Genomic DNA, 71896 nt, shown 5'->3' on the forward strand with positions numbered 1-71896 from the left:
AGAGATTTGGGGTGCTGTGCACAGTTTTTTAGAGAAGCATGCCACTTTTTGGGACAGTCTGTGGCTAAACCATCAAATCTGATAAAGGTTATTGAGCTGAAAGGAAAAAAAATGAGAATGATTGGATTTTGAGGAATTTGGAGGGGTTTATTTATTTATTTATTTGTAATTTGACCCCAATGCATTTCAATGGGTGTCAGTTATACGGTGATTTAAAGGGCTAGCTGATACAGTCAGTCCGCTTGTCATAAGCACATCATTGGCCTTAATATTAACACATGCACATGATACAACTGTTAGCTTCTCTCATTACAATTCGAACAGATGACTGTGGTGCTGACCTGAAATGCTTCCTTGTCAGAAAGCTGTTTGTCATTCGAAAAAAAATCCCGTTATCAGTTCATGCAACAAGGTTTGGTTAGGAAAGACAAGCCTGCATTGGTGTGAAACACCAAGCTATTTATGCTCCAAGTTGGAGGCATGCCCCGGAAATTGAATAATTTTTTGGGGGATGCAAACAACTATCGGTAGGATGCCTGGCAGAAAGGCCTCTGTTGGTCAATAAGAAGTTGGGTAAAAACTCGCTCATTAATATTCCCTTCAATTGTAAAACAATAGGGAGTCACCTCTGCAGTCACGGGGGACTGTGGTTTTGCTATTTGTGAAAGGTGACATCATTGACTTTCTTGGGAGAAAAAGTTAAGTAATGAAATGGTTGAATCCGGTTACTTCCATCACGACTGGGCAGTATACCACTGGAAAAGCACCCTATTGCTCTGTGCCGATAACGTGCTCAGAGCCCAGCTGGGGAGAGGTGGGAGGGATTGGGTGGAATGCAACATTTTCAGATGGAGGTGTGCTCTATATTTTTGTCGCAAACATTTTTGACCAGGTACTGTGTGATTACGCACCTTTCTAGTTAGTTTAAAAAGGTCATATGGTAAATAAATAAATGAATATTGGGATTTATTAAACCACCCTATATTTGGGTTTGAAACACCTACGATTTACATTGATCAGTGGGAAAACTCCAAAGCTCTCATCGCGCAAATTTAGAAAACTTAAACGTTCACTTTTTTGTATATATATGAGAACCAACAGTTACATAATTAGGGAAGCCTCCTCACAGCAACGGGTTGATTAAGATTCAACAATTAGATTGTTTTGTGGTGCGCTGAAGAAACACAATCGCCTCTTTATACTCTGAGCCAATGTGAGGGTTCAGACTGAGTTATATTTTTGATTTGCGAGATATGTGCTTTCTTGAAAATTAGCCAAATCTTTTCGATATCTGTGCAACGAATTAACAGAGAGGTGATTCATGCTCATATTCATGCTCCACCTGATGCAAACTGCACACAGCGATGTGGACCCTTCCACGGGCCGGTACAGTTTGTCCCGGCCGCGTAGGGTGTGTGGTATGACCCCCTTTTCCCCTCTCTTCGTCCCTTTCTCTCAATCTCATTTCCCTCTCTCCATCCCTCTTTTCAGCCCGCTGCAATTAGAGAGGCAAAGTGGGATAAGAGGAATGTGTTAGCATGCTTTGTGAAGGTTGAGAGAAAGAGAGAGAGAGTACAAGGGATAGATAAAGAGAGGGGGAAGATGAGAGAGAGACAGCCGAGGGGAGGAGAAGAAAAGAGAGAAGGCCCGTCTTAATTGGCCTGTGTGGCCACACTGGGTTGCGATGGTCTGGGCTTGACGAACCCTGCGCCTCAATAGTTGGCCCGGCCTTACATGCATCCCGTGCATCCGGCCAACCACAACTAACTCTAGTGTGCTCTTTGGCAGTTTCCAGTGTCAGGCCTGGGAGAGTTGTGCCACCCACATCTACACTCCACTCTGCCATTCAGGAGGCCTCTCTGTTGGGATGAATGCGGTCGTTTGAGATTATGGTTTGTGTAGCCCCGGCTTTTTGGAATTCTTCATTCATCAGAATTATGCGCTGGTGCTGTTACAGTATGCACTTTAAAAGGATGTTTTAAATGCAGACCTAACCCAACATTACATACCATAGTTTTCATCCTCACAAATTGCACTCAACGCATTTGATTTATCTGTGTTTTGTGTTGACATTACATCGATGTATACAGTAAAGGCCAAGACATTTCTAACCAACCAAAATTTTGAGTTGGCTGCAAAAGACACACTGAAGTGGATGAATCCTGTAAAATGTTGTCAAGATACATCCATGATAGTATGCCTTTTTCCTTCTCTTTTTTTTTATTATCAATCATTTCACTCGTATTAATAATAATTAATTGGATATTCCAATCAACTGTAGCTAGATGTACAACTCTGCATATGTACGTATTAGAAGATGAACTTTTGGGGGCAACTGATTTCATTGCCACTTTTTTTGACATTGATACCATTATGAGTACTCACTGATACATAAGTACCAAAAAAATTAATTAAACACAATGACAAAAAAATTGTGAACAACAGACTTTCTATCTGACACGGATGATGATTTGCCAATCTGTCAAACTGCCACAGTATCAAGATTCCGATTTTTCTTGCCTTAAGTATCAGTGGCTGGTATTGGCAGCCTGTATCCGTACCCAATACCTTAAAATAAGGTTGGAATTAGTCCGATACCGATAGCTGGTATCAGTACTGGCCCAGCACTAGTCAAAATGTCAGCTAAAGGTTATCGATTCATGAAATTGAGTTATATTTTTTGGAATAATGGGCTTTACCCTACAAAGTACATTTCAATTGATGATAAAGACAATTAAAAAAAATCCCTTTCCCAAGATACTGTGCCAACACAAAATGTTGACAAACAGTAACTGGACCAAAAAAACCCTGGCAATAAATAAATAATTTTCACCTTTTCTTGAATGTACGAGATATGTCATCTTTGGGTTTTAAAGGCTTTCTCAACTAAAGTATAATTTTGGAATATTTGGACGCACTTAGGAGCCAGAGCAAGCTGGCCCGGCGGTGACCTGAACACTCCATATAGAGGTTCCCAAAGTCATCACTTGGCTACATCACAAAGCAGGTGATGGAGATAGCAGTCACCTGCTTAGGGCTTGAACATTTGCAGGAGACATTCTAAAACAGCACAAATCAGTGGAAAGGAGAGCTCGCATGACTGATGCTGGCCACACAGTAAGACACAGACATGAAACAGAACTGTGCAATAAAGAAACGTAGCATTTCTCGTTTTTGGGCTTTAACTCTTTGATGGTAAAATTAAACAACGCTGACAGCCCAATGTAAACTCCGTGATAAAACGTTCCCCAGGAACGGTTTCATTCCGGGAAGACATTCGACTGTAAATCTGCCCGGTAACAGACAAACCATGGGTGGGTGGGTACATGCACATGCACATGCACATGCACATGCACATGCACGTCTACAACAGGTCATGCCATTTTCCAAATATGCAAGTGATAATTTGAGACATGTCGGCCTCCAAACATAGCTACAGAATGGGAACTTGCTCCATTAGTGTTTAGTGTGGCACGCAGGAGAGGAAGTGCATCCAGCATCTCTGCCTTCTGCTCGGTGAGCGGTGATGTGTGCAATTTGTCCTATCACCGCGCAGAAGACAGACGGGCAGATATGTAGGCAGGCAGAGGTGGAGAAAAGGTGGGGAGGGGCAGCAAGATGAAAGCCGCAGAAAATTCTTTATAAAGCCTCAAGACACAATAAATCATTTACATGGCACAGAACTTTTGACTGCGTCTGACAGAGGTCCAAAAAGGAAGGCCAAGCTGAACACACAAAAGCCGATATTGCACAAGCAGCAATCTCTGACACAAGGTTGGACAGAGCACAGGATACAACAGTAACTATTCTACATATTGTATGTTTGATAAAATGTTTCTTTATTGATAATAAAAATCAAAGTACATAAATTGTGCATTTCGGACGTTCTAGCGTGCGGAGGTTAAATCAATAAAATACACACAGGCTGAGTGAGCTAGTGACCAAGAAGAAGTTGCCGTTGCTCGGCATGATATCTCTTCATAGTTCCCAAAAGAAGTGGTTGTCTTTCATTATAACAACACTAGAGTAGCCTTTTTGAACATTACAATAGTGAATGAATGCAGTCCCAGCATAATGATAATAATAATAATAATAATAATAATAATAATAATAATAATAATAACAACAATTGCACTGTCTGTCTCTTTGCACAATAGAAGTAGAACATAATCAGAGAAGGATATGGAAGATATCTGACAGAAACAAATGTATATGTATTGACTTGAGTCTTCACCTCAATATGGCGAGTATTGATGAGGTCATCATTTGGATGATGCCTAACCCATTTTAGCAGGAAGTGGTAAGGTGTCTGTCATGGTTGATTATGGAAGGCTCTAAATAACTCCTTATTCCCCGCCACACAATTATCTCTTAAACTCAGGAACTATTACACTCTTCCCTGCAGAGCGCTTATTACCTTACCCGAATCTTATGACGGCATTAGCCCTTCATTAAAACACAAAATCCTTGGACGAGTGTAAGGTGATGCTTCATGAGATCAAGGCCATTGTCAGATGATGTAGAGGAGGAGCCAAGATAGATAGATAGATAGATAGATAGATAGATAGATAGATAGATAGATAGATAGACAGATAGATAGATAGATAGATAGATTCAATGACCATTGATGTAACCTCCGTCGAGGGTAAAGGCGCACTGTGCGAGTTAAGACCCTGTAGTGACATTTGATCCAATCAACACACTATTTCTGATGACGTCTGTAGCACTGGCACATAGACAAGATGCTCTTTAGAAGATCGCAGAACACCGTGCACAATTATGAAGACATTATTTAATTAAGGACTCAACATACGGGGGGGTATGTTGAGTCCTGCCATCATTACTAAAGTGGCTTGAAAACATAGTGGGTTGAATACAACTGAAGTTGAACAGTTTCGGTTAATAAAGTTACTCACTGATACTTTCCGTTTCTCCCGCAACCTTGACAGGCTTCTGGAGACCCATGCAGATCATTATTATTAAGAGTATGTGACTATTTCTGTGACATAGCATGCCTACAAAATTCGGACTACATGACGCAATTAAAATATTAATTTAAAGTAAGTATGGCAAATGAAGAGAGGGATAAAAGACATTATTTTTGGTACAAAGCATCTAGAAAAAAAAGCCTTACAGCTCCAATTGGAAAACAGAGATCATACAAAATAAATCCGTCAGTTGAGCATCAGTGCTGCGCATATTATTTGGGCCAATTTTCAAATATATTTTATAACAAAATAAATAATGCCTTTATACAGTGCCCTTATTTGTATTTCAACAAACAAAAAAGCTTGACGGCTCATTACGCAAGATACAGCTCAGACTATAGGAAATAACACAACGTCCCTGGAAACTAATTACGGTATATATCTATATATCTATCTATCTATCTATATATACACACATATATATATATATATACATATTATATTTATATATGTATAGATAGATATATTCAAGTATTTGTTTTCAGGCAAACGAATGTGAATACTACTGATACACAATAAAAAAAAATGTTAGTTGACATTATTGCTGTTTTTTCCCTTTGAATTAAAATGTCTGTGCCTTTTTTTTTTTTTTTAAGAATGGTAAAGTAACATCAAAACGTAACCATGAAAATGCCAAACTTGGAAAAACAGGAATGTCATGGTACCAGAAACAGACAGTGGTTTCCTCTTTTTTTTCATTGAAATATTGATATGAAAAGAAAACAAGAAACAATAAGATCAAACTAAAATAAATCATCAATTATCCCACTTGTCCATGCCATGATACTTCCTGTCGGAGCAGTCCGCAAAGCCGCGGTTAACAGGAAGTACTGTCCCAGAACTGTTGTACTGTCCTAATCCAGGTAGTCCACGGTGTCCCATATTATGTTCCCGGTGTCCATCTGCCTCCAAGGTTGGGAGACAGGAGGGACAGGGACAGGGTCTTTTGTCCCCCTTGCCGCATATGCCAGCAAACTTGTGATGAGCAGCCACTAGCACTTCCTGTGAGCCTTGATGCCCTCATCGCCCCCATAGTTTCTCAGTGACACTTCCTCCTTGACTTTGCCACTGCCAGGAGCTCCTCCATATCCTTAATCCCTATATATATATATTTTTTTTAAGTCACTCTTTCCTTAAAACGGAAAGTTATAATATATTCAAAGAAAAAACAAATGTGCTTTTCAATCTCTTCGTTGAGTCCTTTCCCAAAGCTAGCACCATGGCATTTTTTAAACTACACGTTCATTGTTCATAAAAAAATAGTGCCATATATTTTTCTTTACTTTGACGTAATCCGTGGCAATGTGCAATTTTGCAGACTCTTTTCTGCTTTTTGTTTGTGATCAAAAGGTGCTGGAACAGGAATCTAATTTTATAAAATAATTCCTTACATTGTGGAAGTCCCTTTATAGGTAGAGGTGCAAACAAAAAAAATTAAATTTAAAAAAAAAAAAAAAATAAAAAATAACGAAGAGATTTTCATCTTCTTTTTTACTTCAGGAAAAAAAATGTGGAATGGATTCTGTCATGCAAGCTTCTCCTCACTTTAAGTTGTTTTCCACAAGGACAAAAAACATTCCGTTGGGTGTCCTCTTGACACTTGCAAACCAGATCTCTTTCATCTTCTTGCTCTCTTCCATTTACTCTTTAGCTTACGGGTCCACCTGAATGGCATTCAGTGGAATTGTTAACTTTTTGTTCATCATTTGTGTTTGTGCCTTTTGTGTCAGTGACTGAAAGAGCTAGCGAAAAAAGTTCAGACTGGAAGAATGTGAAGGCATGTTTGCGTTCCGGAGGATGGCGTTGGGCTTGGAGGGGTATTAGAAAGGGGGCAGGGGGTCAAGAAGTAGTGGATGAGAATGGGCCAGGGGGGGATCGATGGGCTCGGACAGGGCAGGGGAGGTCAAAGAGGACTGCCACAGAAATGACGTCAGAGACAAAGCTATAATCCCCTAGGCTTTTTTTGTCCTTCCAAACTCGCGTCTGTGCAAAGGGCTGGCAACGGGCTCATTTGTGGTTGACATAGTTGTTTGTGGTGAGCAAGACGGGCGGTAGTTTGCTGGGCAGGCTGATCAGGGGCCGGTGGAAGCTTGCTTGCTCCTGGGCTTTCATCTTCTCCGCCTGCCTTCGGAACTTTTTGGGTCTCAGGATGGCGGGGACCCCCCTCCGGAGTCGCTCGGCCGCGTTCCGCTGCCACTGCTCGTATTTGCTCGTATATTTCACAGGCACATGCTGCTTCCTCGGGGCTTCCTTTTGTGGCGTACCGGCAAAGAAAACAGAAGAGGAGAAGATGGAGTCAGTTCATTACGGGTGATATGCTTATTTTGTGGCAGCAAGTCATAACAACCTTGGCTGGCTTCCAAAAAGGTACTTGTTTTGGTTTCCTCGACTGAGAAAAGCTGCCTCTTTAAGAAACTGTGCTTGTCTCATATGCATACGAGGGGCACGCAGACGCTCACCAAACAACCTGCTGGAATGACTAAACTGCCGCATCCTGAATAACAATATAAACATTGCAAATTGAACAATGCTAGGTGTTTTGCTGGGTACCACTGAATGAGAAACAAGTAGGAACGGTAGCAGGGGACCTGGAATTTATGCGCCAGTAGCTAGTGATCCATGTGAATGGCTTGTTTTGGTCCTGCCACTTGAAGAGTGTTTATCCCCCTTCATTCACTTCAGGCTCACTCAATAGCTTAAGAACAGCTGGCCTTCAGAGCAGGCTGTACCCATCAACTCCCTGCCCGGACAAACCGGGGACATGTCCAAACTAATTCCCTATCGGCATAACACCCCCTCCCTCCAGAGAGGAGGTCCTGTTACTTTTTTCCTATGGATTTACGATTGCACTGTTCACTCAACTGCTTGTTGCTAACACGTGAACATGACCAAGCATAAATGCATTGTAAAAGGTCGGGAGCACAGCCATTACTATGTCTTCTTGTGTCCTCAGTGAAACACAGACTCTTAAAGGGAAACTTTACTTTACTATTAATCACGATTATTTTTGGTAATAATTGAAATCACGATTTTTGAAATGATTTATTTTTTGGGTACAAAACAAGAAAATGTTTAAAAGTAAAAATGATTAAGACAAATACAATTCTTTGAAACACTACAATTGTGCAAGTTTATTTTAGATGAAACAAAATTTATTAAATTAGTTATTTAAAAATGTTTTAAAGGTGCAAATGTATACGTTTAAACAACTCAAAATTTGTATTAATAATTTTTGGGGGATGATTATGCTGATTTTCTAATTGTGGAGTGTAATAATTGAAATTGAATTTTGATTAATTGCACAGCCCTGACTTGACTTATTTAGCAATTTTCAACAACAAAAAGTTAATATTTTGTCCATAATAAATTTTGATAAATGTTGTTATTTATCATGTACAATTAATACCTTTAAAAACACATTTTGCCACTTGCTGTCAACTGAAAATGACATCACAGGTGCTCAGAGCTCACGTAACGACCAATCACGTATCATCTGTTTTCTGGGTCATGTGACATTCGCAAGGCGAGCCATGATTAGTCGTTACCTGAGCCCTCAGCACAGGTGATGACATTTTCAGTCGACAGCAAAAGGCAAAATGTGTTTTTAAAGGTATTAATTGTACATGAAAAATGATGAAGTTATTAAATTGTTTAGACAAAATATTTACTTCTTACTGATGAAAATAGCTAAATGAGCCAAGTTAAGGCGTACCCAATTCAGGAAGTGCACATAATCGAATCATCGTACATTCAGAACACATTGTTTCTATCACGGACCAGCAGCCCGTGTGTGAGCATGTCCTTTCTTGAGCACAATGTGCTGCGACTGTCTGGACCATTTCCACAATGGTCAGCACTTTGCATGGAACTGCTTATCGTTAGACCATCTAACAAGATACAGCAGTTTGTGCGTACATTTCGCTCTGTACGTGTCAGGGATATAGGGGTGAGGTGGAGGTGAGCATAAGTCAACATGATGGGAGGAGTAGGATTTCACTGGTTCCCAGACCGCTGTGTTGTTATTGCTGCGATGCATACCTGCTTTAATGGAGGCATCACCGGTACGACCTGTAGAGAGGTAGCCGACACGTCTCTTTCTGACTTGGCGGGTTTGGCACAGTACTGCTCCAGAAGGTTGAGGTCACAGCTACGGAAACAACACTCCTCCACTATCCCACGGTTCTGGGGGCGCCTGGTGTTCCCCCTGCTGGTGGGCCTACCTGGGGAGAGGCACAGTGTAACATAAGGCAAAGAAGGTCTAATGCAGGGAACACGCATTCCCATCAGAAATGAATCTAGGTTGTTTTTGCAGGATTACAATCATAGCAGAGCAAAGAGGATAACAGGAAATCTATGACCAACTGCAACAAATCTTTTTGTTTGTAGAAGATAATCTGATGAAGGCTATCTGGAAGTCCCTTAATGAGCGTGTGCGCATGTAAACACCATGTAGTGGGCCAGAGGACCCCATCATCCCTTAGGTGAGCAAATACATAAAATGGAAACTCCTCTGTGACCTTGTCCTTTGTCAAGTCAGCAGAGATAACGACTGTGAGGAGGGGGCAGAGAGGTAGAGAAAACAGCCCCGGGGATCTGCGCAAGAGTGTGTGAGCCTTGAAACACAGGAGGTGAATGCAAATCAAAAGAGGAACAGAGTAATGACGGCAAAGAAAAGCACGAGAGCAGAAGAAGGTGAAAGGGGGTGAGTGTTTGACTGGTCTACGGGGGACGCCGTCCACGATCAATAAAGGGCTCGTTTGAAGTCCTGTGGCCCACAATGTTGGATAAATCTCATGAGACACGAGATAAAATTTGATTGCAGGAAGGGAAAAGAGAGAATGAAACGAGGGAGGAGAAAGCATCCAAATTGGATAATGATCTATGAAAAATGGCTTGCCTGTCAAAGGTGATTTTTTTAATTTTAAATAGTGAGTATACCAATATCTAGGATGTGTGTGGCAGCAGTGTATCCACTTGGGGATTTACAACAATGCAATCACGTAATGCTTTAGTTGACATAGTTTGTCATCATTATGCTGCATAAGTGGCGTTTAAAAAACAACAACACCTCCTTGGACCACGGTGGTCTCTGAACACTAGGGTGGCGGTGACTGGTATGCCTCTTGGGGTGCTATTACTTTACTGGTAAACAAGCAGCCCATTGTGTTATATGCGGCTTCACGGCTCGCCTGCCTTTCATATGCAATGAGAGGTAGGCTACAGTGCGCTGCGCAGGCCTGTGGTGCGCATCGGTACAACACTTGAGACACAGCTGTCGTCCCCTTCCCTTCTCTTGTCTGTGTGTATGTACGACACCCAGAGTCGGAGTAAATAGTCTCAGCTATGCAAACAAATCTGCTTCTTTTTCTTTGGTTAGTTTTTTTTTTTTTTTTTTTTAGCACAGACACGCAAACGAAGAAAGGCCACACAAGTGCACAACGTACTGAAATAGAAGCCTCTGTCTTCGCAGACGAATTGCAACGCGTCCACCAGCTCTCCCCCACACAGAGTCTCCGCCGAGGTCATCTCCACCGCATAGAGAGTGAGCGCCAGTGCAAAGAGCAACGAACGGCTGGATGAAGACATCTTCTTGACCTGCAAACACACGCATGCACACACGGAAAAGGTGAGCCCACTAGGCGAAGCAGTTCATTGGTTATACGACTGTTGCAGTTATTTCTTAATTCCTTAGTTGTAAATCTAAAGCAATCTACTTTCTGCGCGCTTTTAATTCCCACGGTCCCAACTCAGCGCCGGGGAGGGAGAGAGAGAGAGAGAGAGAGAGAGAGAGAGAGAGAGAGAGAGAGAGAGAGAGAGAGAGAGAGAGAGAGAGAGAGAGAGAGAGAGAGAGAGAGAGAGAGAGAGAGAGAGAGAGAAGAGCTTATTGTGGAGGAAAACTACTAGACAAGTGCCATTTTACCTCTTGCACAACATGCTAGACTTTGCAAGAGCGACTGTTCGATAGTTAACTATCCGAAAAGCTAGACTCAGCATTTGTTTTCCCCTTTGCTCACCCTTTATTGAGCAAAGTGACCCTCGCATACCGCCCCCTATCTGCCGGCAAGACCAGCTGTTAGCTCCAAGTCGTGCACCAGCCGGCGTTGAACCGAATTACCCCAATTTTTAATCCTTTCTGTTTTTCATTTGCATTAATGCCTCTAATGCTGATTTACTCCCCATGGCATATAGGCACCATAAACTTGTGCATGTAATTTCTAAACAAATCGTGCATTTAGATTTCAATTATCCATTCAAGTTATAATTTTTTTTTTTTAAATAACTCGCATGCAAACGGTCTATCAGAAAATGCATATGTAATAGTTACAGTTAATTAGTGCTAACCTTCCTCCTGCTCTCTTCCGTTGTCCTGCAGGTGTGGCAAAATGAGTTGTGTCCGGGTCTCGATCGCAGGGTCTCCATGACAGTCGGTATAATCACACACAAAAAAAAGAATAATGATAATAACAAAGTTGGTCTGATTTGGTGGTCGTGTGCTTGCCAGGTGAGTTAGTAGTTTCCTCAGTTGGTTAGTTAGATGATGTGTGAGAGGCTGTCCCAGAGACCGAGGCGACAGACCAAACTTCTGAGGGAGAAGTAATATATACCAAAACACGCCCACTTTACCCCCACACTCCACCCCTCGCTCCTCCCCTCCTCCTCACGGTACGGTTAAAAAAAAAAAACATGTAAATGTCTTCCACAAAAGTGCTTTACAAAAGATACGTGGAAAAAGAAAGACCTTGAAGGAGAATCACAACTTGTGATAATGTTCAACAGCGTTTATGCACCGAGCTGAATGACCTTCGCGGGACTCCTTGCATCTCCCAGTCGTTGAAGCACATTTCTCTACATCCCACGATCGAGTTAAACAGTGCGTCAGTTTGATGAGGTCAACTTGTGTTGACTGACCAAGGGGTAAAATGTCAATGAGCGGTGATACGCTGACAGGCGGAGGATGATGCAGCAGTGCCTCTCATTGACCGATTGATGCACCCAGAAGTGAGCGAGCCCGGGAGGAGATCACTGGAAGGTGCAGACCCTCTACTAAACAACCACCACACAGCCCTCCTGTGAGGAAGGACGGGAGAGGTAAGAAAAACAAAGCATCGAGGAAAACACTCAATATGACCATTAAATTGTGTTTGCTCAAAGTCATTAGATTAACTGCACACAAAAAAATACTTATATAAGCGCGTATAGCAAAGCAGGTGAGGATGCAGGGATGATGTCATCCTTATATTGTCATCCTCACCCCCCCCCCCCCCTCCAAATCCCGCCCCCTTGTTTGTCATCGTTTCCCTATGGATTTATGCTGCGTATCCCATTCTGACATCATGATTTGGGATAATCGGTCCAACAGGAGCTCCTTTTATAATACTATGTACAAACACACACTTTTATGGCTATTTAGTGATGCCAATAAATGCCACTTTCGTTGCTTATGCTTTTTTTTCTATTGAGAACTCTTGAATGGCATTAGGATGGTTCAACAACATGCCGTTATACTCCCGAAGGACCCTGTAATTCAAATACTGGATGACAGCACCCTCCTGTGGCATAATAATATATTGCAAGTTGCGAAGGATGTTATTTGGCCTTTATACATCAAGTCGTAGATTTTTTAGGTTTAAGACATAATTTACCATGTATGTATTTGTGCGGCACGGTGTTTAGTTGTTAGCACATCTGCCCACCTGTGGTTTCAGGTTCAAAACTTGGCACAAACAAACAAAAAACACACACACAAAATGTGAATGTATTGTATCTAGTAGTTTAGATTTTTAGTAAAGCAATAACTTATCACATCGTGTTGTGGCTTTATTTTCATAATCATCCATTGACATTGTAACATATATAGGCTATATGGAAAAAAAATACATTGACAGTTTTACATAATAATAGCCAAAATACTTATTTCACTTACAGCATTTGTCATATAGCAGAAACAGATGATACAATTAGATTTTTTTATACGGTCTCAAATTCCCGTATTTCATGTGTTTATATTGTTGATTATAAAATAATCAAACCATACTCTTTTCTTTTATACATATCTTTGATTTTGGTTTACATTTCATTTTATTTTTAACATGACACTTTTCTTTCTTGCAGTGTTACTGTTGAACTTCTTTGGAAACATCATCTTGACATTGAGATTTAGGGGAGTTGTATCACTTATACCTTTATGTATTTCTTGGAATCAATACATCACATATAAACAAAATGTATACCAGATGAAAGACCAAAGTCTTAGTAATATTTTTGTATTCATGTCATTTTCATACTTTGTGTCAGTGCAGTTATAAGCCATCAAATAGAGGGAGTGAACATGTGATATGTTGCCAACGGATAAGATGTCACATTAGATTTTGCAACTAATAAAACAAGGACAAAATTATCCTTGTTCTCCTGTTTTTGTTTGTTTGTTTTTACAGCCAGAGAAATTGTTTATTATGATCTTGAAAATGTACCATAGTCACTGAGCTAACTTGAACATAAATTATTATGAAATAGATTAAAGTCTTTAGGAACTGCTGGCAAATAGGTCATAGCTCTCAGCCTCAAATGCCTGTTTTGCTTCCCTTAAACTGGAAATTTGATCTTAAATTGAATTTCAAAAAATGAAGAATTTCGGTTAATAATGGATCGATGGATGGTTCATCATGAAACTTAAACCAGTCCTGACATGTGAGCATGCTGTAATTCCAACAACTGGAAAATCAATTTTAAAACAATGAAACAGAACATAGCAAATTCATTTTCTCACGCTTCAGACTTTATCATCTAAAGAACAATTCTGGCATATGTAAACTGAGTTGCCAGAGGTGCATTTTTAATTCATTTTCATTCAACCCCAAAATGACTGAGACAAGTTGCCCCAAACTACCATTTTGGCTAATTCTTGCTCTTGTTTAAAGTTATCTTAAAACAGAGCAGTGACTGAGGAATGACAAGATGTCTGAATCTCACCACTAACGAGTCCACATGGTTTGTTGCTAGAATGTGTCTGTGTACGACGCCTGTTTCAAAATATATGAAGTGGAAAATTTTTACTTTGGGTTGTGCAAAACAGATAACTGCCACTCATCTCAGCTCACAATGTGCTAGTCTCTTTTCAGACAGGAAACAACCCCTGACCATTAATATGAAGAAAACTAGTATTCCACTTTTTCGTTGTGCCATCTGGTGGAGAAGAAAATTGCAATGTGACAACTTAACTGTGATACAACTAGCCCCGATCTCCCTAAATGGTTGCAGTTTTTTTTTTTTTTTTTTTTTGGGTGCCAGTTACAAGGAGATGACAATTTCATTCTAAACTGCAACAAAGTGGAGGCACCAAACAAACAAGTCTTGTCACACTTCCGGTGTTGCAGAGCACAGCAGAGAGCAAGCAAACAACAGCAAAAGGTGGGACGGGAGGACAGCAAGTTAAATGGTGACTTTTCAGGACAAAACACTGAGGGCATCCGTCAGCATCTTCAGTTCATCCTTCACCACTTCCAAGCTTCCTTGGATCTTCAAGGCGTTGTCCAGGACTTCTATGCTGCTGGTGTATGGATCGAACTTCACTGAGAAGGGGCGGTGGATACCAGCAACAAATGCCCTGGTTTAAATTGAACGTAAAAACAACCATGACAGTAAAAGTTTAGTCGCATTTGAGCTCTGAATGGCACGGCGGAGCATGCCTGGCTTACACTCAAGGGTTCTAGGTTTGAATCTTGGCTCAGAGTTTTCCGTGTGAAATGTGCTCATTTTGCATGCTTGCGTGTGGTTTCACTTTCACCGTGGACCCGCATCCTCAAAACCCCTATGTTATGTTAATTGATGAATCTAAATTGTCTACAGTTGTGAATGTGCACTAAGGTTTTCGTTAAGTCAGCTAGTAGAGGCTCCAGCTCACCCGTGACAGGATAAGTGGGGAAAAAATGGATTGGTGGATAAATGTGCAGCACAAATGTTTCACTTGGCCTAACAACACGCTATGTGTACAGAAAATGAAAAACGCACATTAGAAATATTCTCCTATGTAATGATATTCATCGTACTTTTGTTCATATCCATTCTATTTTGATAAACATTCCCTTGCTGCTATTTTCACGTGGAGTGTGACTAAATACTGTCAAAACACTCACCAAAGCTACTTGTTTTGCAGGGCAGCATTTGATGTGTTTGCCAAATCAAACGGCAGTATTTTGCTATGGTAAGAGGGCCTACATTAGTAACAGCTGTCTTCTGGCTGACCTACAAAAGTTTGTGGCCTCCGGGGTTGGATGGCTGTTTTCTGACTTTGTCCTTGCATAACCTCTCTGTCTCTCCCCCCCTCCCCCCTTTGTCTGTGTCTTTTCTTCTGCTCGTCTTCGTTTCTTTGAATGTACATTTGCAAATGGTTTCCATTCAGTACCTGAATTTCTCCTTTGCATCCGAAAAGCTCTCGGAAATGAAGTAGACGGGCTGGTAGGTCTGGTCCTGGTAGGGCTGCACTGCCGCGGCCTCTGGATCAAACTGCCTCGTCTCCGGCTCATCGGATAGACAGTGCTGCACGGAAAGGAAATGAATACAAGGATTCGATCGATGCATCATCTTTAATCAAGTGATGATCAAAACACAGATGAGGGTGGAACCTACCACGAGTTCTCCGTAAGAAGAAAGTAGTCCTGCGCCATAAGCCCTCACTTCACCATTTTGTTTGCACAAGCCGTACTCCACAGTGAACCAATACAGCTGGAAGAAGAAACATACAAATAAAGTGCAACAGAGCTGAATCACACACATAACGTTTGATTTGTGCACTGTTGCTCTTACTGTGGATAGTTTCTCAATATCTTCATCCGAAGCACCCAATGATGCCAGGCCAAGATTCTGTAGAAAATAATTCAATGATAATTTAATACAGAGGCGTAAACCGGCTTACCAGAACTTTAATTACTATTTGCGCATTCTAATGTTCCATGAAAAGAAAAAAAGCGCTGACTTTACATCTGACTTTACATTGCTCACTGCTGACTGACACAATTTTACTCTTATGACTACAAAGTACAACAGGAAGATTGTAAAACTCTAGCTGAAAATTATTATAATAATATACAGTACCAGTATTGTTAGGATTTGTGTGCAAATTGACATCATTGTCAGTCGTCATGAATGAACTTGATTTGGACCTAGCACTACCTTACCTGCGAAAACTGTGCAAATGTGCGGTCCGCCAGCATCGGGACGTGGCCTAGAAGTTCATGGACACAGTCGCTGGACGGAAAGAGAAACACGCTTTGATCATTAATCATGTCATTTTTCATGTGAAAAAAATAGAAATTACAACAAAAATTTGCTTCTGTGGACATAGTTAATGCTTGATGTACACTTTTGCTCTTGTTTTAGATAACAGACATTTTTTTATTTATTGCAGTTCAACAGAATGGTTAAAAATAGTAATAATAATAATGAAACAGGCCTGGGAACACATGATGTATACTTAATATTTTGCTGCACAACTTTTTGAGGCGATCACTGCAATCAAATGATTATTGTACATTTTAACGGTACCTGCACCTTTTAGCAGGTGTTTTGGCCCAGGTTTGTCCCAGGTTTCAAGGGTACTTTCTTCAAGATGGCATGTTTTGGGTTATTACCCTGCTTGAAGATACATTATTATTATTATTATTATTATTATTATTATTATTATTATTATTATTATCTATCCATTTTTTTTAACCGTTTATTCCTCACAAGGATCGCAGGGATGCTGGAGCCTATCCCAGCTGGCTTCGTGCAGTAGGCGGGGTACACCCTGAACTGGTTTGCAGCCAATCAGAGACAAACAACCATCCGCACTCACAATCACACCGAGGGACAATTCAGAACCCCCAATCAACCTGCCATGCATATCTTTGGAATGTGGGAGGAGACCGGAGTATTATTATTATTATTATTATTATTATTATTATTATTATTATTATTATTATTATTATTATTATTATTATTGTTGTTGTTGTTGTTGTTGTTGTTGTGAAACAGATTTATAAACAGCGGGGTGCCAACAATTGTGTCCACGTCTATACTAATGTAATGTGGGAGGAATGATTACTCAGCTTTCCACCCTAAATCATTCTGGTTAAAGAATTTGCGTCAAAGTTACAAAGACAATACTCACGGCTCTGGGGAATGCATAGGAGAGGAGCCATGTCGGATGTACTGTGTGCACTGAAACACCCGGAACGCCAAACTAGCGAGGAAATCTCGAGCTGAGAGGAGACCTGCCACTGGACGCAGCAGAAAGCCAGTGCGCTCTGTGTGTTTCAGAGAGAAGTGTGCTCATCACGACTGCAATGTGCCTTTAAATTATCTGCTTTTCCAGCTTTACCTTTAAGGAAGCGAGACACGTCTTCCAGCTGGGGAATGTTGTTTGGACTGTAGCCACAATGCTTTTCCAGGAGACGGAAAGACTCAAGGTACTCACTGCAGGCATGCGTGCTGTACAGGTCCCTCAGTGTCGAGTAGACTTCTCTCCTGGCAGTATATGAAGATTTGTGTAATTTCTTCATTTAAAAACATATTCCAATTCGATGCTATGTTTCCATTTATTTTCAGTCAATAGTCTTAGTCCTTGGACATGTGTTAAATTCCATTTGTTTCTAATGGTAAGTCAAACCTATTAGGGCAAAAGTAAAGAAAAAATAGAAGTAGCCATAAAGCTGCTTGTTCTCATATTTAGTCTAAATTTGTGCATGAATATTATCCATCTTATTTAAGCCATAACATATTTTGGGTAAGTTGTGTTTTCATAAATACATTTTGCTCCTTGACCTGACCACTTCAATCAAAGTAAAGCAAAACCACTTGCCACTTGACTTCTTTTCGAATATTGTTTTGGAACTCACGTCAAGTTCAAACATAATAGTTACATTATTACTCAACACTGAACACATTGCATGAACTTGGCATGAACTGAACAGAAAATGAACTCCATGTCTACAGAATCTGCTCAAATTACAGGCTGTCTACTCTAACAGTAATGGACTGCTTTGATAGTGTCGCTCATCTGTAAATAATGTAGCAAAATAGCCATGAAAGACACATCACAGTCAACAGTCACAGAATCGCACTCTTAGTGGGAAGCGAGTGGAAACAATAGGAATGTCTTAGGACATTTTATGGCTGACCCTCTTGTGACATTTATGCATTTTTATTGTAATTAAAATGAGAATATAGAGCAACCCTCACCAAGTATCAATTTCCTCTTCTGTATACTCCACTCTGGTAATCGTCTGTCCACTGCGGACAGACAAATGTATATTTGCATCAGTGCAAACATATTTTTGGTCGATGTTCTTTTATGGTTGTTTGTACAGTAGTCAGTCAAGTAGACGTCTCTTACTGTCTGTATCCAAAGGCAATGTCTCCAATCATTTTCCTCCTCTGTCTGTAGACTGGGTCTGTGAAGCCCTACTCAAATCAAATTCATCACAAACACTGATCTCATTTTCTTGGCCAATGACATTAAAAAAAAAAAAAAATCCCCCGGATTTGTCATGCAAGGTCTTGACTTACAGGATGGTCATGATCCAAGTCTGGATCAAATTTGGTGATCAGATGGTGACATTTATCCAACTCTGCTATTTTCTTTGGAAACCAGTGAACTGGAAGAAAAGGTCAGATTCATATATTATGTGATCACGGTACAAATAAAAGCTTTATAATAGACAATGAAGCATTGTGACTGGAGAACAAACAGGGGGAATAACCTACGTGACAGTTTAAGTTGGAATAGTTTTTGGGCCAGTGCATTATAAAACCATTGTGACTCTCAGAAAGAGAAATCAGCTGCTAGCCAGTGACTAACTCTGAAATAAGCACCGTCAGCGCTAATCCTGGTAACCCTAATTAATTGGTGCTGTCAGGGAGAAAAAAAATGATGACAAGGGCCCAAGAGTGACAGTGGCGCCCAAAGAAATAGCGTTTTAAATCTGCAGTATTGAAGTGATGGGGTGCAGTTCCATGGTGCCGCCACAGCCTCGATGTCACCATTGCTCCATGCATGAGACTTTTATCTACCATGAAAACTAAAATTACAATTTCTTGTCAAAATTAACACTGCCATGGATATAAAAAAAAATGTATACACGCCTGTTTAAATGTCAGATTTTTGCACTTTGAGGTTTGATGTCAAAGTAAAGTCCTTTACAAATAAAATGTATTCCATCCATCCGCAATCTAGCACTAATCTGGGGGTCGGGTCGCGGGGGCAGCAGCTTTAGCACGGAAGCCCAGACTTCCCTCTCCCCAGCTACTTCAACCAGCTCCTCCGACGGAATCCCAACGTGTTCCCGGGCCAGCGTGTCCTGGGTCGTCCCCGGGGCCTACCGCCGGTGGGACATGTCCGGAACACCTCTCCAGGGAGGCGTCCAGGAGGCATCCGAACCAGATGCCCGAGCCACCTCAACTGGCTCCTCTCAACGTGGAGGAGTAGCGGCTTAACACTGAGTCCCTCCTGGATGACCGAGCTTCTCACCCTATCTCTAAGGGAGAGTCCAGACACCCTGCGGAGGAAATTCATTTTGGCCGCTTATATCCGGGATTTCTAAAATGTATTATTATTATTATTATTATTCCATTCCATTTCAATTCAATTTCAATGGTATTCCAGACTCAGGGTCTACTCTTAAAAAGAAACAAAACAAGCAAAACCAAACCAAAAAAACAAACATACAAAGATTTGAAAAAATACAGTTACGCCATCCAATATTAGTGAGTTAATTAATATTAGTCACACCAAAGTTTCATTTTGAGACGATTATTCATTATTTATTTAGTTATGTAATTATGTATGTATTTATTTTTATTAAAAAAGAAAAATTTTAGGGGGAAAAAAATGACACCTTGATAAATCAGTTCAAAACTTGCTTGACCTTTGATGTGACTACAACTTGTACAATTCATTTGATTTGTTCATCTATTCAACAGTGGGAGCACATACAAATAATGGGACGTGGCTGTGTTCACAATTAACCAATCACATTCAAACTCATGGTGACTGAGAATCAACACTGACCTGCCATCATTTAAATAATTTGATTTACACAAAATTAATTTCAAATGTTTTAGTAGGATTTACCAAGTTTTTCTTTACTTCATAGCATAAGTTAGAAGGTTTTGCAGCTGTTGTTGGTATTTCAAACTGTCATAACGCCCTCCAATTTGTGCAAAACTGATGCTGCCACCGCCATATTTCCACCAAGTATGGTGTTCTTTTTGTCATAAGGAATAGTGTGATTGCAGCAACCTTAGCCTTTGGTATTATAGTCAAAAATGCTAGTAACAGATACCAGTATTGTCCGCCCTTTTGTGGCTGTTTTACATATTAGAATACAAAATTTAATTTCATGAAATTGTAAAGAAATTACTATATTGGGCTATTTAGATCTTTCTTTAAAATTGTTTGTCATTGGGGTTTTTTTTGCAAAATTTTGTGTATCAAAAGTACTAGTGGTATTTGGACTTGATATCGGTTACTACTCAAGAGTTGAGTACTCGTACTGGTATTGGTCTGGAAAAAAATTTTTTTATTGATAATGGGCATCCAGTCAGTCGCACCTTGGCTTTAATTTTAGAACATTAGTCATGTCTAACTACCAGCAACGTTTTCTAGCTAGAAAAAATGTCAGCTAACTCTGAGCTTACCTATCAACTTAAAGAGTGAGCTACGATTGCACCAAAATTGCTTGCTAAAGAACTGTACAGTCTGCTACTTCATATGACTAGAAAACTGTGCACATGCATTGTCAGCTCCTCACAATAAGTAGAAGTGGGGGAGAGATTGAATTGGGTGGATCAAACCATTTCTGAGGCAAGGTGAGGGGTGGGGTGGGGGATACAGTACTGTACTTTTATTGATAAAATATTATGTTTCTACCAAGTACTGTATGGTTTTAACACTTGTTTAAAAATGTCATACAGTAAATACAATCTTAAGACGTGCATGACATTTGAATAAGAGCGTATTGACTTTTTACATCCACTATATGCAGAGCACTATACAGTCACGCTTCACTCTTGCATCAAGAGTCTATTTTCACTATAGGCGTTTCGATGTGCCCACCGCCATCAGAAAACAGCAACATGGGCTTTAATTTGTCACTGCACTGCTCTTTCACCATTATCCTCAACCAAACAATGCATGTCTACAGACTCAATGCATTTTTTTTCTAATTTGCTGCAATATCTTAGTATGGCACTTTTTTGTGTTGTAACCTATATATAACTTTTTACTATGTTTTTTTTTTTAATCAATTCAGTTATTTCTATTTTATTTTTAACAGGCTACTATGTGCTGCTTTACTCTGTACTGTTGTAAAATGTAAAAGCATTTCCTATAGGGAACAATTATCCTTTTCCTTTATAGGACATGGGCTGTAGTAGTCTATATATGCAATTAATGTAAATAAATAAATAAACCTCTATGGACAAAGGTAATCCATCTGTTCACGTGTGTGTTCCACAACAAAAAAAAGACTGAAAAACGTGTGACTCTGGGAAAATATCAAATAGGTTACTTGAAATAAGATAACGTTAATGATCTTGCACCACCATGAGAGTTGTTGTTTTAGCAATGCTAAAATGGCCATATATGAGATAATTTCATAATTTGAAGTACAAGAATTTGACAAACTACTGTGTCGTTTGACTAATTACGAAATGTCACATTTATAATATGATTCTGCTTTGGAGAACCTTAAACCTTGAGAATGCAACCAGAATTGTTTTAAATAATAATAATAATAATAATAATAATGTAAATATTTGTAGTTTTTATCAAAACAAATGGTAAAACCTTCCTTTGCATTGACTTGCAATCCTAATCTTGTTTCTCGATTTCTAACTGTAAAACATCAAGAGACCACGGCAAAATAAAAAAAAAGAAAATAAAAATAAGACTTCTCTTATTTTTTTCTCCCCAGATATATATATATATATATATATATATATATATATATATATAAGGTAACGGCTAATGTTGAATACAAGCAGTTAAAAGCCTTACATTTGATTTCCTTGGTGGTCTTGACGTCTTCTGCATTTCTTTTGATAGAGCTGATGAGCGTACTAACGTCCGTCAGGTGCACCTCGCAGCGCACATAGTACTCCAAGCTGTGCAGGTTGTCCTTGGGCTTGCGGCACGGCCGAGTCTCCAGATGGTGGATCTTTGCTTCAAAAGTCTGAAACACAATTAATGACCTTCCAATTAATAACAACGCATCAAGTGAGGGGTAGCAATATTTGACGTGACGCAGAACCTACCTCAAACACTTTGAGGGTCCTGGAAAGCATAGACGTTTTGTTGCTGGCTAAAGTGATGAAGAGGTTGACAAGGGCTCTTCCATCGTCCTCTTCGAATACTATCTGCTCGCTTGCCTCTGCAGCCTCTGCTGCGGCTGCGGCTGCGGCTGCCTCGCGCTCCTTCCGTGCGTCATCGATCAAGCTCTGCCGTCGTCCCAGGAAGCGCTGTGACTGTTTCAAAAGAAATGTATTGAAATATATAGTCTTCATTATGAAACATATTGTTGCCTTGCTATACACAATATTTCCTTGGCGCGCAAATAATTACAAACTTCTCCAAATGCCTGCAAAACGCATGGCCTTAAAGAAGACTCAGCTATAGTTAACCTCATACAGTGAGGCTATACAGTCTATTAATGCCCCTTTTGTTTTTACATTTTTACAGAAAGAAAGAAAGAAAGAAAAAAAGAAAAAAAGAAAGAAAGAAAGAAAGAAAGAAAGAAAGAAAGAAAGAAAGAAAGAAAAAGACAACAAATAAAAACATTTAAAACATTGGCGTTGGTTTGAAGAAAGACACCAAGAGTTGACATTTGTTTATTTGGTTGTTTGTCGACCTTACGGACGCTAGATTATAGTGCGTCATGCAACTGCGCACACAATAAGGGCAATACCTGCTCCTCTTCAATCAAATTTTGGCCACCCTGTTGCAAACGTGTGAAAAGGTTTCAAAAGTTTCTCTTGTTCCTACCGTGACGGAGTCCGACCTTTCCAGCTCGGATGCTGCTCTGCGGATGCTCTTGGACGAGGATGTGGAGCTGCTTGAAAGTGGCATCTTGTGTCAGGTGTTCTTTTTCCAAGTCAAAGATTGAGGTGGGGCGGTAAAAGAGAATGTGCGTCTGAGAGCGCCTTTCACCGCGGGTCTTTTTTTCCTCCCCCAGACGGGAGCCTCCTTCTTTTTATACGCTCATTTGTTTGCAGTTTCTGACGTCAAACTAAGGCCAGTTCTATATTCTAATCAAGATGTTCTGTTTGCAAATATAGGCCTACTTCATTCATTTTAACAGTTTTAACCTTTCTTAAATACATATACATTACTATTTTTATTAAAAGCATATAAATAAATAAATATATATATATATATATATATATATATATATATATATATATATATATATATATATATATATATATATATATATATATATATATAAATAAAATGATGTATATGGTCATATTTTGGTGCATGGTAAAATTAACAATATGGTTGTTATTGTTAGAGGACTTGTTGCACTGCAATGACACAATAATCAAAGTCTTTACTTCAGGCCTAAATGTTTAGTTAGAAGGGGTAGGGGAGATGTGTGGGGCGGAAGTTAAACGTGGAAGATTTAGTCACTTTATCAGGTCAATCCAATCTGCACATCACCTCCAAATTAGATTTCAATGTGGAAGAGGGGGGGAAACACACAAATAAACACACGATGGACACTGTCATTGCCCTGTGTAAGTCTGTCTCTCTCTTACCTCAGCAACAAGCGCATCACATGGATTTGTAGCCTATTGCTTTTGGCTGAAGACTTGGCTGCTTAACGTGATTGTGAAGTGATGTACATTGCCCACAGGCAAGCAGAGGTAAAAAGATTATCTGTGGACCTCTGGTCAAATGCTACGACGGCCGCAACCTTGCAGAGGTGCAGAGGAGCAGTGTGACTCTCTCGTGTCTCTCTCGCATCCAACCTGAGCCAACCAGCTCAAAATGCTGGAGAACATATATTGCCTCAGGCACACGACAACTTTGCCCCCTTTTGCTGAACACAGAATGAGAATGAAGGTAGAAACATAAAACAAACTGGTAACAATATGGATGTAGCGTGTATTTCCACCTTGTTGGAGTCATGGGTCTGTACTAATAGTAATTTAATACGGGCTAATCAGCTGACACTATTGCCCACGGCAGTAAAATATTGAAATCGTCTGATTTCAGAAAGAATATACATTTATTTTAGTAGCCTATTTTTATACTGCTACTGTCAAGAGATATTTTTGTTTCTGTAAATAAACCTATATTTGGAAAAACCTGATGCAGGTCATTGATGAAACTTTAAACAGAACAAATGTGTCAACTTTCATGTTTAAGGATGAACAATTGATTTGTATTATCTCCCGAGAGGATATTCAGGTTCTGTTTTTCATTATGTTGACCTTTTTTCTGAAAATGCTATATTTGTGAAAGACAAAACAATGTGCCGCTTGACATTTATTTGCAATTAGGCATAATTATCCACGCTGCTTTCAGGTGTGCGTGTGTGTGTGTTAGAGAGAGAGAGAGAGAGAGAGAGAGAGAGAGAGAGAGAGAGAGAGAGAGAGAGAGAGAGAGACAGACAGACAGACAGACAGGCAGGCAGGCAGACAGAGATTTGAGAAATCTCAGGGTTTTTTTGTGCTGTCAAGTGATTACATTTGAAGTGGCTGGGGAGAGTGATGGATGGATTGGCGGACAGCCAGATTGATGGATGGATGGATGGATGGATGGATACAAAAAGAAGTGTTGTAGCATCAAAAAATAATGCGTCATCAGGCTTAGTCATTAGCGGCAACCCCGAGCTATTGCTCATCCAGTTTCGAGACCAATTGTGAAGAGGTGATATCCCTCAACCATTCATCCCTCTGTGTTAATCCAACTCTATCTTCTTCTTTTTTTTTTAAGTTTTGGAAATACTTGCAAATGACACCAGGATGGTAATTATTACAATTATGTATTGATTCAGTGGGTGCATTGTGGCATTGTAAGCGTCAGCTATTGCCTGCATAATTGTGGGACTTCAGACGGGTTAATTGCACCTAACGAGACCAGCTGGGCTATTATCCATCATCCTCCACATTTCTTTCTGTGTGGGGCAGCTGAACGTCAGTCACCTTTGAGTTTAGCATCACAACACCTGATGTTGATGATGGGAAAGGGATGCACAAAATGTTGTCCTATTACAATTTTTCTCAGTCGTTTTGGTGCATGCAGTCTCAGATCAGAATTTAAATTGTCAAAACTATTTGTTCTATCTACAAATCAAACCGCATATTAAAAAAAATAAGGTTCTCATTTATTTGCATAAATTGAAAATGATTAAGTTAGGCATATCAATGCAAATGATTATGTAAAGTTCTCCGCTGTTCTCAACATGATCAATCGCTTGTGCTATGTTGATGAAAATACATTAAGCCTATAATGTGTCTGTTGAATTGTCTCACATCCCACAACATTTGGCATTTATTCATTTTAGATGTCTCTACATGCAAAATGGTTGAACGAGTCTCATGCTGAGTCAAAAGAGAAATAATAAAAATGTGTTTTTTTAAGATGAGTTCTAAAAATGGACAGAGAGGGGGCTTGCCCAACATTTAGTGGCAAGTGATTCCAAAAAGAGATTACCTGTAATGTTTCTTGTTTGCTTTCAGTCAATCAAACAAACCACAATACTGTGAATAGCGGCTAATTATTTACGTTAAATTAATTTAAATTGAATATTATAATAATATTGTTTTAATTAATTTTAATTTAAAACAGTAATTACAAATATTAGTAATCATTACAAGTATTAGATAAAAAATACACACATATTAGAAGTTTGTAAATACAAAAACAAGACAAATAAAAGCAATTCTATCAGAACTATTACACAAAAAAATACAAATCAGTCAAAAATACAATTATGTAAGACAAAAAAAACCAGACAAAAATATGAGAAACAAAATCAAACAAAAACATGCAATATTCTATGCTACAAAAATATTGGCAAAAATATGACACAAAATATTCACTGAAAATACACACAGTAGAAAAAAATAAATCATATTTAATAAAATAAAATAAAATAAATATTTCTCAAAAAAATTGATTGAATAACGTTTGTTTGGTTGGTCGTTTTCATAGTATCCATTCCTTTTCGCCGACCCAGAAGTAAACAAAAATAGGAATTATGGGACATATCTGTGCAAACCAGTGCCGTAAATGGCACGGTTAACTTTAACAGTGCCGTTAACTAACAGCGTGACTAACCATGTTTTGAACAACACATATTTAACGGTCGGTTAGTTAACGGTGGGTTAAGAATTTAATCGGCGGTTAGAAGTGGTTAAAATAACCGAGAATTGAGCACCGGGCCCTGGTTTACATTACTTACCAAAGTCTTCATTTGCAATTAAACTGTCCCCCCAAAAAATTCAAAAGATTGTTTTGTCCAGCAGTACAAGCACTTGGTGAATATTAGTGTAGTGTTTCTTATCACCAAATATTGGCCTGGACTGCATTTTACAGTGCTGTTTTTAAAGATAAGGGAAACAAAATACAGATGAGTATAATATAAGCAGCCTGTTATAGCTTTCTGCTTTGGTCCAGATCACAGAAGCCAAGAACTGTGCAAGTGTGTTGGGCCATTGATAGTGTAAGTCCCAGTATAATCAAATGTCACCAGTGCAAGGTAACGTAACAGCAGCAAGTAATGCAGAAAAAGGATGGATGTTGTCTGTGGTCACTGAATTGGATGGGATGGCAAGAACACTAACATAAGAAATGTATGTTGCTCCTTGTTTCAACAAAGACATGCACAATCAACAAGAGGTTTTCATAATGCTTGGGACTCTTGAACATAACACAAATGAACCTACTTCTGAACATAAGTGAGTAGCCACAGGATAAGGGAAACACTTCATTCTCTAACATTGCCAACAAATAAACCAAAACTATTGAAAGATAGGATCTTGTTAAAGTTGTAGGCAGGATACGTGCCACATGCAAATCGTGTGTGTCTGCAGCCCTAGCTGCTTGATGTTAATCAAGCACTAGCGTGACGCTCCAGGCTGGTGGATGACAGCGGCCCATTTAGAAAAGGTAAATCTAATTGGGAGTCTCTAGATCCACAGAGCTTGCGTGTCAGTGCTAGAGGGGAGATGGCCAATATTACCACGTCATATTATTGTTACTACTGCCATGACCCCAGTGCCCAGAACTGTGGTTGAACAACGTGTGCTTAGCCTGTTTACAGAAAAACAACTGGGTGTGTTGTGTCTCTGACATGGATTCTGGGATAGGCAAAAAAAATAAATCAGTCAATTGATTTATTTTCTGAAGAATGTTGTTGATTGTGTGGATTTGTGGTCATCCAGCATTCGTATTATTAATTCCAGGCTGTGCAGTCTGCGAAATCTTTGAGCGGTGGCAGTAAAATACAGCAGAATGTGATGTTGATTCACTCTCAACTAGTTTAAGTTGCATTACAATCAAATAGGGAGCTATAGCAACTGCGTTGCTAAGGCACTTTTCTCAGGGAACATCACTTCACTCAACATGACAATGGTTTTGAAATAAAAGTTCAGAACATTCCCTTCCCTTGATGGCAACCCTACAGACTGCAGGAAAGTGAAAGTTTGTCCTGTCAATCCTTGCAATTGCTTTCAGCTGCTGGGCCAACTTGGCATGCCCCTATTAGGCAACAAACTTTAGTAAATCAAGCGTTGTTACTGATTTTAAAAAAAAACTGCGATACTTTATTTATGTCCCAGTGTTCTGGCCTAACATTCTGTCATTTTTCTTTAGTTTAAACTAGGGGTGGGTAAACTCGGTCCTCGAGGGCCGGAGTCCTGCAGGTTTTGGATGTTTCCCTTCTCCAACACAGCTGCTATATGATCAGCTCATCAGCAAGCTCTGCATAAGCCTGATAACAATCCTGTCGATTGGAATCAGCTTGTGTTAGAAGAGGGAAACCTCCAACACCTGCAGGACTTTGGCCCTCGAGGACCGAGTTTGCCCTGCACCCTTGCTTTAAACAAATTATGTCACATTGACCCGAATGAGGACAAAATGGATGAATGATCTATTCTGTCAAGAGGAGTGGTCAAAGATTCAACCAGAAGCTTACCAGACTCTTGTGGATGGCTACCAAAAGCGCCTAATTGAAGTGAGCATGGCCAAGAGACATGTAAACCAAATATTAGCATTGCTCTATATGTATATTTTTGACCCAACAGATTTGCTCACTTTTTCTGTTAAACCCAAAGAACGTCATAAAAGAACTTAAAATTCCTGAATATTTTTTGTGACAAGAAAGTATCCGTTCCAATTACTCTATCAGAGAAAAATCTGAGTTATAGAAAAAACTGGAGGCTCAGGAGAGCCATGACATTATGTTCTTTACAAGAGTTTGTAAACTTTTGATCACGACTGTATGTATGCACAAGAGATCCTCCATGTAAGTCGTCACAGGCATGTATGTCTTTTTCCCCCCTTCCTGTTTGTTCTGAGATTGATGGAGCTCTTTTCCGAGGATGACTTACTATAACTCCTCCCCATAGTGCATTTTTTTCCCCATCCTGCTGAGCTTATACAACATGGCACATTTAGTAGATATATGGCCGCAACAGGACCACAGTCAGGCTTATCAGAAGTGACATTTTGCTCTGTTGAGAAACAAAGCAAGAAAGAGGCACAGCTAATGTTGCCAAAGGCACTGATAATGTAGTGTGGCCGCAACACCACATCACTTATAATGTCAGATCTTCTTATGACCTAATCAAACAAAGCACTTTAATGACATGTTACATGTATCTTTATGTTGTGTCAAGGTTGTTGTGGATGACATTTATCTACTACTAACAACGATCTGTATAATGCAGACCTCAAAGCACGACCCTCAAGCCTGGTGGCGTAGCGAACGAAGGAATATTTCAATGCACCCAAAATAACACAGCATGCACTGTTAAAGAGGGTTGACGACTTCCCAAACATGACTAATACAGAATACTAAGAGAGCTAGTTACGAATGGCAAATAGGAATGGCTATTTTTCTGTTCCTTCTTATCTGGACAGAGTGCATGGATTTAATCCGTTTCTGGCAACACTCCCAGAACTTGGTTGCAGTTGCTTCAAAATTAAAAACAAAAAAAATATCAATGATGTGCCTTAACATTTTTATTATTTGTCAAGCTAGGATTCTCAATTACATGGGAAAAATCCATAACCCTGAAATTGGTCTTCACTATTTACTTCCATCATAAATAAGTACTTGTAGCACACAAGAAAGCCATCCACGTGCGTAGCAGTGTTGTAGTCAAGACTGCTCCAGAGATCAAGACATTTTCGAGACCGTAGCATAACGAGACCAAGGCAAGACTAAGACCATATATATTTATTAGAAAAAAAAGAAGAAAAAAAGACCAGCATTGTATTTTTTTTTTTCAGTACCATAGGCCTACATTTAAATTCTGAACATTTTGGATACATTTGGCTAAAGTAAATGTACAATTTACTGGAATGGAAACATCTTATTTGGGTTTTGACTGTGACACAGACATGTCCTTCAGACAACCGATTTCAGAATTACACTACATATATGGAATGGACAATGGTGTCAACCTCCATTTGATAGTCCTAAGAGATGAAAAGGTCAACTCTCTGAACTGTGTTCTTACATCTCATTCATTTTACATTCTTCACCTTATCATGAAATTACATAGATTATGATTATCTATTTAGCGTCTTCAATTAACATAATATGTATGTTTTAGATATAGCTCATACAATATGCATGCCCTGCATCCTTTTACATTGGCTTAGTGTACTGTAATATCAATGGAAAGAGCTGCCTGTTAGCCAGATACTAGTGTTAATTTCGTCAACGAAAACTAAACGAAAATAATTTCGTCAATGCACATTTTTCACCGGACTAAAACTAGACTAGACTTGACTAAAACCCTCATTAATAAACAATAACTGGTGCTTAATCAGTATGAATTTTCATTGACTAATGAAGACGAGATGGAAATGTACTTCACTTAATAAAAACTGAACTCAAATCTATGGACATTTTAGTTCATGAACAAAAGCGAGACGAAAATTATATGATTTCGTAAAATCTTGTCTCTGCTAACCTCTCCCAAGCCACTTCAACCAGCTCCTCCGACGGGATCCCAGCCAAGACACATAGTCTCTCCAGCATGTCCTGGCTCGTCCTCTGGGCCTCCCGCCGGTGGGACATGCCCGGGACACCTCTCCAGGGAGGCGTCCAGATGCCCGAGCCACCTCAACTGGTTCCTCTCAATGCGTAAGAGCAGCGGCTCGACTCCGAGGAGCTTTCCAACCACCTCAGTGACTTCGACCCCAGAGATAGGAGAGCCCACCTCAGAGTCTACAGGCTGTCCTCTCCTGAGATGCCGGACGGTGGACCAGAATTTCCTCAAAGCCGTCCGGAAGTTGTTTTCCATGGCCTCACCAAACTCCTTCCATGTCCGAGTTTTTGCCTATGTTAACAATTTAAGAATAATGTTAATCCGATTGCTAGCAGGCTAATTTACTAACTCGTAGCATGGAGCCATAGTAGCCACTTGTTGATATCCTGTAATTGTGTGTGAAGTTGTTTCTCATCAAATAGATGAGAGAAAAATGTATGTGAAATAGTTTTAGATCCAAAATGTTTAACATAATCTGCTGTCTTAAAAACATACAAGGGTAAAATGATTGTCCTAACTAAAACTAGACTACAATGTTGACAATTTTTGTTGACTAAAACTAGATTGATAAAATTACTAAAATAAAGACTAAAATGCTAGATTTATAGTCGACTAAAATTGACTAAATAAAAACAGGATAAGGTTGACCAACTATGATAGAAACTAACAAGCGTGACTGAAACTGGACTAAAACTGAGACTAAATTTAAAAATGGCGTATAAAATTAACACTACCAGTCCAGATACAGTTGTGTTATTTTGATATCAGAAAGGTGCCTTCAGAAAGGGGAACGATTGTCTAATCCAAATCCTGATTAACCAGTGCATCACCAGTACTTATACAGAATTTGACCAGTACTTATACAGAATTTCCTTTTCATATGTTTTTTGAAGACCATTAATGTTAACAATCATGGTGGCTGAAAGTTAGTTTGCCCTTTATTGAAAATCCTTAACTGTCAAAATATGAATAAACTGTTTTGCTGCCAAAAGTATGATCCTAAAATTGCAGGTAATTACTAACCTTGGTCTTTTACATTTTGTCAACTCAGTCACTCCATTTTGTGTGACTGCATGTACTCAAAGTTGTTTTGGTGGTTATCATTGGTAGCTAAAAGGTTGTCATATGTCATATGTCAAAGTCATATGAAGTGAACAGAGGCTGCAGTGGGCAAAGAATACAAAATGAAAATGTTATGATTAAAATTGCTTATTGTTGCAGATGTAAGTAAATTGCACTCAAATTGCACAGAGCAGATCTCAGCCTGCCATAAGCCAGATCAATGATTCTGCTAAATTTGTTACGCATCTAGAGCTTTGTGACACTGCTACATCAGATGAGACAGGAGTTCCGTTTGCCATCCTTCAACCCCCGCACCCGAGACCTCTTCTTGTGAATAATGACTGCAGCTGTGTCAATGTGGCTGTGTGTCTTATTTTGATGGCTTTCGACAGTCAGTGAGAATGCGTGTGTGTCTCTGATTATGGTGTACAAATAGGCCATTACCCATATGTTAGGAAGAGAGAGGCTTAATGGACAACAGAGGATGCAAGGGCAGGACATCTCGTAAACACCGCCTTGTCCTCTGGACACGTCGATAACACCATCCGTGCCATCTGGGAGTTTGACCACTTCATTCACAAAAACCAATACCCCAGTGGAATGAGGTGGGCCACTGATGCTACAGAAACCGACACGTGCTATCACCACCTCTTTTTTCTTATCTCTTGTTGGTGCTTGTGTTTGTGCAACATCATGCAATGTGCACTTTAACTCTGAATACAGCCAATTTTATTCCAGAACATCACAAACAGAGGTTCAAACCATTACAACACATTAGGAAAATATATTGCATAACAACAATTATTGTGCATTAAAAGCATGAACAAGTCATCGGTCAAAACATTGGGAAAAGGGAGATTGATGTTGACGGATCGATTGCATTGAACAAAGCTTTCATATTACGGATGGGCATCCAAAGTCATCTCTGCAAATTAAGTGAGAGCGCTAACAATGAATAACAATACGTGTCTTGCAAATGCCTCGCTATATTGAAGAAAACCATATTCTAATTGCATCCAAGTCATAACTTGTGTCACAGATACATTTAGATAGATATTGAATATGCAGAGAGAGAGAGAGAGAGAGATTACAAACCCTGAAACAGTTTGACTTTAGCCACAGGTGCTTCTCCTCAACAGGTGCTTCTATGAGTTTGTTTACCTGCCAGTTAAGTAGAAGCACCTGTGGCTAAAGCCAATCTGTGGCAAGCTTTTTTATTTTCTGGACCTGGATTCCTCAACCCTGATATTAGCAAGTCTTAATGCCCGTGTCCAGGCTGAAGCAAAGCCGGCTTCGTTCCTCAAACAAATCTCGTACACACAGAAGCATTTCAAGACTTGCGTGTGTCCAAAAGAAGACGCTGAGGACGTTTAACGGCTGTAATATATATGCCAAGTCTGGAGTGGCGCTGTAGCGCAGCCACAGGGAGTTAACGGAAAGCGTAGAAGAAGAATCAGCGAAGAAGACAAACTGTTTTTTTTTCTTTTCAATCTACACAACAAACATGGCTTTACGCGTCAAAACAACATGAAAAAGACAAACACATGAGAAGTGACAATGGCAGGTGATTGAAGTACAACACCACTTGTTGAATGTGGGAATAAAGAAGCTAATTATTTTGCTGCAAAAGCATAAAAGCTAAGGAGGCTGCGCAAAATGACTACGACACGGCTATCTGCAATAGTTGTTGACGGACTGACGGTTCGCACGCAGTCACGCGAGAATTGGCGCATGCGTCGTCATCGAGCTGCGACCATTACGTCATCACTGGAGGAGTATCCTGCATATGGTATCCAGACCGACGCGTACGGGAGGCGTTTTGAAATCTTTCCAAAGAGCCCGGTTTTAAAAGTGATTGGTTTCAAGCTCCGAAACAGCGCCATCGTGTGGACAAACGGCCTAAACGGTAACAAACTTGTGAGGAAACATTGAAACTGGCTTTCGTGTGGACTATACGCTCATGGTGATAAGAGGTCTATATTTATATGAACTACCGATGCCCTGACATATCAATTATTACATATTTTATGCCAGCTGTCCTCATCAGGGTTTCAGATCTGACTGGGAATCATAGAGGACCACTATGTGTTACAACCACAGGTTCCTCTAGTCCCTGCTAGCACTTCCAAAAGTTCCCAAATTTCTGTGTCACGGGGCTGTGCAGCGATCTGACTGGTTGACCGCTGCCAGTTTAATTTCACCAGCCATTTCTGCCCACTTCAGAATAAAAATCATCTTTACTGGCCAAGTATGTAGAAAACTAGAAACACACAAGGAACTTGTCTCTTGACTTTTCCAAGCTACAAAGATGGAACACATGAACATCTATATGACAGAACAACAGACAATCAGGTGCAGACTGTTCGCTACATTTTCCAAAGGCAACATCACAAAAGAAATGGAAACAGCAGTCTGGAGTAAAAAATGAAAAATATTTTTATATCTGCTAAATTAGACAATCGTGGGATACATCAATCTCCTGCACTGCACAGAAAAAGCAGAAAATTGATTGATGGATGATCCATTTGACATCTCATTTTTAAAACCTCTATTGTGTATTGCCTAATCTGTATTTTTTTTTTTTTAGATAAGGGGCTATCAACCAATCTGACCAAATGTATGAACCTGTGACCAGATCTTGTCTTGCAGAGCAAATGTTTGCACTCCTTACACAATTAAAGTGAGTGCATTCATGAGCTGTAACCTCCATAATTGGAAATGCACCAGCGTATTTTGCATCTAAACAGCCAGGTGTGGGTCTCAGCCCATTCAGGGAGGAGGCATGGTACAAAAAAGGGTTGTTATCTGGGTGTACACGCCAAGACCAATGCCTTATAAGTACAGCTTTGTACAAGAGCTGCAGGTGTTGCTATTATCTTATTGAATAACACGGTGCCTTCAATAAAGCTTCTTCCACATTTCACAACAGGTACGAGGTTCTTCACTTTCTATGTTTCAGTTTTGTGTCTGTATATTGTTAATGTGACTGGCCAATAATCTGTATTACTGTCTCAAGGCTTGGCGTGCATTTGGGCAAATTTATCTTGTCACTTTTAGACCAATTCTATTTATAAATGCACCACAATCATACAGTTTTCCAGAATTAGCTATTACTGTACATTTGTCTACATCTGTGGCTCGATCCCAAATGCTACAATCACATTTGATTTCTTCTGTGAGTACAGATCTGTTCTGGTAAATGTCACACTGTGACAGGCACAAAGCCTGGTCACCACAATCATACCCTGAGGGACCCCGGTACTGTCACTTCCTCTCAAGTGTGCGCACGTTGCAGCAGTTGATAGCAAACAGAAAGAGGGCCTGATTTTAGTGACTTTATGCCTTTTTATGGAATATGCTATTTCCGTAAAGAGCATATTTCCTCTACCAAAAAAAAAAAAAAACATGATGGATCATACTGCATAAAAAATGATGACCACAACTTGACTGATGAATGTTGTTTTTGTGTCTTAAGAGTCACTGAACATTGTAAAGTCAGTATTCTATTCACAAATGAGCAATGTGTAAAGAGGCTGCAGATTTGTTAATTTGGCTTGTAATTTACAAGGAAGAACAAAGAAAAGCATATAGGTTTGTTGTGCATGTTGACAGAAAGTAACTCCAAGCTATATGGCCACTTACTGTGCATACATGACACTTCTCACTTGGAATTCTATTTGTCACATACCATCAATGTCTTTGTTTTGGATTTCTTTATTTTTTATTTATTTATAAATGATATAATCTGGCAAACATTTGAATAGTAGTACATTTTTCCTCACTCCCTAATTCACCAACACTTGTACTTTAATTGGCAAGATAAATAAAATAATATTGGTGTCCAGTGGCCTAATGGTTCTTGACAAAACAATAAGCAAGAACATATGTAGTCACTAATCAATGGAGAGAAAAAATATAAGGTAATCAATTATAATATTGACAATACACTGTAGGCCTATTGAAAGACACGCCTGCAATGACAATCAACATTTTATCATGCAGTGGAAAAGTCAATTCACTGTAGAATGTCACTATTTGGGAACTATGAAGCCCTCTGGCGGCCATTTAACCCCGCACACCAAAAATACAGAACGTGTGTCCGCAACGTTTTACATTTGGTCTAGTGTTTTGTTGAATTGAAACACAAAAACTGATTAAAACCACCAACACAGGTTTAGAAAACGGTTTGAACTATTGCTTCTCTGATTTTTGGTTGTTTGTGGTATCTCTAACAGTTTAAATTAATGTCAAACCAATTAAAGATAGGCAGTGGGCCGAGGCCACTATCTGCTTTAGTTTTGTTTTTTTAATCAATGATCCCTGGTGAAGGGAGACATGGATGGTTTATGTTTTGAGGTTTATTTATTCCTTAATTAGATTGTGTTTGCTTCCACTCGCAATTATTGCAAATTTTTTCAAAATCAAGTTGTAAATTGAATTGCTAAACTTTTTCGAAACAAAAGACAGTTATTTGATGAATAAACAGCTTCGATGAAACGTTCATTACTTTTACTTGCTTTTAAATTACGTCGTGATTCATGAATGTGTGGATTATCCTCAATGTAATGTTTTTGAGGGTCGAGTGTCACCAAAGTAATATTATTATATTGTATCGGTAGGGGGCAGTAGTACTTAGCTGAAATATCAATTGTGTCACTGTCACACCAAAGAAGAATCGAAGACGCGTGAGCCTGCGACTTGATCGCCTAACGTCACAGGTAAAACGTTCTCTTTAATCGGTGCTAACTGCTAAGTAATCGTAATGAGCAGTTAATTAAATATGGCGAGCATTCTGTTAAAAATGACTTCAGGTGAACTGCTTCAAAGTTACTTTGCCTCTACTTTTAGCAACTGCAGTGCTAACAATAGCCAGCAAAGACTAGCTTGCCAGCTCTGCTAGCAAGGAGCTAACAGCTGTATGTTTAATGGACTGTTGAGTTTGTTAACACAAGGGCACCGTTACGTGATGAAGTCACCCTTTTACCGTTAACGACCATACGCGAAGTTGATCAATTGGACAGCGACTGTTACACAATATTGTTTCTACTCTCAGCTTAGTGACTGGTCACAACACTTTGCCTTTGCCTCGTAATATACTTTCTTGCATGTCAGCTAGCTCTTTAGCTCCTGCCAAGCGTGCGACGCCACTCGTTCTTATTTGTTCAGTAGAGTTTGCCATGAATCCAAGCTTAGACGGTTGGAAATCACGAACATTCTGTGTTTGATGCCACTGTATGACTGTCAGTCGGCGGCGAGAGCGCTTTCAGTCGCGAGCAGACGCTAACTTTGTTCGTCGTATGCTAGCCCAGCTGCCAGTAGCGTGTCAGTGCGTCATCGGGCCGCGCTTGTTCGCCACCCTGTTACCGTCACACCTGGGCTCTTTACAAATGCGTGTGCCGCTTTGTAATAACGTTATTTTCTTTGTGGCACATGTTGAAGTAAGCGACGTAAGGCAATGTTTCACTGTCGCGTTTCTGTGATATACATGAGTAGTCCCGTGCGGAAAGAAAAACTGAAGTTGCTACTGTTGTTTGATTGACCTTTTTTTTTAAATCACAGGAAGGCGCAGCAACTCTGTAATGGAGGTCCATAAAGGTAAATGCAACTTCTTCAGTTTGAATTTAACTCCCTGCTGAAACATTACTTTTGAAGTTATTTCGTTGTCTTAAGTTTAAGCTTGTCTTAATGCTCAATTGAACTAGTTTGAATGACCTCATGAATCATACCTCTTTTGTACACATTTTTGCAGGCAAAGGGGATCCAGGATTGCAGAATCCTGCCAGGCAGACTGAGAAACCTGTTACCTTGCATGCAGGGGAAAGGTTGGTTGAGTTGCATTATAGGTTCTATGAAAGACTTAAAGTACACAGTGACTAGTGGTCAGGTCATGATTTTGTTTAGAACCAGAATCATCTTTATTAAAGTATGTAAAATCACACAATGAATTTGGCTCCACTAGTATCAGCTACACGAATATTGCAGTAACAAGTCACTATTAACGAACAAAGACATGACACACAAGTACAAAGAGTCTTCATGCAATGATAGCTGTGAAAATAATGCGGAGTCATAATGCGAAAAAAAGTGAACTGCGGTCGTTAGAACGCAGTGACAGTTGTGCAGATAATTATTGCACAATTTTAAATGACCGTAGCACAATTATTGTGATACAACTTTGAATGTGCAATGATTCAGAAAGTCCTTGAGCCCTTCTAGTTCTGTGGAATAATACTGAACAATGTTACACAAATATATAGTGAGTTGAAACTCTTAATATCAATACAGGAATACTGTCACACAAGGATGTGCAAAATTGGAGAGAGAGAAAACAAACATTTGCAAAGTGCCAGTGGAATTTTGTGTCAACTAGGGCAGTGGTCCCTAACCTTTTTATCCACCTCGAACCAAGTTTGTCCAAGTCCACAACTTTCGCGGACCAGGTGCTTGCGTGTTCAGCCGCTGATTAATTAAAGGCTACAACAACAAACACAAATCCACTATGTATTTTTATGTACCTGTACTAGCAGCACCATAACAAGGGCAACAACAACACTTTAATATGGCTAGGTCGCTATGGTAATGCTTATGAATGATACAAGCAACACAAAAACTGAAGAAGCTGGAAAAAGGGTGTGAGGGGATTTTGCCTGTCCTTGTCTTGTTTTTACAAACTATACTATCAGTGGGGGCACAATATTTTAAGATGGTTCAACACTACTTAAAAAGTAATAACTAGAAGTCAATCAGCTTTCTTGACACAGATTTATGGTCCATTAGAAAACACAAAAAAACCCAAATTAAAAGGCAAAAATACCAGTGTCCAGTCCATATTAGGTGACTGATATCTCACAGCACTAAAACCAGCAGTACGTAGGCAGCAGCCCAATGGTAGAATTCTGAGAAACATTCATGAATCTATACATCAGATTGTTTGACAGGGAATGAAACGTATTAACCTACGCGCTACAAAACCGTTTACTTGAACTACACACCACTTTAGCTTAGTAAGAAATAAAATTGATATCTAGGCTTAGGCACCCTTAAGATTAATTTTGCTAGATGTTTTTTTGCCACATTTATTCACAAGAGAGCAGTATACAGAGGAATAAAATATGTTCTAAACAAGTTTGCCTTGACATGTCCCAGATACTTTACAAAAGACAGATACAACTTGCCCTGACAGGTAAACTGATTGGAAGACAATCAAGAAAATCATAGCAGTGCTTTTTATAACATTGCATTTCAAAATACATTGGACACCATACTCCGCATATATTCAACATCTGTTGAAATCCAGCCCTGCTAGGAGAAAAAATAATCTGAATATATAACATGATTTATCAGGATAATAGGGCTGGGTGATATGGACAAAAAAATAAGTCATTCTGGATGACCACAATTTTAATGGAGCTAATAAACCCAACAAACTTATTTATACTGAATTTAAATATGTTTTAAAGTCAACTTAACATTCATAGCTTGTGCAAAAAAAAGTAGTAATAACTTATGCATAACTTGCTTAAATGCCACAATTAAGTAGTTGGTAACGTACACGTGTGTCTTGAAAAGCACCCATTCTGCCACTGCAAAATTACAACTCGCAATTGGATATAACAGAACTTTAGAACGATAGCTTTTAGTAATCCACATGGAGACAATAATATATTTATTTATATACCTCAATTTCCCGATTTAGCAAAATTTCGACAATTAATCAAATTTGATTTATTGCCCAGCGCTAATCAGGCTGTTACCAATCATGCATTCTGTTTTACAGCCAGAATTTTTTTTGTTTTTGAATGAACGACAAATTCACATTGGTGTCTCATGAAAGCTTCCTTTGGTGTACCTTGTACCATAGCATACTGCCCAAAGCGGTGAAGAGGCGAGTGCATGCCTTGAAAAGGCTTCAGGTGCAGTGTGGCAACATCGAAGCCAAGTTTTACGAGGAAGTCCATGAACTGGAGGGGAAGTATGCTGCCCTCTATCAGCCGCTTTATGACAAGGTACTCTTCAAGCTTTTCTGATGGAACACCTTTTCACAGGACCCACAAAATAAATGCAATAATGCAAAAATTATGTTCTATTGTTTTACCAGTCACACAGGCGTACTCATGGTCTTGTAGGCACTAAAGTGGCACTAGATGCCTCTGGTCCAACCTGAAAACAGTTCGACCACATCCTTGGTGCTACATTATATACTAGCACAACGAGTAGCCAGCTGTTTTGTCAGTCAAGGCTATTTCCAGAGCTAGTGACAAGAACCAATCCAATCTCAGTTGCGCTCATGATTGGCAGTTAGTTTGCCTGCATCTGTGCATGCGGCACTTTGCTTATGTAAAGGGCAGGTGTCCTAGATTAAGCCTTTTGGGTGGTTACCCCAAACTGGCACTAGCCCTGTGTAATCATGATATAATATGATAAAATTCAAAATATTTAATAAGTTAAAAAAAAAAAGCAAGAATGTATTGAATTCATTGCATTTATTTTTGGAATTTGTTTTGGTCCTGTCGGGCCGGCAACGGTGAGCTTGGTCCCTGTAGTCATAGTCTTATTGACCATGTTTACATGGAGACTTTTTTTTTTGTCATTCTGATTGAGATCTTATTGAAGACCGGTTTACATGTAATATGATCCATTCTGATCTGCCTTTGACATGTTCCGCTGCGTTATATCAGATGATTCTGCGGCAGCCGTGAAACGCGCATTGACATTGATCACACGATTTATCAATTTTAGTTTGTCATTTAGCGCAGTAGCTGTGATAGTTTTAACGCTTTTATTGAAGCAAGACCTTGATTAAAAACAACTTCCAAGTACTTTATAAAACTAGTTCTCCCTTCACAGATTAACTTGTCAAGACGCCGTCATTATAATGGGCAGAAACGGCTTCGTCATGACTCAATTGCATCAAGACAACATGCACATACCGGACGCAGCCTTGCCATTCCAATTAACCTATTAAGGCTTATTTCAGAGTTTACACCTGTGGCGTTCGCACAGACATAAATTTATTATTATAAACCTGCAATATTAAAAAGCAAAAAATCCACAAACAAATGTCGCATCTGCAGATATATTTAACTTCAACACTGGAGCAGATAGTTGTAATAACCTCGAGGAATCGAGTGGTAATTATTCGTCATCCATTCCGTTACAAAGCCGTTGAAATGTTCAACATTCTCATCGTCTGCAAACATATTTCTTAACAATGCCACTGTCGACTGGATTTGAAGGAAGAAGAGCACTCCCGGCTTTAACGCTAGAAACGCGCTGCCGGCCTTAATGGGTTAAACTGTTTTCATGTGCGTTGATCGGATTATCAATCGACATAAACCACCCCTCTCGTTCAAGCTTGATCGGAAGGTGCTTGATCGGGTCAGAATGTTCCGAATGTGGCGTGTACAAAAGCATTTTCATTCCGATCAGGCTTTTAATCCGAATAAACGTGTCCATGTAAACGTAGTCTTTGTGACCCATGCCTGATAGCATTTTGCCTCTTTGTCTTGAATTGTCAATAATAGTCATTGTCAATTCTGCTTGTGTGTGTCACAGCGAAGAGAAGTTATCACAGGCGCAGTGGAACCCACGGATGCTGAGTGTGAGTGGAACAGTGACAAAGACGAGGAGGAGGACCTATCTGTAAGTAGCGCTTTCAGTCTCTTTTAAAGAACACAACCCCAACAATCCAAGAGTTTCCAGGTGTCTTAATAAAATGCATCTGACAGGCTGAAGATAAAGAACGCACTTAAAAGATACATGTCATTAAAACGGTGCTGTTTTGGGGTCAAGGAATAGAGTTCTGCTTCGTGCAAATGTGTGTGGCTTCCCTTAGCACGATGACTGGGGGTGGCGCCTACTCATTGTTGCCATCCAAATATCTGTGACAATGTGGCTTTATTATTTTCTGAAGTTCTGACTGTAAAATAGAGCCTTTATATAGTGCAAAATTTGCCTTCACTGTTTAGGAGACCAAGCTCAGATTTTTGATTGTGACCGTGTCTGTCCTGCTGTTGCAGGAGCAGATCAAGAAAAAAGTTGCTATCGACTCTTCTAAGAAGGAAGATGCTGCACCAGTGGAAGACCCAAAAGGCATCCCGGACTTCTGGCTCACCATATTCAGGAATGCAGACATGCTCACTGACATGATCAAAGTACATTTCACTCTTTATCTGCTTGCCAATATCTCACGGCACTTTTCTTAACCTTTTGTGTTAACCTTCTGCCAGGAACACGACGAGCCCATCCTCAAGCACCTGAAAGATATTCAAGTTAAGTTTTCCGAACCAGGACAACCCATGGTCAGTATTGATGTATATTGAAGTAAAAAGATCACTCCTAAATATGATAGAAAACATGATTCTAATCTTCTTTTGGTCTTTCAGAGTTTCACACTGGAGTTCCACTTTGAGCCCAACAGCTTTTTTACCAATGCTGTTCTCACTAAAGTCTACAAAATGAAGTCTGAACCTGATGCTTCAGAGCCTTTCTCGTTTGAGGGCCCAGAGATCGTCGACTGTAACGGGTAGGTTCCTTCGATTGTCCTTCAGACTCTATATTGCTCAAATGTCACGGGTAGGTGGTAATCATCTTTATTGGTGCATACACTCGGACAACAAATAGGCAAGTTCATTGCAGGCAGCATCTGCACTACAAACCAGGTGGCAGTAATGCGCCTAAATCAGTTTGCCAACCGAAAGTAAACAAAAACCACAAAGGAAAAAAAAAAGTGCCGTCATGGTGTTTCCATGAGAACAAATGGACAGTCTTTTTTTTTTTTTTTTTTTTTTTTTTAAACAACGTAAGGATTTAAGTTCTCCGTCATGGCTTTAGTTGAGGCATGCTTTCCAATGAGGCTTTAATTATCTTGTGCAGGTTGTCATGTAGTTGTGGTCCGGCACGTGTAAGAAGAAAAATAATCACTTTTTTTACTTTGCTGGCACATACTGTATATTCTAGACACAGTGGGATACAATGTGGTTGCCTACGTTATTAAGCAATTAATCAATGACCTTGGTCTTCATTCTCCCTATAGCTGTGTGATAGATTGGCACAAGGGGAAGGATGTGACCATGAAAATGGTCAAGAAAAAGCAGAAGCACAAAGGCCGTGGCACTTTCCGCACAGTCACCAAGCAGGTTCCCAACCCCTCCTTTTTCAACTTCTTCAACCCTGACAAAGGTGAGTGCAAAGTTGGCGTGTAGGCTCATTTGCCACTTCTTTGTATATTACTCAAATGAATGCCTTGCAGTATTTCTCAATTCTTAATGCTACAAGTTTGGCAGCTGGTTTCTATTCCAGCATATCCAAACTCTGAGGGGAGGAGCTAACATTTGACATGTCCACACTTGCCCGCGAGCATCTCACTGCTTTAAGCTAAATTCAACACCAGAGGTCGCCACATTTTAAAGCTATTTAAACTGGGCCACGTCTGGGTAGACGTTGAACTCGACAGTACATGTCAGCTGTGTTTGCAGACACCGGTGCAACTGCTTGTCCCCTTTCAGTCTTATAGATCTTAAATAAATAAATAAAATAGGAGCAAATTACTGCAGAGTGTGTCTAAATTTTGTATATAGTCAACCTAAGGGCAGGGCCAGATTTGAATAATAGTCATATTTCTACATAATGAACTGTCCTATTGTTCTGTGGGGATTCCCGGTTTGAGAATTTTCTGTGTATCAGACATGTTTGGGCATGTTCTGCCTCTAGAGACTGACCAGACATCTGTTTGGTTAAACCTAGGGGTGGGTGATCTTACAAAAATAGAATATCACGATTTTTAAAATTAATTAATAAATAAATTAAGCATTTAAAAGTATGTAAGATGAGAACGTGTTCCGAGGACAGAATATTAACCTGAACTACAAAGCACTGATAAGACAAGAATGTAGTTAAGCAGTCAAAATTATTAGATCGTTTTCAAGGTTTTTTTTTTTTTTTATATATATATATATAAATATAATGTTACAAAAAGTTAATGTTTGTAACATGGACAAAATGTAGATGCTAAAATAAAAACATCATTTGGTTGTCAAATGAATCATTTTGTAACAAAACAAAAAAATAATTAAACTAATCAAATTGGGAACTAAAAATCGAATTGAATCGGGCTTGAGTGAATCGTTTCATCCCTAGTTCTAAGGCTGTCTTTACATTGCCCAATTCCAATTTAGTGCTGGTATGCTTGGGCTGGATGGATGGACAAATCACATATCTGCGCCCCCCCGCCGCATTAACTTGAGTCAACTACAGGGGAAGTGCACAGCCGTGTTGTTTGTGGACCTACTGCACATCAGTGGAGATGCATTTAGAACTATGGAAGCTGCTAAAGACATTTTTTATTTTTTATTTAAGTATTTGTAATTTTCGTTCATATTTGTGCACTAGTTATCTACGCTAGCAATTCCATTTGAAAGCCACTGTAACTTCTTTGATGGTGATTAAAAAATGATTGTAAATAAATGTTTATTTTTTTCCACAGCTACCCCAGATGATGGTGAAATGGTGAGTTGAGGTTATAATTCTCTCAGCAGTTACATTGTATGGCAGCCGTCAGACTATAACCAGAATTGCGCTATCGAACGGCCACTGTTTGTTTTGATTTCCTTTTTTTCTCACCTAGGATGAAGACTCTGAGCTAGCTTTTGACTTTGAGATTGGTCATTTCATCCGTGAGAGAATTATTCCTCGAGCTGTGCTGTATTTCACTGGAGAGGCAATGGAAGACGACGAGAGTGTAAGTCTGAAGATGTGATGTTTTGTAGAGGAAATATGAGCTGGTGTGTAATTGTTGATTTTGTTTTTTTCTTTTTTTCAACAGTTTGATGAGGAAGAAGGCGATGAGGTTTGTCATTTTTCTTTACTCAGTCAAATTTGCTGCACAATCTGACATCCAATCAAAGTTGTATTTAAATGTAGCTTTTACAAAGATGTTTATTAAAAAAAAAACTTGATTATTGTGGTTTTCAAACTACTGCAAGAGGTGTCTTAATATTTTGCTTCCACTGCTATACTGCATTATTTCTGCAGATATCCTTGTTTGAGTACTTTTTGTAACTTTCTTTATGTATATAAGGAGGGAGATGATGACGGTGATGATGATGATGATGACGACGACGATGATGATGACGACGACGATGGAGACTTTAACCCAAGGGTATGAGCATTTCTTGTTTTAAAGAAGTCGAGTAAAAAAAAAAAAAATGTTTTTACAATAATACGGTATCTGCGACTTAACACTGCATTCTGATAAAGATTATATTTGTAAAAATCCACGTTTTTATCCATCTCAAGGGGGTGGCAATTTTGCAACTTGCTTTAGACCAGTGGTGGGCACCGTTAAAAAGCAAGGTTTTGGATGTTTCCCTGCTCCCAACGCAGCTGATTTCCAATTAACAGGATGGTTATCAGGCTTATGCAGAGCTTGCTGATGACCTAATCATATCAGCTGTGTTGGAGAATAGGGATGTAACGATAACGTCGCCGTCATATTAAAAGCAGCATATCTGCTAAAAAAAACATCTGCTAAAAAAAAAAAAAAGTCCGGTTGATTTCCATTTATGCAGTTCTAGCACCCTATGGTGGCAATTTTTTTAGTGCCGTTAAATTTTTACAGGGCATGTTTTGGCCCTTTCTTTAAAATCCACGCTAATGGTCAGATGAAGTGGAACTGTATAAAGTGGCAGATTTATGACACACAGAAACTTAAGAGAAATACATGTAGCGTGGATATAGTCAAATGTGAGGATTCGTTGGTGGTTAATGGTACACAATGTTTATAAAATAAAAAGGCAGGATGTCGACTGATTCATTCTCAGTTTAAACTTTGCTCGTCATACACGGCAGCTAGAGCGACAACACTTCCTGATCCCCTGTCAGCTGACTAACACTAACCTATCAGAAGCTAGCATACTTTAGGTAAATGCAAGTGAATGACGGAGAGCAGAAGATTCGACACATCAACCTGTACAAAATAATAATAATGAAATGTGTAAATAATAATTCTGGAAAGGTAAATATTTATTTTAACAAATTAACTTAAATTCTTGATCCTCAGGGTGTGGACCTTCGCAAAGTGAGGCGTCTTTGGCCCTAATACGCCGTGGTAGATGACACCCTCACTCTGAATTGATTATTTTCAGTGTTGCTTTTGTTCATGGGGTGTTTTTGCTTGCATCATCTGCCAAAGTGCCTTTAAATCGCAGTCGTTGTGTGAATTGGCACAGAATTAATCAACATTGTCACCAATTAAATTATTCTCAGAAGTACTTTTGTCGTTTCATTGCTGAGCTTGCACCTCATTTCTAATGGGATTGATTATGAAAGTGAGTGTGATTGTTGAACACGTGCATGACACATGTCTCTCCTCCCACCACAGGCCTAATCAATCATACATTTCTAGGTAAGGAGGAACTAAAGGATGACCACCCGCCCCCAAACTGCTTTCTCCATCCAGTCTTGCCTTTATGGCTCTTCAGCCCTTTGCGCTCGCTTCTTTGGGTTCTGTTTTGCTGTAATCAAGGGTTGTCTTTCGGTGAACCGCAACTCACATCCTGGGTGTCTCGCTCCTCTTTTTTTGCTCTCTGCAGTAAGGCTATACCCCCCCCCCCCAATCCCTTCATGCTACACCAAACCAGGTTTAAACTAGCCACATTTCCTGTTAGCTTCTTCTCGCTGTCAGCCATTGTCTCCTTTTAGCCAAATGCCTGCCCCCCCTTGTCTGAGTGTCATTTTTATGTCACACAGAAAACGGCACCCACCCAGCCTGCAGAATGCAAGCAGCAGTAACCACGGTGACCAGCGGACAAGGAGACCTGCCATCATACTTCAATTCAGCCAATTAGCAAGTCCTCCTCTTGCAGCCCCCCCCCAAAAAAAAATCCACACTCTATGAACTTTCATCCAAACGCAATTGATACAAACCAAACTGTTTTTGTTATGTGCATGACTTTTTGTTTGTTTTTTTGTTTTTTGCTTTTCTCTTGCCCACGTCGCCCTTGTTTTCCCTCTCGCTCAATCGCCATCTTTTGTTAAGTTGGAGTTTAGTGCATTACTGCCAGAAAATTCAGCACCTCATAAAGAAAAATGGAACGTAAAAGACTCCAAAATTAATTTGTTGCAGATCTGTTACTCAGGGTTTTTTTTTTTGTTAGTTTTTTTTAAACAGTTCGTTAGTTCACCAGGAAAACTGCTGAGGAAAGTTACTTTGGCTGGGCTTTTTTTTGTTCTTGTTACAGTGTATAACTAATTTACTTTTGTTGTCGTGGAAATATTTATTCTGGTGTCATGCAGCAGTGTAGTGATGCATTTCAGGAAGCCCCAATTGTGGAGGCTTATTAAACTGCCATGTTCCAATTTTGAACCTTTAATCGTTGTGGGATAGTGTTTTGACGCGATGCCAATTCAAACGAGCATTTAAGATGTGAGCACTTGAATGGACACCACTTGCTGCGTCCTAGTAAATCCGTTTCTGCATCTGGTCACGATCAGTCCGGTCAGTATCTCAGCGCACAATGTCTGACAGAAGCCACCTCTGTCCGACCTTTAGAATTATCTGACAGCATGCAGGTTGCTACTAACAAGCCAAATTGAATGTTCTCAATTGTTTCCCCACTTATACATTGTAATTAACATTTAAAGTTGCTCAAATATGTTTCGTTGTATATGGGTTTGTATTTGAATGAATTGTTGCCAATATATTTTGTACTGCCCTTTAGATGGAATTTGGTTTGGATGCCGCTGTTGGCAGGTCATCAGAAGCAGTAAACCAATCGCCCTCTCCTCTCGATTGTATTGAGCTGGTCACTTGCATCTGAGCTGTGGTTGTCGTCCTCAAATGTATTACACGGGATCCTGTGCTAACAAATGGCCTTAACTTGTTAACTTGGCTTATTCTCTTCAATTTGTACAGAGTTAAGATATTCTATTAAAGTTGTGCATCAATGAAAAGTGTGGATATGTGGAGATCACTAGCTGCTTATGTCCAATTCTAGTTCTGCTCACGTGATGTTCTTGTTCGTGTTAGCTAATAATTGGGAAGGGCTACCAGACCTGTTTGATACACTTATGAAATTAGTGCTGTCAACGCATTAACTGATTGATCAATCACAAAAAATTATCGCAATAATAAATTAACGCAGATTAATATAATTAATATACACTTTGACAATAGATGATGATCTTTAGCGTGACAGCAGATGGCTACATTTAAGGTTGCACAGGTTGTTTAAACAAACACAATTATGTGCATTAAAGTAAAGCATTTAATAAATGTTTGCGTATTACATTTAGAATATTTGGTCATGTCAAAATATTGGGTTCATTTTTTTTCCATTTTAAATTATGCAAGTAATTAACTGATTGGAAAAAGGGGGATGAGCGCGTACCGTGGATCAAAAAATGTTGACATCCTGTTAGAGTAGACAATATTAAGTATTGTACTCTTTGCGTGTTCAATTAACTGAATGGTGAGATTCTGTTGAAGAAGTTCCTTTGCAAAGGTATTAATTACCAGAAGCTTCTGGTCGCACAAATGAAGTCACCCAAGCAGTGCTCCGTTCAAATGTGTTCCCCTCTCTCCAGCCCACATCGTTATTTATTCACAAAGAGGGTTCATAAAAAGGTCAGCCCACAACACACCTGGTTACAACTGAATGAATACAAGAAAATCCCTCTCTCCTCCCTTCTGCAAGTTCCCATAGCTATAAATCAGATTAGAGAAAAACAATCACACATCGGCCCGTCTCCTTCGGAAGAGACAGATACCAGACCCATACACTCCCTTATTTTCTCAGGAGTGTGAGACACATAAAAATGCTATTCATTTAGCCATACTGAGTTAACTAAATCTAAAACGGCTAAAATATAATTTAAAACTAAAAAACAATGTTAATAACTCATCATTCCCTCATTTGAGCTCTTGAGAGCTCAACACATTAAAACATTTTTTTTTCAATGGTTGTGTGGTAAAAATAATTATCCTTAAAACATCCCTTTAGCAGAAGAGGAGGTAGTTTAGCAATCATATGACATTAAAAAACAATTTGATACATTTAAAAGATTTTTAGTGGAATAAGCATAGCATATGTGAGGCTTAACATAAAATGTTGTTCATTAAAAAGTATCGCAATATATCGGCAGACGAATATGTATTCTTTGAAGCCATCTTGTGATGAAGTTCTTTGAAGGTCTTTTTTTAATGAAAAGAGTGTCGCAATAGTTCGTCTCTTCTTTAAGAATTTGGGGTAGACTACCCAAATTCTTCGATTTGTCACGGGATTATTCTGCCCGAAAAATGTGACTCTTTGAATGATTGCCCAAGAAAAGGCACTTGACTTGATCCGTTGACTGATGTCCTCAAACGGTGTCGAATGATGTCGAAACGGCCGCTCCAGAACGATCACTGGGTCAGCTGACGTGGCTCCAGGTCGGAGGTGATAAGATTGATGATCATCAGTTGATGAGATAGCCGAGCCTGGCACGTCTCCGGAAGCCTTGTAGACCAGATGTGGAATTTTCTCTGTGCAGAGAACTGCACAAGATTTCCTCACCAACCCCCTGGGGCCGTTCTCCTGAGTGCAGAAACTTTTCATTTTTAGTTTCTCATAAACTCACATAAATTTTATTTGGAGGAAAAAACCCTGATAGTTTTTGTTAGTTGGGATTAATAAATGTTATTTGGTTAAGATCCGTAGGTCCTGTGCTGTTGGAACAGGAAAAGATCTATTTTTGTGACATTAAAATAGAGCCCAGCCCTTGATTGAGTTGAATGACATTCGCTCATTCATTAATATAAGACAGAGCTTATAAATATTTATCTTTCAAATAGGTTTTGTTCAATAATAGGTAATTTTTTACCATGACTAAATTTGTTCTAAATTTGCATAACTGTGCCTTTCATATCTCTTATTCTCTTCCCAGAATCCCATGACCGGCCGAATCCTGGCATGCTGGGAAAAACTCACATATATTCATATTATCTATACTCTTTTGCAAACACTGGGCTCCAAACATTACATTTTTCAAATGTGATTCTGAGATAAAAGATATAATATAATATAATTACCTTCATTCGGCGAATATGCATTATTGTCCTTGCTTGCTTCAGACTTACTTTGCGATCGATTTCCTCTGGTAGATTTCTTCATTTTCAAACTGTGGATTATCACTTTCAAACTCATCCTGTCAATTGGAGTGTAGGCCGATACCCCACAACCTTTTTAATTTCGTTTTTAAGTTTGATTTTAATTTTTTAACTCGTCTACATTGGTTAAATTCTTAAACATAAACTCCCTCATTTGACAAAGATCCACTGATTTTTTCAAACATGTCAAGATAAAGGGAGGACAAAATAAAAACCTCATAACTCAAAAAACGTCATAAATAACTCAACCCTCTAAATCAGGCTATGAGATAAACAAAAGAGCTACAAAACACTATAAAACTGAGCATAAGCAAATACAACTTAAGACACTAATATATGATGACTTTGGGACCATAAAAAATAGAGGTAACCATATTACTCTAATTCTCCTAGAGTCCCGAAAATTATTTAAACTGCCAATCAACCTCACCTCGTTTACAGATTAGTGGGGCTGAGGATAAAGTCACACAAAATTCACAAATATCTACCATTTCCTAGATTTAATCGAACTAAAAATCATCTTCAAACTGCTAATCTTTCACATATTAGCGGGGCTCATAAAAAACACAGCACACAAAATATTTCTGGGATTTATAAATCACAGTGCTGTTAAAAAAAAATCAAACTTAGCCATCAAACTCTTAGTTAGTCTTTTACTTGTTACTACTCATTTTATTCTATTATTTATTTTATACTATAGCTGCAGCTGGACGAAGTCCAAAAAAGTTCCTCACGGGGAAAATAAAAATATATCATATCATATTAATAAAATTCCCATTGTACCAATTCAGAAACTGATTATCCCAAAAATATAGGCAAAAATTTAGTAGGCTATAGATTGAAATAAATTTTCTCAATCCCTCATTTCAAATTTACATATGTCGTTTTCAATTTCCTGAAATATCTTGCTATAGATCACAGTTCCCCACTCAACACATTAAAAATGCCTTGCATACACCGTGCAGCACTTTACTGAATGGATCACATCTCATTCCGACCACCAACTTTCTTTGTCCAGACCCCCAGCAAAAGGCAGGACGGCAGCTGTTGTCAATGTTCAGTCCTGGCCAGCATGGCGGCTGCTGTGGCAGCAATGTTCAGAGCAGGCATTTAGATTTCCTCTGGATGCAAAACAGCCATAGGGGAGAAGTCACTAGAATGAGGCGTATACACAGTCACTGGGCATTGAGGAATTTGAACATCATGTTTTTCTTAGGCACAGGACGAGAAGACTGTTGCTCTGCGGCTTTTGACCTTTGATCTCTGCCACATCCATTCAGACGCTGTCTGCAATGTGGATCCGATGACACACAGTCTTTCTGAGAGCTCACCTGATCAAAAAATGCACACTCGTTGATACAATGCTTTAAAAATGCCAGACTGAGGATATGGGATCATAGCAAGACAGTTCACTCCCTGCTTTCTCAAAAATGTTTCGTAAAAAACACAGCCTCATTTCTTTTTTTCTTTTTTTTTCTTCTTTTTTTTTTTTTTCAATACCCCTTCAAATAGCTACTAGCCATACAACGTATCAGCAGCTGGGGCGCATCCCGTTCGCAGTTTGTAATCAGTGAAGGCCATCAAACCCTCATCTGCCTTGGAACTCAAACATCAGTTTCTGAAATGACACACTCAGAGAAAAAAAAAAACAAATATTAAAAATCATTATCAACATGTCAATTTCAAAAACATTCATAACTCCTTATTCAACTATCTTACTTCCAGCCACAGCTATACAGATATAGGCATAATTATATCAACTCAACATAGCTCAAACAAAATGCCATTATTTTATCATTATTCTTTCTTCATTTGTCCTGAAAAGGGAAAGTTAACAAATTAACCATCATCATCAATCATTAAAATATAAAGACTATTAGCTCAGTCACTAAAAAAAAAATAAAATAAAAAATAAAAATAAAACACTAATTTAATATTCTTTTTTCAAAAACTCAACAATATCTTTCAAATATTATTACTTATTTTATATTGTTTATCATTCCTCTCTTACCATTTTGACAAAGAAAAAGTCCCATTACGAGGACACATTATGCTAACAGCGCACAGCCCAGCCCCCACCTTTTTTTCTAACCTAGAAACGGGGGGGGGGGGGGGGGGGTCTTAACATTATAAATCGCAAAACCTATTTTATCATATTCCCATTAATAAAACAAACGCCACTATCACAACAGTATCATCTCACACAAAACAACACCAAACTTAGTTAAAATATTGAAGAAAAACAAACAAAATCCCCATATGCACATTTCTCACACACAATAACAAAAATAGCCCCCACCTTTTTAGAAGCTAGGTCACACACTCAAATGCATACGCACACACTCTTCAGTCATTATAAAATAATAAACGGTGTTATTCTATCAATTCGTTGTCTACAAATCTTATAGCATTTAAACCGCAGTTTTATACGGTGATTTCAGTAAACGGGTAACTTCGAACAAACCACCCGTAAACTGCTCCACAAATGCTGGAGTCATTTTAGCATCAAATTCAGCCTTTTTCCATTACCAACAAAGAAAATACAAAAGTCTGACATACCATTTTGTCCAGCGAAAGCTTTGTATACAATCGATCCATAGTTCGTTTTTTCATTGTTCATCGACGCTTTTATTTTTCGCTGAACCGGAAGCGCATTCAGGACAAACCATTCTGTATCCGGGTCGAAATCGCCTCCATTTTGTTTGTAGTTTTTGATGTATACATTCGGTTTTAATACAGTGACGTCTCACTTTTAGTATTAATAGTTCAATATGTTAACACATATGGCCACACACAGACAGACATAAGAATTACGTGACCTCTCGTTTATACACAGCGGTTACCCAATCCCGCTGAGCTAAACTGTTCTCCATATATTGCAAAATTTCTGCAAGGCGCTTATTTTCTTAAGAAATTGTCACGTACCATCGAATTCAACCGTGGAACAAAAGGAATTCAAACGGGAATCCTGACCTCAAAACTACATATTGTAGAAGCGCCAACAAAATAAAATAAATCACGTAATCTCTCGATTGCAAATACAGTGATACAAAATCCAATCATCGCTGTAATCAACCTGGACCCCTCAATACTGTTCAATTTCAAACAGGCGCTTTTTCAAATAAAAGACATATTACGTGTAGAGAACTTTCACACCAAGAGCCATGAACAATTATGTTACTTGTCCTCAAATCCGGCCAAAACTGCTTAAAAAACAGAAGCGCGTACCATAATCTTCGCGATCCTTAGTAAACAAGAAAGACTTGTTACGTCATCTGGCAAACCCTTTTATTCAATATATATTATGGTCTAAGGATTCTTCATAGCGTTGACGAAAAACAAAACAAATCAAAAAATTAACCGCTATTTCTTCCTGTACAAAAAAAGCTTCATCACTTCGAGTCTGCATCACGTCACCTTCAAATGCACCACTCCACGACGTGTTTAGTTCAATATCGTCGGAATTATCAACTCTCTAACGACATCAAACTATAACTTATTCACACAGATCTCATTTAAAATTTAGACAATTTGGAAGACGAAAAAACCAGCTGCAGCGGACCAGACAGACACAACCTCTTCTACGTGGATAACAGTCTCCACTTACCGTACTTTATTTATTTAGGCCTAGAAGTTCCGCCCGTCCTTGAACGCCGCAGCTTGTTCCACGTCAGAATAACACCATCCGTTTGGTTCAACGGAGGAGACCATTCGTTATAATTCAGCGTCGGCGGTCACCATTTGTTAGAGTAGACAATATTAAGTATTGTACTCTTTGCATGTTCAATTAACTGAATGGTGAGATTCTGTTGAAGAAGTTCCTTTGCAAAGGTATTAATTACCAGAAGCTTCTGGTCGCACAAATGAAGTCACCCAAGCAGTGCTCCGTTCAAATGTGTTCCCCTCTCTCCAGCCCACATCGTTATTTATTCACAAAGAGGGTTCATAAAAAGGTCAGCCCACAACACACCTGGTTACAACTGAATGAATACAAGAAAATCCCTCTCTCCTCCCTTCTGCAAGTTCAGCAAGTTCCCATAGCTATAAATCAGATTAGAGAAAAACAATCACACATCGGCCCGTCTCCTTCGGAAGAGACAGATACCAGACCCATACACTCCCTTATTTTCTCAGGAGTGTGAGACACATAAAAATGCTATTCATTTAGCCATACTGAGTTAACTAAATCTAAAACGGCTAAAATATAATTTAAAACTAAAAAACAATGTTAATAACTCATCAATCCTCACAACACTAAATGTCAAAAGCATTAACACAACCAGTGCGCTTAAAATTTGGTGGGATTTTTTTTTTATTAAAACCTTTTTTGTTTAAGTGATTAATCGCAATTAATCAAAATTCTAAGATAAAAATGTAATCATTTGACAGCTCTAGAAATAATTAAATTTACACAAATTCTACCGGGACACTACAGTTTCACTGAAAAATCAAATTCTCACCAGAAGCTATCACAAATTTAATCTAGCTAGTCAATCACTTGTTGTTGTGCGCTTGCTAATGCTAAATATTATCTTGATTGACAGTCAATAGTGCTAAATAAGCCAATGCACTCACCATTATCCAACTTTTTTTTTTCTTTTGGCTTTTCCCCAGCAGCTAAGCAGCGGTCCCTCACTGTAACGTTGAAAGTATGTTGCCAGAAAAGCTCCACTTGTGTTGGTTGATCGCAGGAGTATAGGACTACATTTCCCATGATTCTCTAGACACGGAAGCTGTTCTCGTTCCGGTATGACGAAGACACGACTGTTTTGATTCAACGTAGTTAGAATTGCTTTCTGAATCACCATGACAACGTTTTATTTCTACAAATACCTGCTAATAATAACATTTTCAAATTACCTTGTCAACATTCCTAGAAAATAATAATCGCCTAATATACCCATCGTTGGCTATTCACTCATGTGGTCCTTGGGTGCTCACTGCTATCTGGTGCCCGTCGGCACCGTGCTGGTGACAAAGTCTGATTTATGAAGTGTCCCAAAACACAAGTAATGAATTCTTGTCATCAAGGGCGACTGACCATTTTCACATGTCACTCGAATGTCAACAAGCGCGACATGACATCGGAGTGGACCATGGTCTTCCTCACTCACAGCAAAGCCGACCTTCACCCTCGAAAAGAATTTGCTGCGCTGCCAAGCATCATGCAAGAGAACCAGAATGTCAGGAATCCGGTCCCGCAGATAGAGAAGAGTGTGTCCACTCTTGTGAGAGACCTTTTGTAATGCATCATGGGAGATATGGCCAAGTGCTCTGAGGTCTCTGGACGAGGGGAGAAGGAGGGGGGAGGGCTTGGCTTGCGTCTTATTTAGCAACCGAAGTTTGGTCCTTTCTTATCGTGTCACCTTGTGAGAATCACTTCTCAGCTGTGTGCGTTCTTACTTCAGGCGAGCTCAGGGCACGCCCCGAGAACATTAGATGTCTGGCTCGGATCGAGATGATAGCTAAAGCCAGAATTTTGTCAGAGCACCTTTTAATGTTTCATATTTAACCATGCGTAGTTTCCAGGCTTTTCCATTAGACTGAAATGTCTCCTTTGGATTTGGCGTTTAGGCCGCAGACAATGCGCTATTGACGCCGTGTGTGGGCTTTACTCACGCTAACAAAGACTGTCATGTTCCATTTTCCTCTTGAGCAGATGGGAATAAAGCAATGATGCGACATAAGTGCGTCAACTTGTTCTCAAAGTGTTTATGCCAAATTTGAGGTAAGAGCATTATTAAGATGATGGCATTCTGGTTAATACTGCATTGTGGTGTCAAAGTCTGGTTCTCGAGGGCTTGAGTCCTGAGGTTTCCCATGTTCAACACAGCTGATTCCTTTTAACTCATTCACTGCCATTGACGGCTATAGACGTCAAAAATTAATTTGAACTATTTCTATTAGAAAAACAATATTGTACATTTAGAACAGATATAAAATGTGTGATTAATCATGAGTTAACTATTGAAGTCATGCAATTAATTACAATTAAAAAATGTAATCACCTGACGCGATTAAAAAAAAAGACACGATTAGTAAAAATTAGGGTCGTCAGGCGATTACATTTTTTAATCGTAATTAATTGCATGCCTTCACTCGTTAACTCACGATTAATCACAAATTGTATCTGTGTTCTAAATGTACGATAAAAAAAAGTCTAGGTTTTCATACTCTTGTTAACAAAAGTGGAAAAAAATGTTAAACTAATAGAAATAGTTCAAATGAATTTTGGACGTTTATAGCCGTCAATGGCAGTGAATGAGTTAAAGGGATAGTTCGGGGTTTTCGACATGAATCTGTATGACATCCTCACCTACAGTGAAGAAGATAACAGGTGAGCTGTGATTGGTCGTTGCCTGAGCCCTGAGCAATATTGATGTCAACAGCAAATGGCAAAATGGCCGCCCCGTAAGATAAATATTTTTTTTAAAACGGCTGGATTTTGCTTCATAACTCATATTCCAAAAATGTAATATTAATCAGAATGTCATGTTTAGACAGAATGTTATGTTTAGTGGAAGGTTGACTTCCACTTTAAATGATGTGCTTCGGAGACACAAGTGATGCGTTATTAAGCCAGACTGAACGGAAATATAAAAAAAATTCCTGAAACAGTAAAATTTACCAATTTTTGACATAAGATGTTCCGGTCTCTCGATAACTGAATTTGATGATTTGGTTCAAAGTGCGCCAGCTTGGGTGAGCGAAACAGATAACCCGGTGTTGGGTCCAAAACGGACCAAACCAACGCTCGGTTAGTACCAAGAAAGCAGGTTAATTAGCAACCCAGCATTTCTTTTTGTGTATGCATTACAAAAGTGATGTCTTCTCCTCACTGAAAGTGGGCCTAATGATGCCGTTGCCATCTTCTCTTCCTCATCCAGCACAAGCGCACACAGGGCGCTCTCTTCATCTCTGCAGCAGCTGCAGTCGCAGCCACTGTTGCGCTCTTGGCTCCAAGGTGCACTTGGCAGCACTTCTATAGTGCGCGTATGCCAGCACAAAAGCATGCGAACAAAACAAGTAGGCTTGTGTGGACTCTTTTGTGCGGTCGGAAGCCATGCCAGCCAAATTGGGTTCCAGGGAGGATGAAGGGATAGAGGGTCACTTATGCAGATGACCTTGCGGTGATCTTCACAAGTCAACGAGCGCGATGAAGAGCTCATCGCTCGCTGGTTGCCGGGTTGACTAAATGACTATGTTTATTAATTTGACAAGCTTTTGGATTTCAATATCCAGGGTTGGGGGAATCCATTTCCAGAGAGAACAAACCCTGACACAGTCTGACTTTAGCCATAGGTGCTTCCACTCAACAGGTGCTTCTATGAGCTCGTTTACCTGCCAGTTAAATAGGAGCACCTTTCGCTAAAGCCAATCTTGTTTGGACTTTCTGGACCTGGATTCCCCAATCCTGTCAATATCCTGCTTCATATATGCTTTATTTTTTCGTCGTGATTTTTATGTTATGTGCTTTTATTTTGGCGCAGTCCAGGAAGTGTTATCCACTAGAGGTGTCTTTACACCTAACAGAAAGACGCTAACAGTAAAAAGAAAAAGGTCCGCGATTCAAAGTGTTGCTGACTGAAATGCCGACTTATGTTGTTGCTGTCTAAGAACCTAGCTGGAATGGAGACAAGGTATTTGTGTCGTTTTATTTGTTTCATTGTGATTTTTTTTATGACGCGAATTACTAAAAAGGTTGTGTGTGTTTTGTATGTTATTTTCCATTGAAGTTAAGCTAATGATAATTTCTCATAGGTGATTATTTAATTAATGCTACTAGGTTTTCTGTTTTGGATAACTTTTTCATATGTATGACTGAAAGTTGTGTTGAAGGTATATTTGACAACTTTTAAGGACTGCCATTTATGTTTATTTTTTTTACGGTCTACGAAGCTCTTACAGTTATGGTGTGTCACCAAATGGAACAAGGAATAGAAAACTTCATTGAACACCAGTACGCTTCACCATTGTCTGGCTGGGTTTGCTACAATTGTCAATCCGTCAATATTTCAAGCCGAACCGTCAATCCATTCGTCGATTGCTCAGCAAATTGAACGTCCGTCAATGTTTCCGTCTGCAAAATGGGACGTCCGTCATTGATGGATTGACGATTCCATTCCATCCACTGGTGTAATATTATTGTATATTGTTGGAAATTGATTTGTGATTTTAATGACTCTCATTTTAGGCTGTCTTTTACATCCAGGACTGCCAATGAAAATTAGCTTGTCTTAGCTAACTTGGGCACATTTACATTGTAAAATGTTGATTAACTCATTCACTGCCATTGACGGCTATAGACGTAAAAAATTCATTTGAACTATTTCTATTAGTTTAAAAAATATATATATACTTTTGTTAACAAGAGTATGAAAACCTATATTTTTTATTGTATATTTAGAACAGATATAACATTTGTGATTAATTGTGAGTTAATTAGTGAAGTCATGCGATTAATTACGATTACAAATTTTAATCGCCTGACGCCCCGAATTTTTCATAATCTTTAAGTCGCGTCAGGCGATAAAAAAAAAAAAGTCACACATTTTTTATCTGTATTTCCAAAAAAATATTTTAGGTTTTCATACTCTTGTTAACAAAAGTGGAAAACATGTTAAACTAATAGAAATAGTTCAAATGAATTGTTGACTTCTATAGCCGTCAATGGTAGTGAATGAGTTAATGTGCATTTTCCCTTTCAAATAAATACATTAAAATTCAAAATGAAAACCCCCTTCCATCAATGCCTACGTTGTCACTTTTTCGAAGTTTCCCGTCAATTGTCAATCATCAACAAAATGGCAATCCGTCTTTGACAGATAAACGGACCTTCCGTCAACATTGACGGAAGGTCCACCTCTGATGCAGACACTACAATCGAAGGCAATTTGTGCTTATATATTATTTGTAGTTAATAAATGTTACATTTTAGGGCCGATTTCCCACAGCACACCTAATGACCTCTCAGGGTGCGCCAAATTGTTGTGGCACAGTGATTGCCAAAAAGGAAGGTATGCGTTTCTAGAGTGCCACACCATACCCAAGTTATGTGTTGCCCTAGCTGTAGATCAAACACAAGCCCTAAACCTGTCAAGTGCAAAATCCCACCCATAGCCCTGCTTCCATCACGGATTACCTTCAGTAATATTGGAACAGTCCACGTTGATCACATGATCTCCTTTGAGGCTTTACAGACACTTGATTGGATGACAGGCGGGGAGACAGCAGACCTGCATAGCTGCCATTCTTGGACAAAGTCGCTGGAACGGGACAGAGGTAGATTCTCTTCGCAGTGTTTCTCACCGAAGACTTTTCACTGTCTCCGCTGTGCGCATGGAGGAAGTGTCACACCTGCCTAATTACAGAGTCACACTACAATTCATTCAATTGATATGGCCTGACATTTATTATTTATTTCCTGCGTCTAATGGCATTTTGACACTGCACGTGGCTGTCAACCTAAGTAGGATCACATGTAACAAGATTAAAATATAATACCGGGCGGTGTGTTGCAAGGAAATACTATACATTTTATCACATTGCATTCACTTGAAAAAAAAACCTCCTGTTTTTCTGACAATTTTTGGGGGTGAGCTTTGTTTTTTTGAGTATTTTTTATTTTTATTTTCTGTTTTATTGAATATTTATTTCTGTTTTACTGAATATTTATTTCTGTTTTACTCATTTTTTTTCTGTCAAATTTTTTTTTCTGAACACGGACACTTTCCCGCATACCTCCATATGCAATAAGAGGGTCATGTTTACTTACTGGCTTTCAATAAAGGAATGAATGTGTATACTGTATTGTGGTTTGCTCTCTAATCTCTGAGGGAAAACCCCTTTTAAAAAATATTCTGAAAAACTGAAAAATAATTATTTTATAAAACAGGGGAATATTACCAAAAAAAACTGAAAAAAAATATTCTGAAAAACAAAAAAATAATTATTTTATAAAACAGGGGAAAATTACTCCTCAAAAAAAATATTCTGAAAAAAAAGATTTTTTTTAAACAGAAAAAAAAAACGGAAAAAAATATTCAATAAAACAGAAAAAAAACCTCAGAAAAACAAAGCTCCCCCCAAAAAAATTGTCAGAAAAACTGAACTTTTTTTTCAAGTGAATGCAATACACTTCCGTATGTATGTGACAGCTATCCTTGATATCTATTTTTTTCCAGTCGGATCTTACCGAGATGCATGAAGCATGTAAAAACAGGATGTATTCGCTGATAACATCACTGACTCGTGCAGAATGCAAACATTTTTTTTTTTAGTAGTTCTTCCGGCAACGCTATGTTCGACACTCATCAGCCATTTGTTCTTTTTCCCACGGTGCTGAATGCCACACGCACACGCACACACACACAGTGCTTATCGGAACAATGCTTCAAATAGCTCATAGCGAGGGCATGTCACCAAAGAGCAAAGGCGCAGTTATGACTTTACAACTGGTTTTCCAAGAGTGTGCGCGTGTTTGTGCGCGCGTGTCACAGTGCAGCTGTTACCTGCGGGCTCTGCTGTGCATGTCAGCAGAGCGTCACAGCGAGTTCATGCACACTGCTCCCTATTGTTACGGCAGCTATGTATAGCGCAAGAGGCTTTCAACTCATATGATGATGTATATAAACACATGGCCTCACACCGATTTATCAGCATTCATGTGTAGACATTCAAAAGCCACGTGGAAACGTGTTGCTAAATTTGTTGTGACCAAGCTAGAATGTGTTTTATGTTTACCTGTAAAAAAAAAAAAACGTCAGTAAGATGGCGTGTAATCAAAAACAGCATGGCTGTCAGTGCCACATGGCCCGAATCATACTTTACTGCTCTATAATCTCAAATATGGGTGATTCTGCCTTTCCTGCAGGTGTGTTAGTGTCAGACTGTTGATGGAACTTCAAAACGACGATATGATGACATTTTGGACAAAAAAACTACATTTAAAGCATGCATTTGGCTTTTCCAGTGACATCACGGTGGATATAAAATGTCTACACACCCCTCTTCAAATACCTTTTTTTTGTGTGAGACCAATGAGTTCAAGATAAATAGTTTCAAAACTTTTTTCTACCAAAACTTCATTGGAAACAACAACACCATTTCTCACATGTGTTTGGGAGATTTTGTTATGGTCCAGGGAAAGGTTGAACTTTTTGGCCATAATACCAAAAGGTATGTTTGGCAGAAACACCACCAAGCACCATACGTGCTACTGTGAAGTGGGTGGTGGCACCATCATACTTTGGGGCTGTTTTTCTACAGCTGTAACTGGGGTCTTGGTCAAGGTGGAGGGAATTATGAACAGTTTCAAATACAAAGTCTGTGTTAGCATGAAACATATTTTTGCGTTAATCAGAGGAACTTTAACTCATTTGCTCCCAAAAACGTTTAAATACATTTTAAATGTTCTAAGTGTCCCTAAGACGTATTTATACGTCTTTTTGTGTTGTTGTTTTTATGGTAGAGCATACAGAAGGCTTTGACGCAGCCTCTCAAATGCAAAGAATGGTTGGAGAAATGGTAGTTATTACACAAACGGCCAGCAGGTGGCAGCAGAGCAAAAGAGATCAACCAGGGCCATGTTTACCCACAGTTCTAAATAGATTTGTGAAGAATGATGAAACTTGGCTATTTTCTAATGCTAATTGCTGCAAAACAGAAACAGATAGAAATATACTTTTGTCGCGCCCGCCCCGCTCCGGTGGGCGTCCTGACACCTCGGGCGGGACCCAGTATCCGGGGGGCGAGCCCTATCGCCCCGCCGGACGGGTCCCATATGCCCGCCGGGGTCCTGGTGGGATGGGTGGGGGCTTGGTGGGCCGGTGCGCCTCCTGCCCCCGCCCGGTTGGGGAGGGCCCCGCTGGTCACACCTCTTAACTCACTACACTAGGTTTGCACAATACACTTTTATAGACATATAGGGCACATAACACACTTTGGGGGGTGGGGTAGGGTGGAAACACCGTCTCCACCCTACAACTCCCCTCCAATTTTAATACACCACACAACTTGTGGGTGGGGGGGGGGGCTTGTGGGGGTGCCATCGGTTGGGGGCCGCAGTATAGAGCAGTGCTGCGGTCCCCTGTCCGTGTCGCCACCCCCCCCCCCCCGCCCTATCTATTTTTTTTTTTTAATGCACCACATACACTCAGCAACATGCTTGGGTGGCGGGTGGATCGGAGCGTGGGAATATCATTTCCATCGGCTCCGGTTCACCTGCTCCTAATTTTAATGCACCACACACACACACTTGTATATACACTGGGTGGGGTCACATTCACGGTTTAGGGGTAGAGTTCGCCAGTCCGCGAGCTGGCGGACTCAGTAACAGGGGTTAATTTTCACAAAGAACGCTGGGGTGACGACCGGGGCCTTCCCCCGCTGGGCCTGGGGTTCGGGGGTGTCGGCCGCCCTCCAGTGCCCCCATCTCCCCCTTCTGCCCCCGGTGTTCCGTCCTTCCACACGGCGGGGGGTGGGGTGGGCGCGGCTGCCCTCTCCGCTCCGCTGTCCGGCCCCTCTTCGGCGCCGGTGCCTGGGTGCGGGTGGTCCCCGGGGGCTGGGGGTTGGGGGGCTGCCGGTTGGTCGGGGTGGGGTCGGGGGGGGGGGGGCGGCTTGGTTGGGGGGGCGGTGGTGGGGGTTGCGGGGTGGGGGGGGTGCTGGGGTGGGGGGTGTCTGGGGGCGTGGGGGCGGCTGGGGCTGGGTTGGGGTGGGTGGCGGGGGTGGATGGGGGGCGGGGGGTCGTGGGGGGGGCGGGGGTTGGGGGCCGGTGGGGTGCCTGGTGGGCCTGCAGTGCCCCGTCCTGCTGCGTTGGGCCGGGGGCGCGGGCCGTGTTGGGGCGGGGGGCGCTCCTGCTCCTGGGTTTGCTCTCCGGCCGGTGGCCCTGGCGGGGCCCGGGGGTCGTCCTTTGTCGCTGCCGCGGCCTGGGGGGCCCTGAGGTGTTGCGCTTGCTCTGTTCCGGCGGGGGTCGACGGCTCCCCTCTTTGGTGGAGATTTTCATGCATGCCAGATCCACCACACCAGCATCTACCGAAACTCAGACACAATCTGTTTCCTCCTCAGGTTATTGAATCGGTGGAGGCTGGTGTCTGCGGATCTCACGCGGCTTCGTCTGTCCTTCCTTCCTTTTCTCGGTCTCTCCTTTGGTCTCTTGAGGCCTCCCTGATTTTATGTTTTTTGGATTTGTTGGGGTCTGGATGTTTCTTGGGCTGGGGAGGAGTTCTGGGGGGGGGGGGGGTGTCTGGTCGGTGCTGGATTTCACCTTCCTTGGTTTTCTTCGGTCCCCTCGGGTCTCCTGGTGTTCGGTTTAGGTGAACGGTATGAGATTTTTTTTTCTAATAGGTTTTCTGGTGAGCTAACAAATACACGCACGCACGCACGCACGCACGCACGCACGCACGCACATACACATACTCACCCACACACACAAAAAAAAAAATATATATATATATATATATATATATATATGTATATGTATATGTATATATATATATATATATATATATATATATGTATTAAAAAAAAAAAAAAAAAAGAGCAATGATGATGACATTTCCGAATGAACAATACTGAGCTCTTAAGAAAAAAAAAAAAAAAAAAAAAAAAAAGAAATATACTTTTTTTCCTGATGAAAGAAGAGACTCTTTTTTTTTTTTTTTGCAGGTTCCATATTTTTATAGCAATAGAACACAATATTCTGTGGGCCTTGCAAAATCCAGTAAAATAGCCGGGAGTGAAGGGGGTTGCTTTAGTGAAAATAGCTGGGAATGAATGAGTCAAACAATGGCAGGCGTGTGCCAACTCCCATTGAACATGAGGTCGGTCGACTGTAATGTGGTTGAATCTGAGCATGGCCACATCCCAGCTATGAGGGTGTGTACACTTGTGGTTTAAGTTATACTGTTTATGGGACACATTATTGGTGGAAAAAGTTTTGAAATTATTTTTTTGAATGATGAGGTATGTGGACTTTTGATATCAACTGTATGCATCATTACCTGTTATTCTTTTGTTTTTCACGTGTATGCATGCAGGCCAACTATAGCACTAGCACTCGTGAGTGATGTATTATTTTTATGTTTTACTATTAACAGTAATTCACTTATTTTTACAATTGTGTAACTGTTTAAAAACATTTTTTTTCATAATTTCAAAGTATCGAGCGTTCACGATGGCTGCCAATACCAGTCACTGATACCAGTCACCGGCGCCCTCTTATTGCCGTTCTATCAGGAAGTAAATGGTGTGCATGGTTGACAGAACATTTTTTATGTGAACTGTATCCATGTAAATCCTCTCAAATGCACATTAAGATGCAATTGTTTATAAGGTTTATGTTCATTCTTAGAGCATTTTCTCTTCAATTCTAAGTCCATTTTTTCACAATACCCATTAAGATGCAATTTATATAAGTCTGTTTGGTTGCAAGGTTTATATTAGTACTTAAAGTGCATTATTAGTGGGGTATACCAAAATGTATACATTCATTTGGTAACTCAATTTAGATAGTATGCTGATTTCATGAATATACCTATTTTACACATTTACCTACTTTCGTCGAATTAGAAAAATATAATTTTGCTGTTCAGTGCATTAATAAGGTAGATAGAACAGTGCCTACTGTTGCCTACTTTTTTTGTACTTGTATGTACTGTACCTATATTTTGTATTTTCCTCTGGATGGTTGTATTTTATCTTTTAGTCATTTTATGTTTGTTCCCCCTAATTTTAAATAGGTTAAAAAAAATCTATATGTAACAATATTGCCCAATTTGCCTGATATTGTGATCAGCTTTTCATCCGTATCCTTATTTGTGTTTTACTTTTAACTTGAATTCTGTCTTACAGAGTGACTGTTCTACCTAACCTGTTTTTAAGTCTTTAAAATTATCTGCAATTGGCTTAATAAAAATGTAATGTATCAAAAGTACTAGTGGTATCAGTATCTGTGAGGACTCAAGATTTGAGTACTCATATTAGTATTGTTTTTTACATTTAAAAAAAAGTGGTATAGAACATCCCTTCTTAAAACAGTTAAAACATTTTTTTTTTTTTGTTAAGGTTAAATGTTAGTGGAACCAATTTATTTTTCTTTGCTTTCCAATGTGAAATTTGAGGCCAAGTTAATTTTGCATGACTTTAGAGGTTCCATTGAATATTTCAATTTAAAATACAGCATTTGTAGGAACTTTGACAGCCACAATCACTAACTCCATCAAACAAGTTGTTAAACCATACATCTGTTGTTTCGCATTTATCGACTGGACTGCAATGACTTGAGTAACACGCCGCAAGTGTACTGTACTGCAAGGGTGGGGCCCAAGGGCAAAAAAATAATAATTATATGGCTCCTCTAGCTTTCCATTCATCCAGTCTTATCTTCTAAATCCATCCAGTCTTATCTTGCTCAGGAGGTCACGAGGAGCTGGAGTGCCGCCTATCCCAGCCGAGTCCTGGCGAAAGGTGAATTACACCCTAAACTGGTCGCCGGGTCGGGTATTATGGCAATTACTCACACTCACAATTTACAACAGCCCAAGCTTTGTGCTCCAAAGTCAGAGGAATGCACGACAACACCGTCTGTGAATTAGTGAAGGAAGATATACATATTTACTCTCATACAGGCTCTGACACGCGCGGATAAATATAACTCCTGAGTTGTTTTCAACACAAACTACTTCAAGCTTATACAAGGTGTGTTTTATATGCTGTGATTCATTCATAACAAACACAACAGGGATATCATGCCCCTAACCTCGCACCTGATGTGTCACAAATGGCTGCAAAACTCTCTCGTGCTGAAATGATGTGAAAAAACACACAGAGGATGTTATTCTTTTCATGATTTTATCTTTTTATTATCACATTTCCGTTTTGTGTCTCAGGCGGCAGTTTAGTCTATGCAGGAGGAGACCGGGCCGCAAAGCGCTGATGCTAACTTCAAGGCTGCCACAACACCAGGGTTACCTTTAAAATGTAATCCATTACAGTTACAAGTTACCTGTTAAAAAAATTTAGTTAGTAATGTAATCCAAGTACCATAATATTAAAGTAATGTAACTGGATTACTTTTGGATTACTCCAATATTGACTATGCTCATGAAGACAAAATAAAAATAAATATCACCACAATATATATTCTATACAATGTGCCCCTGCTATTTGCGGATGATAGGGACCCGGCAGCCTACAAATAGCAAAACGTCCTTTTGTAATTAAAAAGCATGTAGGCGATTGATTGATTGATTGATTGATTGATTGATTGATTGATTGATTGAAGGCCATATACTGTTTTTGAACTGTCACTGAAAGCAACCACACCTCACAGTTAGATAGATAGATAGATAGATAGATAGATAGATAGATAGATAGATAGATAGATAGATAGATAGATAGATAGATAGATAGATAGATAGATAGATAGATAGATAGATAGATAGATAGATAGATAGATAGATAGATAGATAGATAGATAGATAGATAGATAGATAGATAGATAGATAGATAGATAGATAGATAGATAGATAGATAAACTTTTATCCCAGTCACAAGTTTAGCCGTGTATATGTTGTGTGTGATGTTTAAATAGTGAATTGGTGGGAGGAAGATTTGTTTGGAAGGTGTAACTCATATTATGGTTGTAGGCTAGTGGGCTAGCTAGCAAGAAGCTACAGCGCGTAGCATGCCGCTGGACTCTCAACTCAATCCCTCGAAATAATCCCCATTTTTAATAAATGTACCTGTAATCTGATTACGTAACGGCGGTACATGTATTCCTTTACTCCCCAAGCCTGCACAACACACACCACAAAACACTCCTCCTGGATTCATTTGACACACTCAGAAGAAACTGTTGTTCTTTCCAACAAGCGGTGACACGTTCTGTTTTGATGACTGCTGCTATTTAGGAGCCACACAACAGGCTTGTGCTCTCCGTTACTATTTACAACAAATGACGTCAGTTTTGGCGAATACATAACTTTCTTGATATTACTAATTAATTCAATATAGTAAGTCAACATCTGCTATGAATTTAATAAAGGGAAAAAAACAGTTAAAATCTCATTTTAGTATTCTCTTTGCCAAAGAAACGTTTTTGTATTCGTGTGAACTATTTTTATTTTTATTTAAACAATGTACTGTAAAATCCAATGAATAACACAAAAAAAAAATCAAGAGGGATAGGGGTTATTATACAGGCTGTTTAATAAAAAAATAAATAAACATCTTATAAGATAAAAAAATCCTGTGACAATTTTCATTAAACTGAAAAAAACCCACACAATCTGTTTATCTTGTAATAAACGAGCACAAGAGGAAACAATACAAAGTTCTTTATGTTCTTCAATATCTTTTGTTTGGGTTGTTTTCATGATTTATTGCCAATTTGCGCTTGTATGAGAAAAGTGAGGGTGCCAACACTCTGAGTTCATTAAACTTAATATATTCACTTTGGATTAACTTAATTCAATCATGATTTTTTAAAGTTGGTCAACCATTCAATTTGTAATCTTACATTGGTTGAACAATTCTCTTTTTCGAGTGTAGGCTACATAACTAGAAAAAAATAACATCAATCCCAATTTCCAAAACGTTTCTTATATATTGCGCAGGCATAAAAAATAAATAAATAAAAGGGTTGCTATTTATTAGATGGATCAATTTAAATCAATAGAGTCCTATTTCGTGCTGACTGTTTGACAGCGTTCAACCTATGCCTGTCAAGTCAAGCCACTGTAACATTGATGTCTTGTCATTCGTGACCCAAATCCATCTCACTTTGTTCTATATTTATAGTAAACCGTGTATACTTCATGTCTCCTTGGACCAACGCACGTGCATGCAATCCAACTGAGTCACCGGGTCTTCCTTCAACAAGCAAAGTGTTCCACTGGAACTCGCTGCAGCCCACGCTGAATCACAGAGTCTGGCGGGGATGCCTTCACCACAAAGTGTTCTCAAAAAGCATATGCCTGCGCCAGGTGCGCACGCACATGCACCTCCAGACAACACAGAAAGTCCCTCAAACAAACTGGAGAGGGAGGATCGACAGATGTGCGGTGCCACTTCTTCAACGAAAAGAATAAGACGAGGATTCTGGCAGGTTTGGAGTGGAGACTTGATGACCGTCTTTCTTTAAACAAACTGGAGGAGATGGACGGGCGATGCACAGCAAACATGAGTCATGTGATGAAGTCAGTTATTCGGTCGAGTGAGGGAGTCATGTGTGGATAATAACACAGCAAAAGCAGAATGGCGTCATGCTGACTCATAATTACTACTTGGTAAGTGGATCGCTTTTTGAGCCTCAACAAAAGAAAGCATATTCTGCTCGCCGCTGTCTTTGTGTCTGGTCGGCTAATAAAGAACTACCAACCTTTTTGTGTTGTATGACATTTTTGTTCCTTTTTTTTTTTTTAAACCATTACAGCGCACTTGAGAAGGAAAGTACTTCTGACACGTTTGGGTGTGGCTTTTAGTGGCCTGACAACCAACGACACAACCTCATCTCATGAATCGCCACCCATGATCAGGAAAATGATTTAGCTAATATGTGTAGGGGTAAGAGAAGACCTATGTGGTACAATAGTGTAAGATTTAGGAGCTAGGAATAGTCGCCTACTAAACAATCCAATGATTTCACTTATTTATCTGAAAATTATTATTTACTCTTTGCAAATATAATTTGTTCATCTATGTATAGCGAGAGGTAAAACAATCACAGTAAATGCTTTTCTATTACACTGTAAAAAAGGATCGGTCGTTCAATGTTTGGAAAATAGGATGGAATATAAGAGTCTTATCAATCAATGTAAGTTTAATCAAATGAAGCTACAACGTTATAAATTGTCCCTAACTTATAAATTGTTACAACATGCCTTTGTCTGTGTGTGCCTTTATTTGGAGCGCTGTTCATGTTGTACCCGGTTTGACCACTGATGGGCAGTGTGGTTTCACGTGGTCTAATACATTGTTAAGTTGTAGCCACATTAGAGAGTAGAAGGAAAAAGTCACGATAAAGTTTTTCAGCGTGGAGCCATTCTTTTGAGTGATAAAAGTGTCGCGAGTAGCGCGCTAATTAGCATTAGCGAGTCAGACTGGAGTAGATCATTACAATTCCTTGCACATCTTTCGATTGAAGCAAAAATCATTGTCAATCAAATCATTTCGAAGCAAAAATCGTTCAGAATCTAATCGCAGACCCAAAAATCGGAATCGAATCGTGAGACATTCAAAGATTCCCACCCCTAGTATTCAGCATTGATTGGCTGTGCAAAGTCACATGATCGCACAGACACATCGTTAGGTGCGTGGATTTAGATTTGAATTCATCTTACAAATATGTTTTTTTCTGTAATTGTATGGTTAATTTTTTTGACCAGTCACCCACCCTTTTTACAGAATGGAACACCATAGCTATGCACAAGCAGCAAGGAAATAGGCTAGCTGGACTGAAAACTACCCCAGGAAAAAAAAAACGTTTTGACAGCCACAACTAGTTGAGAGTAGACATCTTTGGACTAATCCTTACAGTAGGATGAGGGTTAGTTGTTAATTAACATGTTGGGTGTGTGCAGCGCATGGTTTGGTCCACCTTTAGAACTTCCTCTGGCCTCTGAGCCTCAAGCTTTCCGCCCACACAGACTGCACGCATACGCGCAGCCTTGAATCAAGTCAACCCACTGACAACTGCTGATACATTCCCAAACCAACTGACGTCAAGTGGGAGGGCCCCAGGCCGGGGCCGGACTATAAAAGTGCTCCTCCACGATGTGGTTCATTCACAAATAGCCAGCGTGGATTACTCAAGAGGCTCCTTCCTCGGACTGCTCTGTCCCAAGTTGACTTTTTTTCTTCAGAACATTTTCCCAAAAAAATGAAAATGTCCGAGTCCGAGATCTCCCAGGTGCTCAAAGAGGGTGAGCTGGAGAAGAGGAGCGACAACCTTCTCCAGTTCTGGAAGAGGAAGACGTGCGTCCTGACCCCCGACAGCCTCAACATGTACGCCGACACGCAAAAGCGCACCCGGGGCAAAGAGCTCAAATTGCAGAGCATCAAGAAGGTGGACTGCGTGGAGCGCACCGGCAAGTTCGTCTACTTCACCATCGTCACCGTGGCCGACAAGGAGATCGACTTCCGCTGCCCCGGTGAGGACAACTGCTGGAATGCGGTCATCACCATGGCCCTCATCGACTACCAGAACCGCAAGGCCATCCAGGACTTTAAGACGCGCCAGGACAACGAGAGCGCGTCCCCGGGCCAGCACGAGCGGCGCATGGCGAGGGCCCCCTGAGACCCCCCCACCAAAAGCCTCACGCTCTCCCTCTCCTAATATGGTGAGTTCACGTGCTCGGAATAGTGTTCAAAACTACAATTACAAGGCGCTTCAAACGGAAAACGGTTAATGAACAAAATATAAGATGAAACAAAAAGTAGATAAAATACAATAGAACTACCCCCCCCCCCCTCTTCCCCACCAAAAATATAGGACATCAATATTAATTCTAAACAAAATGGAAGTAATTGAAGTAGTGTTTCTCATCTCTACTCTCCTTGTTCCCCCCCAGGATGTGTGCGTGTGTGGCCCGCACAAGAAATAATCATTCAAGGACCAACCAAAATGGAACAATGACGTCATCCGGTCCAGAGATGAAGGATCGCGGACTGAGCTGTCACAACGACTCACACATGTGTAGCAGAGATTTTCCAAACTCCACTCACATGGACTGACAAGTGAAGTTTGCTCTCATTGGAGGAAAAAAAACCCCAACAACAACCTGTAAAAGAATGACCGTTAATTTATTTGTTACCAGGATATGGTGTCTAATGGTAAACTGCACTTATTGTTTAAATTATTTGCTTGTTTCAAAGCATGATATGTGTTTATGTATTTATTGAAATAAATATATGTGCGTCTTTTTGGCATAATATGAAGACATTGTTTGTTATTGCTTAATTGAAAAAAAAAAAGCTTCAGATTTCCACAAACCCTTGGATAAAGGTGCAAATTCATTAGTACAATTTCTTAGTGACTGGTATCTGTACTTTACTTGAGTTTTTATTTATTTATTTTTAATTTCTACATTTGAAAGCAGACACTATTTTCTATTGCTAACTTAGAAAATAGGCTTGTTACTTTTTTAAACCTCAAAATGATGACCTAGTTTGTTTTCCTGATGTGCCAATTGATCAAAATGGGGGTTGCGTACAATTGACCCCCCCCCCCCCCCTCAAAAAAAGAAAAGAAAAAAACGTGTGTACTCTTTATTTTTGTACTTATGTACATTTAAGACTCGGTACATTTCTTCTTGTACTTTAAAACAGGAGTTGAATTGAGCATTTCTACTCTTACTAATCAATTATTTACAGGTTGAATAATGTGTGAGTAATTTTGACACCTCTAACCAGACGTGGTTAGGCGTTGGCTTTTGTTAACATTGCAATAAAAGTATGTAAGTGGCAAAACTGGATGCATTTGGGTGAAGTGGGTACTGAATTTATGAACATTGAATTTAAACAAATGAGTATTAGCCTTAGGTTCAAGTAAGCTCGACTTTCTATAGTAAGTGCCATTCTCCAGAATTTCTCCCATCCTCCATGCAGTACGAGACTCTGCCCATATCTCATGACCTAAGAGGCAGTAACTGTATATACTTCACTCTGGGAACGTTCTCAGCGGTCACATTTCTCAGTAAATGCCAGACATGCTCCGTCAAAGGAGAAGGGCGGACCGGAAAGTCCCTTTCCTTTCCAGAGTCAGGTGGAATGTGCCGCTTTATTGTCAGCGGGAGCGTTTCAAGCTTCGGTCATGGCTGATAAGCAAAGCAGAGCGGAGTCCTTGAGAACACACCTTAACTACTTCTAAGGTGTGGTGCATGGCTGAAGGTGTGATCTGGCACATTTATGGTGTTTCACAATTTGACTCACGATCCAGATAGAATGTGTTAGCTGATTTTCCGGAAGTTGTTAGGGAATGTGTTGAATGATAACAACTGTTTTTTTCCTGTAACACTTCCTTGTTGAACTGATGTAATGTAATGGTAAGCACTTGAGATTTCATTCCACTTTCTTTATGAAGTAAAACACATCAGCGCAATTGCTCTCGTAATAAACTAGAGCAAAAATGTTAACATGTGGTCAATGATTCTTTCAAAATATTGCTAAAATTCAGGTAAACACCCGCAAAAACCCTAATCTGCTCACATTCAGGTTTTTAAAAACCAGAATAAGACACCAGGGTTATTCCTTTTCTTACCCGAATATTTGGTCATATTATCGGGTTACCTCCATTGAACTGAACATTGGTTGTTTTATGTCCATGCTCTGTTCACAGGGAATCTTGGTCTTTTGAGTACAGTACAGGAACTACTATGAATGTGTGGCGGCCATCTTATGTTGCCACTCGTTACAAATTTAGCAAAATTCAATA

General features: G+C 39.6%; 4 protein-coding genes and 1 long non-coding RNA gene across 10 annotated transcripts; 3 read left to right on the top strand and 2 right to left on the bottom strand.

The window, feature by feature from the left end:
• Positions 1–3813: 3813 nt before the first annotated feature.
• On the bottom strand, positions 3814–11577 carry igf2b (insulin-like growth factor 2b). The gene is made up of 4 exons (XM_086072732.1): positions 11331–11577; positions 10433–10583; positions 9027–9208; positions 3814–7238 (listed from the first exon to the last, which is right to left on the bottom strand). The coding sequence occupies exons 1-4, from the start codon at positions 11406–11408 to the stop codon at positions 6996–6998; spliced, it is 654 nt and encodes a 217-aa protein (XP_085928858.1). The 5' UTR covers positions 11409–11577; the 3' UTR covers positions 3814–6995.
• Positions 6980–13537, top strand: LOC147175893 (uncharacterized). Of its 3 annotated transcripts, none has more exons than XR_015094524.1 (4): positions 6980–7355; positions 10459–10614; positions 11362–12077; positions 13101–13537. It is a non-coding gene; the product is annotated as an uncharacterized LOC147175893 (long non-coding RNA). The 3 variants fall into 3 exon arrangements; XR_015094525.1 differs by lacking the exon at positions 6980–7355 and having other exon boundaries at positions 8649–10614; positions 11362–11859; positions 11937–12077; XR_015094523.1 differs by lacking the exon at positions 6980–7355 and having other exon boundaries at positions 8649–10614.
• Positions 12809–23168, bottom strand: th (tyrosine hydroxylase). The gene is made up of 13 exons (XM_086072726.1): positions 23008–23168; positions 22281–22490; positions 22024–22198; positions 18534–18622; positions 18361–18428; positions 18207–18257; positions 17347–17492; positions 17137–17272; positions 16163–16232; positions 15792–15848; positions 15615–15710; positions 15391–15524; positions 12809–14592 (listed from the first exon to the last, which is right to left on the bottom strand). The coding sequence occupies exons 1-13, from the start codon at positions 23089–23091 to the stop codon at positions 14433–14435; spliced, it is 1476 nt and encodes a 491-aa protein (XP_085928852.1). The 5' UTR covers positions 23092–23168; the 3' UTR covers positions 12809–14432.
• Positions 23169–35947: 12779 nt separating this feature from the next.
• nap1l4a (nucleosome assembly protein 1-like 4a) lies at positions 35948–47270 on the top strand. 4 transcript variants are annotated; one of them, XM_086072729.1, is made up of 15 exons: positions 36032–36130; positions 36879–36914; positions 37069–37141; positions 39181–39325; positions 40875–40961; positions 41339–41473; positions 41549–41620; positions 41705–41844; positions 42355–42500; positions 43804–43826; positions 43945–44058; positions 44143–44166; positions 44398–44478; positions 45700–45723; positions 46068–47270. In XM_086072729.1, the coding sequence occupies exons 1-14, from the start codon at positions 36100–36102 to the stop codon at positions 45703–45705; spliced, it is 1113 nt and encodes a 370-aa protein (XP_085928855.1). In that variant the 5' UTR covers positions 36032–36099; the 3' UTR covers positions 45706–45723; positions 46068–47270. The 4 variants fall into 4 exon arrangements, with proteins under 4 accessions (XP_085928856.1, XP_085928854.1, XP_085928855.1 ...); XM_086072730.1 differs by lacking the exon at positions 45700–45723 and having other exon boundaries at positions 35948–36037; XM_086072728.1 differs by lacking the exons at positions 45700–45723; positions 46068–47270 and adding an exon at positions 45379–45589 and having other exon boundaries at positions 36031–36130.
• A 21978-nt stretch (positions 47271–69248) lies between these two features.
• Positions 69249–70395, top strand: phlda2 (pleckstrin homology-like domain, family A, member 2). The gene is made up of 2 exons (XM_086072733.1): positions 69249–69803; positions 70035–70395. The coding sequence occupies exon 1, from the start codon at positions 69344–69346 to the stop codon at positions 69758–69760; it is 417 nt and encodes a 138-aa protein (XP_085928859.1). The 5' UTR covers positions 69249–69343; the 3' UTR covers positions 69761–69803; positions 70035–70395.
• Positions 70396–71896: the final 1501 nt, after the last annotated feature.

Source organism: Leptonotus elevatus, chromosome 4 (genome assembly GCF_054856555.1).
Source record: "Leptonotus elevatus isolate MCC_2025b chromosome 4, RoL_Lele_1.0, whole genome shotgun sequence".
Taxonomy (NCBI): Eukaryota; Metazoa; Chordata; class Actinopteri; order Syngnathiformes; family Syngnathidae; genus Leptonotus; species Leptonotus elevatus.

Coding starts and splice junctions, on each gene's coding strand:
- igf2b (XM_086072732.1), bottom strand. CDS start 11,408: ATGGAGACCCTGCGATCGAGACCCGGACACAACTCATTTTGCCACACC. Junction 10,584..11,330: donor CGGAAGAGAGCAGGAGGAAG/GTTAGCACTAAT, acceptor GTGTGTTTGCAG/GTCAAGAAGATGTCTTCATC. Junction 7,239..9,026: donor TGATGCCTCCATTAAAGCAG/GTATGCATCGCA, acceptor ACGCCACAAAAG/GAAGCCCCGAGGAAGCAGCA.
- th (XM_086072726.1), bottom strand. CDS start 23,091: ATGCCACTTTCAAGCAGCTCCACATCCTCGTCCAAGAGCATCCGCAGA. Junction 17,273..17,346: donor CGTGTCTCGCTTCCTTAAAG/GTAAAGCTGGAA, acceptor TGAAACACACAG/AGCGCACTGGCTTTCTGCTG. Junction 15,849..16,162: donor CATTTGCACAGTTTTCGCAG/GTAAGGTAGTGC, acceptor TATTTTCTACAG/AATCTTGGCCTGGCATCATT.
- nap1l4a (XM_086072727.1), top strand. CDS start 36,100: ATGGCGAGCATTCTGTTAAAAATGACTTCAG. Junction 42,501..43,803: donor CTTCTTCAACCCTGACAAAG/GTGAGTGCAAAG, acceptor TTTTTTCCACAG/CTACCCCAGATGATGGTGAA. Junction 44,479..46,067: donor ATGGAGACTTTAACCCAAGG/GTATGAGCATTT, acceptor TATGTCACACAG/AAAACGGCACCCACCCAGCC.
- phlda2 (XM_086072733.1), top strand. CDS start 69,344: ATGAAAATGTCCGAGTCCGAGATCTCCCAGGTGCTCAAAGAGGGTGAG.